The 72,089-nt window shown below is 36.0% G+C and overlaps 3 protein-coding genes across 4 annotated transcripts; all 3 read right to left on the bottom strand.

The window, feature by feature from the left end:
- Positions 1 to 9,780: 9,780 nt before the first annotated feature.
- On the bottom strand, positions 9,781 to 10,833 carry LOC127811839 (uncharacterized). Its single transcript, XM_052352024.1, has one exon. The coding sequence runs from the start codon at positions 10,831 to 10,833 to the stop codon at positions 9,781 to 9,783; it is 1,053 nt and encodes a 350-aa protein (XP_052207984.1).
- A 12,016-nt stretch (positions 10,834 to 22,849) lies between these two features.
- Positions 22,850 to 50,944, bottom strand: LOC127812226 ((R,S)-reticuline 7-O-methyltransferase-like). 2 transcript variants are annotated; one of them, XM_052352607.1, is made up of 3 exons: positions 50,099 to 50,944; positions 49,908 to 49,991; positions 22,850 to 23,306 (listed from the first exon to the last, which is right to left on the bottom strand). In XM_052352607.1, the coding sequence occupies exons 1-3, from the start codon at positions 50,873 to 50,875 to the stop codon at positions 23,091 to 23,093; spliced, it is 1,077 nt and encodes a 358-aa protein (XP_052208567.1). In that variant the 5' UTR covers positions 50,876 to 50,944; the 3' UTR covers positions 22,850 to 23,090. The 2 variants fall into 2 exon arrangements, with proteins under 2 accessions (XP_052208567.1, XP_052208566.1); XM_052352606.1 differs by lacking the exon at positions 22,850 to 23,306 and having other exon boundaries at positions 49,396 to 49,991.
- An 11,875-nt stretch (positions 50,945 to 62,819) lies between these two features.
- On the bottom strand, positions 62,820 to 63,819 carry LOC127812093 (protein EPIDERMAL PATTERNING FACTOR 1-like). The gene is made up of 2 exons (XM_052352414.1): positions 63,343 to 63,819; positions 62,820 to 63,264 (listed from the first exon to the last, which is right to left on the bottom strand). The coding sequence occupies exons 1-2, from the start codon at positions 63,446 to 63,448 to the stop codon at positions 62,981 to 62,983; spliced, it is 390 nt and encodes a 129-aa protein (XP_052208374.1). The 5' UTR covers positions 63,449 to 63,819; the 3' UTR covers positions 62,820 to 62,980.
- Between the last annotated feature and the right edge of the window lie 8,270 nt (positions 63,820 to 72,089).

The raw sequence follows: 72,089 nt of genomic DNA on the forward strand, positions 1-72,089 counted from the left end.
TGAACAATGAATAATGATTAACAACAATGGCAAAAAAAGTAAAAAAGTCGACGACAGCAGTGAACAAGGGCTAATGGCAACAGTTAGAAACCCTAGCTATAAAAGACGATGAAGAACTTTAAATCCAACAGCTAAGATCTATCAAAAGCTTAACGACTCTGATACCAAGTTCTAAGGATTTAGGATAAAACACAAATCACGATCAAACCATAAAACACACAAACAAAAATAAAGGATTTATGTGGAAAACCTAACTTAGGAAAAATCACGGGTAAAAAGAACAAAATATCACTAAGTGTGTGTTTGATTGCACACATTTATCATGAAAAATATGTAATTATTACACATTTTCTATGGAAAACAATCAAACACTCTTAACTTTTCTATGGAAAAATATGTATAGTACAAGCATTTAAAGATTCTTTCCATGAAATTCATTTTCCAAGGGGGTGGGGTGGTTTTTGTTTTCTAGACAATATTACCTAGAATTAAATTCTAAGTAATGCAATCAAACACACCTTAAGATAATATTGTCATTGCAATAGTAATATAACTACTACTAATTCTAGGGTATTGAGAATTTATTTATAAATCTATCACTCATTTATATATAGATGCACATAAAAGAATAATTTAAATAAATTCATATTCTAATCAGAAAACGATTCACGAAGAAGATAAATCTTTATTTGTATATGTATCCCAATTACAATCAAATTTGAAGACTCAATCATGGTCAAATTAGAAGTCTTAATCACAAACAAATTTAAATTTTGGATCACAATTCTCACAATACCCAAGTCCTTTTGCTTCTTTAAGCAACAGATATCTTTCCAACCCACTTTTACCCAAACGTTGTTCAAACTCACACAACGAGTACACAACTCCAATTCCAACAACAAAGGAATCAATCTCATAAAAGTAGAAAAATTAGAGACATCTAACCAAATTCAAGGCTACTATTTACAGGGCAAATCTCGAAGCTATATTGAACTAATCCACAATCCCACTATTTAGAATAAACTTCAATGTGTGCACACCGAATTTCGACTTAATCCCACCATGGATTGACATCCCATATGTTGCTTGAAGTTTGCCGGATGGACAGAAATTTTATTACAATTTTTGGCTTATTCTCTTTGTTTTCTTCTTTTTGTGAATTAAAAACATTTACTCTCCAACCCTAGACAATAACCCCACCAATAAGTAGGCCAAAAGGAATTAAGTAAACCACCAAAAAAAATTAAATTTAAAATATAAGCACCCAAACTAACTTGGGTTATCATTCACATAGAAGAGAAATCCAACAAATGTTCATCGCCCGGCTATGTGGAGGTGGTTGTCATCTTGTAAACTAAATGACAAGCAACAAGCCTTTCAGTGTTCACTAGCCAAAGCCTTAGTTAATGTTCGCGTATTCTTTACCGCAAGTGAACGGAATCATAACAAGTAATATAATGATGAATCAAGTATCGTTCTCACGAGGATTAGCTTTTAATCCCTACTTTAACCGCAAAAACTTAAATAAGTCACACACAATTAAAAGAATACTCAATGGAAGTTTTATATAAGTTAAAACTAACTCACCAAAAGGAAAACACAAAATAACTCTTTACGTTTTAAATATAAAAATCTAATGCACTAGGGTTCATGAATCCACCGTAGTTCTATAAATGGTTTAATCTTTCAATGATTGGGTCTTATAATTCTTGCTTTGAACTGAAAATCAATGACCTTAATTTAATCAAAAGCCTCTCTCGATGGTCGATTGAATCTATGCTCACAGATGAGATTAATTATCTCTAATTAATCTCCAAATATACAAACATGCATTTATCCACAATGATCATCAAAATAAGATTTCACAAGGCATAATGGTATCTCTACCTATTATCGAACCTTATGTCATTTATTATCAAGTGCTAATCTATATTGAATCTCTCGAAAGCAATATAAATCACAAACACGTTCTAATGACGGCCAAACATCAAAACGAAGTTAGTGTATAATAAATGATCAATCTGAAAGAAAAAAATATAAATAAACCCAAACACTTTTAATTAAACCATCGTTGAACTAGGTTTCATCAATCACCCTAGCCACAAAGTACTTAGCCTAACATAGTTTTAACCAATGAAAAAGTAATAAAAATGAAGTTCATGATGTTGTAAAGAAGAAAGAACAGAAAAATAAAACCAAAACCGAAGATCTTCAAGAAAATCTCCTTCTTTTGCCTCGACTTCCGTCTTCTCCTCCTCTCAAAATCTCTTTAATCTCCCAAAAATAAGTCTTTATATAGCCCTCTTTAGGTTATTAAAGTCCTTCACCTTGAAGGAGTCTATTTCCCTTTTATTTGGATTAAAACAGGCTTAAAATAGCCTTGTCACGAAGCTTTGAACCCTACCGCGGTCCTACCGCGGTATGCTTGTTGCTGCAGACCCGTGAGCTCCAGAAAATAATTCCTAAAGCGGTCCTACAGCGGTATGCATACCGCTGTAAGACCGTGAGCTCCAGAAACTAAGTCTTATAGCGGTGCTACAGCGGTATGCATACCGCTATAAGCCCGTTAGCCTTCTTCTTTGGCCTCTTGCTTTATCATCTTCAACTTCTTGTTTTCGATACTCTTTTGCTTCTTTTTAATTTGAAACCCGACCATGCCTCCAAGCTTCATTTCACTCCCATCATGCACCAAAAATCACTCTTTTTGCTCCATGTCCGCTTTAACACATGCTCCAAATCTATATAACCATATATAGAACCAAATCAAGTAGAAATCATGCTCATTGAATGTATAAATGCTCAATTTATAAACCAAAATAAGTGTATAAAAGACACTTATCAAATACCCCCAAACTTAGACTCTTGATCGTCCCGAGCAAGATTATTAACTCAAATATATCACCCCTCAAGTAGAAAAAAAAATTTAATATTTCAAAATCACTTACAAGTTGGATAGCCTTCCAGGTAGCCTCAGATTTTGGTATCATTCATAATTTACACAGAGTTTTCTAGTAATGCTACACAAATGTTTTGGACCTATTCCATGTTTTGACGTGTGTGTGTGCGAATCCTGTCAGGTACAATATCATGCATAAGGTTGTTGGTATCCCGACCCTTCGATGGTCCTGTACACTTTCTCGCTCGTAATATGCACTCCACCCCCAAACTTGGTTTTTTCATTTAATCCCTAGGTGCTCTCAATCATTCTTTTCTTTCTTGTTCAAGTTTGGTTAGACTTAGCCAAAAATGACGTTATCTCGATTTGTGAAGACTCTCCTTTACTTTGAACGCTTCGGCATGCTAACATCCACTAAACAGTCAAACCCACCAGTGTTCTCAATCCCTAAGAGTTTACAAACATCAACACCATTATTGAGATTTTTTTTTTTTTTTTTTTTTTTTTTTTTTTTTTTTTTTTACAATATCTTATGTAAAAGCCTTTACTCCATTAAGCTTTCTAAATGACCCTTGTAATGAGCTTTCAGCCGATGACTCCCAAGCCAGATGACCACGGGGCACCAAGTTTTAAGATACCCCTATGGGCATAATCACTCAAGTCATTCAGGCTACGAAGAAAGGTATAAGATATATGCAGGCTCAAATTTAATTTGGTGCACGACATAGTGATAGGGATTAGATCACTAGCCTATGGTCATTGTCTAGCTTCCCTTAGTATGTCTAACATATTCCACACAAATTTTAACACGCACGGAGTTGACACATTCCTCAACATTTACCACCATGGCTCAATCTTCCCCAAACTTTTCTTTTCATAATTTTTGATGATTGAATTTCTCACAAAGTGGGTTTAAGGGCAAAAGTCTATATGGAAACCTATGCATTTAACCTCCTGACACTTGTGCTCAAATAGTCATCTAACATGGATAGTGAATCACAAAACCAAAATGAGTAGCATCACTATCTTTACTCGTTTCATCAAAATGGTACCAAATAAAATTCATCATTGATGGCATGTCTACCCAACAAAACAACTTTTTTTTTTATTATTATTATTTTTTTTATATAGACGACCAAGTAGATTAACATATCATGCATGATTGGATCATCAAAACCCTCCCCCCAAACTTAAAATGAGCCATTGTCCCAAGGGCTCGAAAGGCATTAAAAAGGAAGGAAGGTACTTGGGCAGAAGAGTCGGTGAGGTAGATTGGATATGATAGAGGATCAGCTCGCAGCTGCTTGGAAGGGTTTGAACTCGTTGCAATGGCTTTACCCTTGTTTGCGGCTGGAGTGTAGCGAGTTTTGGGTGCCATCTTTGCTTGGGCTCGGTCCTGGAAGCACAAAATCAAAACACGAGAATGAATAAGAGAAAGAATCAATTAATTCTTGGCTTGTTTGTTTCTTGTTCTTCATTTATTTATTTATTTATTTTTTTGTTTTGATTTATTTTATTTTGTAAGAAATAAATATTTTGGAGGAGCCAAAGATGCCAAAAGATCCCCCCCCAAACTGAATTCATTCCATTTGTAACGCCCCACTTTTCTTTTTCCAAGGTACACATACAAAGATGCATGATGACGCTAGCAACCGTATGGTAATCAAAGGGCGTTTATGGAAGCCTTTGCCAACAGAAGCAAGGATCGAACCTGAAAGCTTTATAAAACCATAAGCTAGATATTTAAGGCTTCCACTATAAGCTTTTAACACAAAAACCATCTGAAAAGCCATAATAAAACTTGAAAATCTAGGGATCATTTAGGCTCCCTTTTACAACAAGTAAAACTCACACTAAAGTAATAGTACAGCGCTTTGCAATTAAAACGTAAAGGAGCTAACTATCCAAGAACCACTTCCTTTCCTTTCCTCTGACTTGATTCCGGGGCACCTGTCATGACTAACCCACCTGGAACGTTGAATGTTCCAGGGGTATGAGACACCCAAGTTAGATAGTTATATCTAAGTGAGTGCAACAAGAAGAGATAACATGCATGTGATGAGATATGTAGAATGATATGAAACCGCCTGTGTGGTAGTGATGCCGAGGTGTTGCAATCACCCCCTCTGATCAATCATGTTCTCACATCTCCAAGACTTTTCACCAGTCTAACATGAGATCCTGACTTCAGCTAGCCACACACACCAAGTGATGCATGACAAAGAAAGAGAAAATGCTTGATTTAAAGGAAAGTCATGCTTATGCAAGTAATCACCCTTACTCGTGTGAAGACAAAATGTTCGGTATGTAATATAAAGATGCAAGAAGCACTCACCTTGCTGATTCGGAAGCTCTAAAGTACTGTTTACAGGGTTTGGGAAAGTTTTTCTGCAAAAATAACATAACTTCGAAACTCAAACCTAAACTATTTTTATATGAGGTCCTAGGGAAACATTTAACGACCAACTATACAAAATTTGGGCCAAGAGGACATCTCACGCGCCCTCACGCGCTTGGGGAAGGAGCCCCACGCGTTCCACTCGCGGCAGTCAGGTGGCGCGTGAACTGCACGCGTCGCCCCTCCAGCTTTGCCGTCTTGAGGTTTTTTGGCCCGTTCTCCCTCATCCGAACTCCGATTTGACTTCCGTTTGAAACCACACGACCCTTATTCAATTATCTATCGAACTAAGAAAAGAAATTAGAATTACCTTGCTTTTTTGTCGCTGTTTAATGCCTTTTACGGTGGCGGTCCAACTTTTCCGACGAAGTGTTTTACCACTCTATTTTTGGGCAAAGCTTCTCCTCTCAACTCACCTCCCCTTTTCCTCTTGATTAATGGTGAGAATCTCCCTTCCATGGCCTTGGTATTTATAGGCATTTATGGCCAATCCAAGAGTGCCATGTGTCACTTGCCATGTGTCACTTAGATAAGGTTGTAATCATCACTTTCGTAGGATTGTGCCAAGTGTCTCTTGAGATTTGAACCATTTCTCCCCCTTGTGACATGTGTCCTTTTAAACATGTGCCACCACATGTTAATTTGATTTTTTCAAGATTCCTCATGATTATGTCTCCTAACTAAGTTAGCTTACTTGGTTCCTTTAACTAACTAGTTACAAGATATTTTAACTTCTTACAAATAACTCTTTAACCCAAATACTTATTTGCACTTATATCCCTTGAGCCCCTATAACTCCTTAAACTTCTCCAAAATACCTTAGATGATGTCCCCTTGCGATAGTTTCCGTGATTTTTCGAAAAACCCTTCATTCGTTCCTCGGCGATTACCTCGGAACTTCACATGTATCCTTCGATTTCCAAGGAAATGTTTTATTTCTTAAACAACAATGCCTAGGAAAACTTCGGGTATTACATTCTCCCCCCCTTAAAAAAAAGATTTCGTCCTCGAAATACATCCCTAGGTCTCCACATGGTTGAAGAGGTGTGAGAACTTCTGTTGCATTTCTTCTTCTCTCTCCCAAGTGGCTTCCTGAATGTTATGGTGTTTCCACAACACTTTCACCAGTGGTATTACCTTGTTTCTCAATACTTTCTCCTTCCGGTCCAAGATCTCAATGGGTTCTTCGGGGTAGGTCAAATTCTCTTGCAATTCAATCGTTTCTTCTGGAATCTTCTGAGAAGGATCGGGTTCACATTTTCGTAGACGAGACACATGGAACACATCGTGTACCCCAGACATTGATGGGGGTAGTGCTAACTGATATGCTACTGGCCCGATACGCTCCAAAACCTCATATGGCCCAACATAGCGTGGGTTTAACTTTCCTCGTTTCTTCCCTTGGTGCAAGATCTTCAAGTATACCTTATCTCCAGTTTGAAATTCCAAACCCCTCCTTCGATTATCAGCATATGACCTCTGTCGGCTTTGGGCTGCCTTAATCTTTTCCTGAATCAGCTTAATCTTTTCGTTAGTTTGTTGCACCATTTCAGGTCCTAAAAGTTGTCTTTCTCCTACCTCGGTCCAACATAGAGGTGTTCTGCATCTTCGACCATAGAGAGCTTCGTATGGTGCCATATTAATACTACTGTGATAACTATTATTATATGCAAACTCAATCAGGGGTATGTGCTCCTCCCATCCTTTTGAAAATTCAATCACACAGGCTCGCAACATGTCTTCCATGGTCTGAATTGTCCGTTCTGATTGTCCGTCTGTTTGGGGATGATATGCCGTACTTAGCCGCAATTGAGTCCCTAAACATTTTTGCAAACTCTCCCAAAATCGAGAAGTGAATCTCGGATCCCTATCAGATACTATACTCACTGGAGTTCCATGCAATCGGATTATCTCTTTTATATACAATTGTGCTAACTTGCTGACTGGTTGCCCTACTTTCATGGGCAGAAAATGAGCAGATTTTGTTAGCCTATCCACTATTACCCATATTGCATCATTTCCCATAGGTCCTCTTGGCAAACCCGTAACAAAATCCATAGTGATATGCTCCCACTTCCATTCGGGAATATCTAGGGGTTGCAGCTTCCCAGCAGGCTTTTGATGTTCGATCTTTATCCTTTGACAAGTGTCACATCGACTCACGTGACGAGCTATGTCTTTCTTCATTCCCGGCCACCAATACAAATTTCTCAAGTCCCTGTACATTTTGGTAGTACCAGGGTGGATAGTGTATTTGGCTCGATGCGCCTCTTCTAGAATGGTTTGCCTCAATTCCTTGACCCTGGGCACATATATTCGGTTCATGAACCCGTAATATACCGTCAGAAAAATTGAAGTTAGGGTTTTTAACCCTTCCCCGATCATCTACCCACAACTTCACCCTCGAGTCTTCCAGAGTAGCTTGCTGGATTTGTTCCACCAGATGGGAATGAACCACCAGGCCAGCGACGTAGACGGACGTTCTTTTAGGAATTGCACCCACTGACAAATGGCTAAAAGCCTCCACCAGTCCCCATTCTCGGGCCATCAAATTAGCTATTAGAGCAGGCCTTTTCCTGCTTAACGCATCAGCCACAACATTTGCCTTCCCGGGGTGGTACTAGATCGTACAATCGTAATCCTTCAAGAATTCCATCCACCGCCGTTGCCTCATATTCAAATCCCTCTGTGAAAATAAATACAGCAAGCTCTTATGATCTGTGAAGATCTCAAACTTTTCTCCATACAAGTAGTGCCGCCAAAGTTTCAAGGCAAACACGACCGCAGCCAATTCCAAATCATGGGTAGGATAGTGCTGCTCGTGATTTTTTAATTGCCGAGACCCATATGCCACCACCCTTTCATTCTACATGAGTACACACCCCAAGCCAGTTTTTGAGGCATCAGTATAAACTACGAATCTTCCTGTCCCACATGACATGGTTAAAATAGGTGCAGAGGTTAGTCTCTTTTTGAGTTCATTAAAACTATGCTCACATGCCATATTTCATTCAAACTTAACTCCTTTTCTCGTTAACTGGTTAAGTGGTAAAGCAATATGAGAAAATCCTTCAACATATTTTCTATAATAACCTGCCAGCCCCAAAAAACTACGCACCTCAGTTACGGTCTTAGGTTGCTCCCAATTCCTTATTGTCTCAACTTTTGAAGGATCCACCGCTATTCCTTCCTCTGATATGACATGACCCAGAAAAGCTATTTGGGTTAGCCAAAACTCACATTTAGAAAATTTGGCATATAATTGATGCTCCCGTAACGTCTTTAGGACTGTTTCCAGGTGTCGCTCATGTTCCTCCCTGCTAGTTGAATATATTAGAATATCATCAATAAACACAATCACAAACTGGTCTAGGTATGGCCTGAATATCCTATTCATCAAGTCCATAAAGGCTGCTGGTGCGTTAGTCAACCCAAATGGCATCACCAAGTACTCATAGTGTCCATAACGAGATCTAAAGGCAGTTTTCAATACATCCTCCTTCTTGATTCGCAACTGGTAGTAGCCCGACCTCAAATCTATCTTCGAGAATACCCTAGCACCTTGTAACTGGTCAAACAACTCATCGATTCTAGGGAGCGGATACTTGTTTTTTATAGTAACCTTATTCAGTTGACAGTAATCTATGCACATCCTTAGACTCCCGTCTTTTTTCTTTACAAACAATATAGGTGCTCCCCAAGGTGACATGCTAGGTTGGATAAAACCCTTGTCCAAAAGATCCTGCAGCTGACTTTTCAATTCCCTTAATTCTGCTGGGGCCATCCTATAAGGAGGTATTGATATAGGGTCTGTCCCTGGTAGGACATCTATGGCAAGCTCAATTTCCCAATAAGGGGGTAGTCCAGGTAAGTCTTCAGGAAACACATCAGGAAAGTCTCTTACTATGGCCACTTTCCCAAGCCCAACCTTTTTGTTATTCTCCTGTACACAAGCTAGGTAGCCATATGCTCCTTTCCCTAACATCCTAACAGCTTTAAGGGCTGTTATCCATTTGATTCTCCCACTCCCATTTTTCCCTCGAAACTTCTCCCAAGTTCCATTATCTGTTTGTAACTCAACTGTCTTTTCTTGACAGTTAATTTTTGCATTATATTTAGTCAAGAAATCCATCCCCAAGATTATGTCAAAATTCTGAATATCTAGGGACGTAAGTTCGACTGAAAATTCATTATTCCCCAATACGATCCGTCCATCCCCATAGCCTGTATGTGTTTCTACTTGTTTTCCAAAAGGGGTAGATACTATCATGGGACACCCTAGTTCTCCCAATTCCAATTTTAAACAACGTGCCAATGCATGCGATACAAATGAATGAGTAGACCCTGGGTCTATCAATACTTGCACCGGCGTATCAAGAAAGATCATTGTACCTTGTATTATTGATGGGTTGGCACTGGCGTCTTCTCTCGTTAAACTAAATACGCGTCCCCGTTGTGGCTCCATGCTTCCTTTATTCGCCCTGAATTAAACAATACCTTTCTTTTGAGGGCAGTCGCGAGAGATATGACCAGGCTTCTGGCAAGTGAAACACACGATCCCCTTTGGGCAATCCCGAGCCACGTGGCCAGTTCCTCCACAAGAATAGCATCCTTGGGCTCCTGTCCCACAAGGCTTCCCTGGATGATATTTCTGACATTTCGGGCATGAACCTTTGGTCTTGAACTTCCTCCCTTGAGTCCCCAAGTCATGCTTTCTTCCCAACCTTCCATCCCCGGGCCCACGAAATTCCGTTCCCAAAGTCTCCATTCGCCGAAAGTTGCTTTCTACCGTCAAGGCTTGCAGCACCACTTCTGCATAGGTGCGTGTCCCTAAGGAGCTTAAGGCTAGTTGAATCTTCCACTTCAGTCCTCCAAGGAACTTCTGCGCTTTGGCTTCCTCGTCCAGGTTGTATATAGGCATATACTTGATCAGCCTTGTGAAGTGATCCTTGTATTGGGCGACGGACATGTCCCCAGTTTGTTTTAGATTCATGAACTCCCGACCTTTCTCCATTTTCTTACACAAAGGAAAGTATTTCGTATTAAAAAGTTCCTTAAACTGCACCCATGTAGTAACTGGCGTACCTCGTCCTTCAGGACCTTGTAGGGTTCTCTGCATCATTTTCCACCACTGGTCAGCTTCATCACGAAGCATAAATGTTGCACAACCAACTTTATCCTCCTCCTCACAGCCAATAAAGTCAAAGATCTTTTCGACCTGCTCCAGCCAAAACTCACTCTCACAGGGGTCAGTCCCTGCCTTTCCTTGAAAAACATGCGGGTTTAACCGCTGGAACCTGTCGCTAACATTAGGATTTCGGGGGATAACCTGACCCGCTGGTTGTGTTCCTCGCATAAGGGTGACCATACTTCCCAAGACTCGTTCCATTTGATCCATACGAGTTCCTCCTCCTTGGTTCCCTTCTGGCAGTGGGTTACCTTGGGGCATCTCCGTCCCTTCCTCGTGCTGGTCCTGCATCTCCTCCTCTCGAACGTTGTTTCTACGCCTAGGGTTCCTGGTTCGGCGAGTGTTTACCATCTGAAACCATTTACAATAAATTTCAAGGACAATTTATAAACATATTCTCCCAAATATATACACCCAGTCAATAAAATAAAGCATGCAACCACTCGTCCTAACCTTTTATATGACAATCACCCACCTATCCATACCCATATGAGGGGTCTTATAAAGCCATGCAAATCCCCAAGTCCCAAATTCCATATTGTAACAATCTCTTATGGTTCTTACTACATACTCGGGGCCCTTAGATTTACAATACATTCCCAAAATTCCTATAACATCAACAACCTTCCAAGTTAGTTTGTCCAAAATCCTCAAGGTTTCTAATCCTTCACCTGCAATCACTTGTTCATTTCACAAACCATTACTCAAGGCATCCTAAATAAGATCGGTTAGTCCTAGTTCATCAAATTCCTAAAGAGCAGTCAACAAATCTCCAAATGATAATGACCATCACATCTCCAAAGCAATAACCATCACTTCTTCTTCTTCCCCTTTTTTTTTTTTGGAAAGTAACAATCATCAACTTCTTGGTACAATAACCACCAATTTCCAAGAAATAATAACCATCAAGTTCCAAGAAGCAATAACTAGAACTTTATATGTCAAACCAAAATTACCTGCCAAAATCCAATATGCTTCTTAGTTATGGCAATAGAGTAGTTTAACCTACCGAACGACCAACTTACTCTTTCCTTCCTTAATCCACTTTCTCATCGGGTTTAGGTGTCATTCCTTCGGGTTCCTTCTTCCTTATGTTTTACATAACCTGTCACCATAAACCATCAAGATTAGTACGACTATAACATCTTGTATATTACATCACCACCTTTTATTTATACACACATAGAGGTTCATTCCCTTACCACGACCTGCCTACCCTTCTATTCTAAGTATACATACATATGAGCCATATCCGCCACTATCGCTATTTTATGTATACATATGTATAAGCCATATCCGCCACTATTCTACTTCCCTTATATACATTTCCAAAATTTACGTGAACCAAAAATTATCTTCCTACACCTCCAACCGTCATCACTCCTCGTCCTCGGACCCAGATGGGGGTGTCAGGGCACGTTCCTCGGGCTCTTGCACGGGTACCTCCACAAGCGCAGGCATAACCTGATCAGCCATGAGAGCCTCGACCTCACGTAAGCGGTCCATGAAAGCTATGAAATCGGGGTGAACCTCATGGATGATGAGATGATTTCCTGCATCCTTCCACTCGGGGGTGAGTAGGGAAACTAAGTAGGCTACTTGGAGTCCTGCCAGATGCGGCACCACTACGTCCGGTGGAAGCTCCATGATGATAGGTGATACAGCATCAAGAAAATCTCCTAAGGCATCTCCAGGGATCATATACACTCCCCCTAACTGCATGGTCCACCACCCCATGATAATGCGCTGGTTTTGATGTTCAACTACGTTGGGGTCCATTTCCTGTATTTAACCAAAAACATCCTCAAAGTCAATCATGTAAGAAAACTTAATCGAGTTATGTAAATCCAGCTCTGATACCAACTGTAACGCCCCACTTTTCTTTTTCCAAGGTACACATACAAAGATGCATGATGACGCTAGCAACCGTATGGTAATCAAAGGGCGTTTATGGAAGCCTTTGCCAACAGAAGCAAGGATCGAACCTGAAAGCTTTATAAAACCATAAGCTAGATATTTAAGGCTTCCACTATAAGCTTTTAACACAAAAACCATCTGAAAAGCCATAATACAACTTGAAAATCTAGGGATCATTTAGGCTCCCTTTTACAACAAGTAAAACTCACACTAAAGTAATAGTACAACGTTTTGCAATTAAAACGTAAAGGAGCTAACTATCCAAGAACCACTTCCTTTCCTTTCCTCTGACTTGATTCCGGAGCACCTGTCACGACTAACCCACCTGGAACGTTGAATGTTCCAGGGGTATGAGACACCCAAGTTAGATAGTTATATCTAAGTGAGTGCAACAAGAAGAGATAACATGCATGTGATGAGATATGTAGAATGATATGAAACCGCCTGTGTGGTAGTGACGCCGAGGTGTTGTAATCACCCCCGCTGATCAATCATGTTCTCACATCTCCAAGACTTTTCACCAGTCTAACATGAGATCCTGACTTCAGCTAGCCACACACACCAAGTGATGCATGACAAAGAAAGAGAAAATGCTTGATTTAAAGGAAAGTCATACTTATGCAAGTAATCACCCTTACCCGTGTGAAGACAAAATGTTCGCTATGTAATATAAAGATGCAAGAAGCACTCACCTTGCTGATTCGGAAGCTCTAAAGTACTGTTTACAGGGTTCGAGAAAGTTTTTCTGCAAAAATAACATAACTTCGAAACTCAAACCTAAACTATTTTTATATGAGGTCCTAGGGAAACATTTAAGGACCAATTGTACAAAATTTGGGCCCAAGAGGACATCTCACGCGCCCTCACGCGCTTGGGGAAGGAGCCCCATGCGTTCCACTCGCGGCAGTCAGGTGGCGCGTGAACTGCACGCGCCGCCCCTCCAGCTTTGCCGTCTTGAGGTTTTTTGGCCCGTTCTCCCTCATCCGAACTCCGATTTGACTTCCGTTTGAAACCACACGACCCTTATTCAATTATCTATCGAACTACGAAAAGAAATTAGAATTACCTTGCTGTTTTGTCGCTGTTTATTGCCTTTTACGGTGGCGGTCCAACTTTTCCGACGAAGTGTTTTACCACTCTATTTTTGGGCAAAGCTTCTCCTCTCAACTCACCTCCCCTTTTCCTCTTGATTAATGGTGAGAATTTCCCTTCCATGGCCTTGGTATTTATAGGCATTTATGGCCAATCCAAGAGTGCCATGTGTCACTTGCCATGTGTCACTTAGATAAGGTTGTAATCATCACTTTCGTAGGATTGTGCCAAGTGTCTCTTGAGATTTGAACCATTTCTCCCCCTTGTGACATGTGTCCTTTTAAACATGTGCCACCACATGTTAATTTGATTTTTTCAAGATTCCTCATGATTATGTCTCCTAACTAAGTTAGCTTACTTGGTTCCTTTAACTAACTAGTTACAAGATATTTTAACTTCTTACAAATAACTCTTTAACCCAAATACTTATTTGCACTTATATCCCTTGAGCCCCTATAACTCCTTAAACTTCTCCAAAATACCTTAGATGATGTCCCCTTGCGATAGTTTCCGTGATTTTTTGGAAAACCCTTCATTCGTTCCTCGGCGATTACCTCGGAACTTCACATGTATCCTTCGATTTCCAAGGAAATGTTTTATTTCTTAAACAACAATGCCTAGGAAAACTTCGGGTATTACACCATTCCCTCAATTCCTAATGCAATGTGTGAAAATGTGTGGAAATGTGTGGTTGAGGCATTTTAGCGAACACGTGGTGGGCATGCTGAAAAGGAAGAAAGCAAATAGGGCTTAGGATACATTGAAATTCCCCAAATGAAAGCAAACAAATCGCAACAATTCAACCCCAACATCACCAACCACAACATCATTTCTCCATTTCACAAATTAACCAACACCCATTTCCACACTAGAATAGCAATCCGTGCAAAACCAAATCATTAAAATGAGCTCACACATACCTTAAATGATGAAGATGGAGGGAGTAGAAGGAAGGCCCTTGAGGGAGAGCTTGGAAAAATGGGCTGGGTGTAAGCTGGGAGAAGAGGCGAAGGTAGGGGGAGGGTGCTTAGAGGGAGAGAAGGGAAAGTGAAAGCAAAAGAGGGGGAATTAAGAAGCAGGGGGGGTCGGCCTTAACAGGCCGACTCGCACAGCAGCGCGGCTGCGGCATGCATGCCGCGGCCGACCCGCGAGCCACAGTAACTTTGCTATGGCACGGGCAGGTCGCGGCATGCATGCCGCGACCGACCTGCGAGCAGTAGAATCTCTGCTGGCTCGCGCTTGTGGCCGCGGCATGCACGCCGCGGCTATGGCGCGAGCTCCCCCTTTTAAATTTTTTTTTTTTTTAAGCCTAAGCTCTAAAGGAGGAACTTTTCCTACCCAAAGCACTCTCTAACACATGCAAAATAAAGAAAATAAAATAACCAACACAAATAAATAAAAAAATGAAAGGATAGAAAATTGGGTTGCCTCCCAAAAAGCGCTTGTTTAGAGTCATTAGCTTGACTGTGTTGCTGCTCATTCCGGATTGCTCAACACGGTGGAAACCTTGTCTTTTGGGAAGTCACCACCAAGATAGGATTTGAGCATCTGCCCATTCACTTTGAACGTGCCCTTGGTGTCATGGGTCACTTTAACTGCCCCATAGGGATATACTTGGACCACGGTGAATGGTTCTGACCATCTCGAACGTAATTTGCCTGGAAACAACTTGAGGCGCGAGTTGAACAACAACACTTTTTGCCCCACTTGGAATTGTTTTCGGTGTACATGCTGATCATGCCATTTCTTGGTTTTCTCCTTATATAACTTAGCATTCTCATAGGCTTCCAACCGGAACTCATCCATTTCATTTAGCTGTAGCAACCGTTTCTCACAATTCAACTTCTTCATTGCCCAATACACCCGGTGCTCTAGCTCAACAGGTAAGTGACATGCTTTGCCAAAAACGAGGCGATATGGGGACATACTAATTGGAGTTTTGAAAGCCGTTCTGTATGCCCATAGTGCATCGTCCAACTTCTTAGACCAATTTTTCGAGAAGTAGTCACTGTAAGCTCAAGGATCTTCTTTATCTCTCGATTCGAAATTTCCAATTGGCCACTCGTTTGGGGGTGGTATGGTGTAGCAACTTTATGCCTTACCCCGTATTTTGCCAAAAGAGATTCAAACTGCCGATTACAAAAATGCTTCCCTCCATCACTGATAATTGCCCTAGGAGTTCCAAAGCAAGTAAAGATGTTCGTTTTCAGAAAACTTATCGCTGCTCGGCCATCGTTAGTTGGTAACGCTACTGCTTCGACCCACTTGGAGACATAATCCACTGCCACTAGGATGTACAAATTGGAGAATGATGATGGAAATGGCCCCATGAAGTCAATGCCCCAAACGTCAAATAATTCAACCTCAAGAATGCCATGTAATGGCATCTCTTGCTTCCTGGAGATGTTCCCCATTCTTTGGCATTTATCACACTTTTTTATCATGGTATAAGCATCTTTGAATAGAGTTGGCCAATAAAACCCAGATTGAAGTACCTTAGCTGCTGTTTTTGTTGCTCCGAAATGTCCACCATAGGGGGAGGCATGGCATTGCTCTAAGATCATCTCCATCTCATCTTCTGGAACACACCTCCGGATTACTTGATCTGCTCCTCTCCGATAAAGGATGGGATCCTCCCAAAAATAGAATTTGAGCTCCGAAAAGAATTTTTTTCTTTGATGGTAATCATAATCAGGAGGTACAATGTTACTTGCAAGGTAATTGACATAGTCGGCATACCATGGTACCTCTGTTTTGCTGCTTGCTCGTTCCACTCTTAGAAGCTGCTCATCTAGAAATTTTTCATTAATATCCCCTGTTTCGGATTGATTTTGTTGCTCCAATCTTGAGAGGTGGTCAGCTACCACATTCTCACATCCTCTCTTATCTCGAATTTCCAAATCGAACTCTTAGAGAAGTAGGACCCAACGGATTAGCCTTGGTTTTGCCTCTTTTTTTGAAAGTAGATATTTCAGTGCAGCATGATCCGTATAAACAATCACCTTTGAACCAATAAGATAGGATCGAAATTTTTCGAAAGCAAAGACCACTGCTAGGAGCTCTTTTTCTATTATGGTGTAGTTTAGTTGGGCATCATTGAGAGTCCTACTAGCATAGTAAATTACATATAAGACTTTGTCCCTTCGTTGTCCCAAAACTGCCCCAACTGCATAGTCACTAGCATCACACATTACTTCGAACGGCATATTCCAATCTGGTGCCACAATAACAGGTGCTGAAATTAACTTTTCCTTTAGAGTGGTAAATGACTTTAATCACTCCTCAGAAAATTCAAATTTTGCATCCTTCTCCAACAAGTTGCATAAAGGTTTTGTAATCTTGGAGAAATCCTTAATGAATCGTCTATAAAATCCGGCATGTCCCAAGAAGCTACGGATACCCTTGACTGATGTTGGCGGAGGAAGTTTCTCAATCACTTGAATTTTTTCCTTGTCAACTTCAATACCCCTAACTGAAATTCGATGTCCCAATACAATTCTTTCTTGGACCATGAAGTGGCATTTCTCCCAATTGAGCACCAAGTTTGTTTCTTCACAACGCTTCAAAACAAGTGTCAAGTTCTTTAAACACTCATCATATGAAGAACCAAAGACTGAAAAATCATCCATGAACACTTCAATGAATCTTTCTACCATATCGGAAAAGATTGACATCATACAACGCTGAAAAGTGGCAGGAGCGTTGCACAAACCAAACGGCATCCGTCGGTATGCAAATGTGCCATATGGACAAGTGAATGTTGTTTTCTCTTGATCTTCCGGGGCTGTTGGAATTTGATTGTATCCCGAGTAGCCATTAAGGAAACAATAGTAGGAATGTCCTTCTAAACGCTCCAACATTTGATCAATGAATGGAAGAGGAAAGTGATCCTTTTGGGTTGCGTTATTCAACTTGCGATAATCTATACAAACTCGCCACCCTGTAGTTGGTCGGACTGGAATAAGCTCATTATGTTCATTCTTTTCCACTGTGATTCCTTCCTTTTTTGGCACAACCTGAACAGGACTAAGCCATCCGCTATCCGATATGGAATAAATAATCCCAGCATCCAGTAACTTCAGTACCTCAGCTCTGACCACATCTTGAAGATGGGGGTTTAGTCGACGTTGATGTTGCACTACCGGCTTATAAGTTTCTTCCATGAGGATCTTGTGCATGCAAAGGGAGGGACTAATGCCTTTGATATCTGCTATAGTCCATCCAATAGCTGATTTATGTTCCCGAAGCACCCGGAGTAACTTATCCTCTTCTTCTTGGTTAATGGATTTAGCAATTATAACTGGAAGAGTAGAAGACTCACCCAAATAGGCATACTGAAGATGGGATGGCAGCTGCTTTAGCTCCAATTTCCAAGCTTGTTGAATGGAAGGTAAAGGTCGTGGAGGCCCCGTGCCCAATACCTTGTATTGCTTTCCCTTTTGAAAAAGTTCAGGTCCTTGCAAATATTTGATACATTCTTCAATTGTAGCAGAGTCGGTATCTTCAACTTGCGAGTACATCACACAAGCTTCCCAAGGATCTGATGGTTGGTTCAGAGTGAAAGTGTTTGCTATCTCTTTATCCACAATATCAATCTGAAAACAAGAATCTAAAGCAGTAGGAAATTTTAGTGCTTCAAACACATTAAAAGTGATTTGCTCCTCATTTAGCCTTAACATGAGTTATCCTTTTTGCACATCAATGAGTGCTTGCCTAGTAGCTAGAAAAGGTCGCCCCAAAATAAGAGGAATATCTCTATCTTCAGCCATATCCAAAATAATGAAATCTGCTGGGAATATAAACTTGTCCACTTTTACCAAAATATCTTCAACAATTCCACGTGGATGTTTCACAGACCGATCCGCTAGCTGCAATGATACTCTTGTCGGCTTTACTTCGCCAAGCCCAAGTTTTTGAAAGATAGAAAATGGCATCAAATTAATGCTCACTCCTAAATCACATAAGGACCGTTCAAAATATAAGCTGCCAATGGTGCAAGGGATGGTGAAACTTCCTGGATCTTTCAACTTTGGTGGTAATTTATTCTGTAAAATGGCACTACACTCCTCTGTTAGCATCACGGTTTCATGCTCCTCAAGCTTCCTCTTGTTCGATAGAATCTCCTTCATAAATTTTGCATAGCTGGGCATTTGAGATAGAGCTTCAATAAATGGGATATTGATATGTAGTTTCTTGAACACCTCCAAAAATTTCTCAAATTGTTTATCCAACTTGTGCTTGCACAATCTTTGAGGAAATGGAATTGGTGGAACATAAGGCTTGATTGGTGAAGAAACCACTTTTTCTTGTTCAGCTATATCTTCAAGCTCCTTATTCTCAGTTGCTATCTCCTTTTCGGCATCAGTTTTCTTTTCCACACTTGGTCTTTTAACATGGATTTTCGGGAGTTGCACTCCACTCCTTGTAGTGATTGCATTTGCTTGCTCCTTAGGATTAACTTCAGTGTTGCTTGGCCATGTGCCCTGTTGCCTTTCAGTAAGAATTTTAGCCAATTATCCAATTTGAGTCTCTATATTCTTGATGGCTGCATCGGTCTGCTCACTTCATTCTTGAAGTTTCGAAATTGCTTCTTCCCATCCTCCTTTTTCCTCATGTGATCTCCCTTGTTTTGGTGGGTTTTGAATTCCCTGATTGTTGCCATATGAAAGATTAGGATGGTTTCTCCAGCCGGGATTGTATGTTGGAGAAAATGGATTATTCTGTGGACGTTGGAAATTTTGTTGACGCGGGTAGTTTTGTGCATAAGCAGCCTGCTCTGTGAGTGAATGGTCCCTAACGGTCAATGGGCATTCGGATGAGAAATGGTTTGCCCCACAATTTGTACAAACTGGAAGAGATCCTTGCACCACATTAACTGATGGAGAGTACTTTAAGTTTTCCACCTGTTTTGAAAGAGCATCAATCTTGGCCAACATCAACGTATTCATATCCACTTCGTGTACTCCAGCTACTCTCCTATGTGAACTCCTATCCGGCCACATTACAAATTGCTCACTCATTGTCTCATAAAGATCATGTAGCTCTCCAGCAGATTTGTTTCTAATAGAACCACCTGCTGTAGAATCAACTGAGGAACGGCTGTAAGGAGTCAATCCGGCATAGAAATAGTGGTTTTGAGCTGGTAAAGAGAACCCATGATTCGGACACTTCCTTAGCAATTCTTTATACCGTTCCCATGCTTCATGAAAATTCTCTGTTTCAACTTGCTGGAGAGTTGAAATTTCATGCTTTAATTTGCTGATCTTAGCTGGTGGAAAATATTTTAGTGTGAACTTGTGAACCAAATCAGCCCATGTAGTGATGCTACCAGGTGATAGTGAAACCAACCACTCTCGAGCTTTGTCTTTCAGAGTATGAGGAAAAAGTTGCATCCTCATTGCTTCTTCATTAATCCCTTGATACTTAAAGTTGCCACAATACTCCAGAAAATGAGAGAGATGGTAGTGTGGATTTTTATCACTTCTCCCATAGAATGGAATGTTGTTGGAGAACAAATTTATCACATCCGACCTCAACTGGAAGTTATCATGCCCATATGGAGGATAAACAATGCTTGACCGGTTCTCAATGACTGGAGGCATCATGAAATCCCCCATCAAGATATCTCTCTCATTGATCTCAGTAGTACGCTCTATTTGAACAAGCTGATTTTCGTTGTAGTCCATTGTGCTTTGTTGTTGTTCCCTTTTTGCTCTTTGTTCACGACGTCTTTGATGAAAGGTTTCTTCAATCTCCAGATCAAACTCAACAAGATCAAGACGTTCTGAACGCCGCATGCACTATTTTCAATCCTAACACAGCAAAAATTGAAATAGTTCAGCGTCAAAAATTAAAGAAAGCAACACAAGTATTAAAGCTAATCTTAATTAAAGTAGTAATCAAAATAACCAATCCCCGGCAACGGCGCCAAAAACTTGTTTGCGTATTCTTTCCCGCAAGTGAACGGAATCGTAACAAGTAATATAATGATGAATTAAGTATCGTTCCCACGAGAATTAGCTTTTAATCCCTACTTTAACCGCAAAAGCTTAAATAAGTCACACACAATTAAAAGAATACTCAATGGAAGTTTTATATAAGTTAAAACTAACTCACCAAAAGGAAAACACAAAATAACTCTTTAGGTTTTAAATATAAAAATCTAATGCACTAGGGTTCATGAATCCACCGTAGTTCTATAAATGGTTTAATCTTTCGATGATTAGGTCTTATAATTCTTGCTTTGAACTGAAAATCAATTACCTTAATTTAATCAAAAGCCTCTCTCGATGGTCGATTGAATCTATGCTCACATATGAGATTAATTATCTCTAATTAATCTGCAAATATACAAACATGCATTTATCCACAATGATCATTAAAATAAGATTTCACAAGGCATAACGGTATCTCTACCTATTATCGAACCTTATGTCATTTATTATCAAGTGCTAATCTATATTGAATCTCTCGAAAGCAATATAAATCACAAACACGTTCTAATGACGGCCAAACATCAAAACGGAGTTAGTGTATAATAAATGATCAATCCGAAAGACAAAAATATAAATAAACCCAAACACTTTTAATTAAACCATCGTTGAACTAGGTTTCATCAATCACCCTAGCCACAAAGTACTTAGCCTAACATAGTTTTAACCAATGAAAAAGTAATAAAAACGAAGTTCATGATGTTGTAAAGAAGAAAGAACAGAAAAATAAAACCAAAACCGAAGATCTTCAAGAAAATCTCCTTCTTTTGCCTCGACTTCTATCTTCTCCTCCTCTCAAAAGCTCTTTAATCTCCCAAAAATAAGCCTTTATATAGCCCTCTTTAGGTTATCAAAGTCCTTCACCTTGAAGGAGTCTATTTTCCTTTTATTTGGATTAAAATAGGCTTAAAACGGCCTTGTCACGAAGCTTTGAACCCTACCGCGGTCCTACCGCGGTATGCTTGTTGTTGCAGACCCGTGAGCTCCAGAAAATAATTCCTAAAGTGGTCCTACAGCGGTATGCATACCGCTGTAAGACCGTGAGCTCTAGAAACTAAGTCTTATAGCGGTGCTACAGCGGTATGCATACCGCTATAAGCCCGCTAGCCTTCTTCTTTGGCCTCTTGCTTTATCATCTTCAACTTCTTGTTTTCGATACTCTTTTGCTTCTTTTTAATTCGAAACCCGACCATGCCTCCAAGCTTCATTTCACTCCTATCATGCACCAAAAATCACTCTTTTTGCTCCATGTCCGCTTTAACACATGCTCCACATCTACATAACCATATATAGAACCAAATCAAGTAAAAATCATCCTCATTGAATGTATAAATGCTAAGTTTATAAACCAAAATAAGTGTATAAAAGACACTTATCAGTTAACATATTCGAACCGTTATCATCCGTGAAGACCTTCTCAAGCTCTAACAACTTAAAATTCAAAACATCTTTTATCCAATGCTATTTAACATCAGTATGCTTCGATCTATCATGAAATGTTGGATTCTTGTTAAGATAGATGATACTTTGACTATCATAAAACAATACACACCTCTCTTCTGTAAAGCCGAACTCTTACACAAATCTTTTCATTCAAACAACTCCTTGCAAATTTCTATCAGTGTAATAAACTCTACTTCTGTAGTGGACAATACAACACATTTTAGCAATCTAGAATGTCAGACCACTATTCCCCTTGTTACTATAGCTTAGCAAGAGGTCTGTTCAATTTCTTGGACGGTATTTCCAAGGATAACCACAAGTCTTGAAAAAGTTTTAAGTGGTCCTTTAGGTCTCAACATAGAATTGGCTTAAACAATACTAAAAAATATCCCTTGAAATTGATCTTACCCTTTTACTAAGAAAACAAAACGCTCTCCCTTTATTATTAAGCTTAAATAATAAAATCTATTTGATGGACAGGTGATTCAAATAGGATTATTAAATTTTTTATGAATTTTTAAATAATAATTTTAATTAAAATAGATAGGTAATTTTTTGGATGATATTCTCACTTGAAAGCTAACTTCATTTAATATACATAAATTATTTTATATGTCATGGCAGAGGAAATTTGGGAATATCCGTGGGCTTTACAAGCTCCATTAAATTGCAATTTTCCAAGATCATATTCTTTATCTGGAAACATTATTTAGACACTTAGAAGTGACACTTAATTAATGTGATAATCTTATATTAATATATTATATCATGTCTCCAATCAATATAAGTGTATAATACACTAATACAAAAATATCAAACCAAGTGTCATTCTCAAGTGCGCAAATAGCATTTTGGAACCGTAGCATAATAGAAGAACGAAGTGTTTATTAAAAGCCACAATACAAATTAATGCTCTTACAATATCATTGTGCAAAATTAATACTCTTTATTAGAATGAAGAGAGATATTTCAACATATTAATGTTATACAATAGAATTGAAATGTATATAAAATGAAAAGAAAAACAGTTATACATCTCTACATAAGATAATGCGTGTATGCCCTCATACTGATGTTATTCCTTTTGCCTGGTTACTTGAAAGTTTGGGTTGACAAAGACAGCCATGGTCGGACCATACATGGAGGGACTAGAGAGAGAATGATTCAGTTTGGATAGGCCTCAATGATAGAAGGCAAAGCTGGGATCCGGATGATGTTATAGCGTGGGAAGCCTCCTTTCTCCAGCACTCGTTTCCATTCAGCCTCGGTCCTCTCTTTTCCACCAGAGCTGTGAGCAAGCATTATGAGATCGAACACAAATCCTGTGTTGTCAAACATGCTTTCACCGTCTGGCTTCAGAACCACTTCCACTAGAATCACCTTTCCTGTCTTCTCTGAAATTGCCTTCCGGCAGTTCTTCAAGATCTTCACACAGTCTTCGTCGCTCCAATCATGCAAGATCCACTGCACGAATTCATGATTAGAACATGAATTAAACCATCTAGACAGTTAACTAATAATAACTTTTCTTTCTGTTTGTGTAAAATATTTCCAAACTTAAATCCATTACCTTCATGAAAACTGCATCAACCTTTGGAACAGACTCAAACATGTCACCTCCAATATGGGTAACTCCTGGGTACTCAGGTGCTGTGGCGACCACATGTGGTAAATCAAAGTTGATTGCTTTGATGTGTGGATAGGCCTTGGTGATCTCGGATATGGAAGTTCCAATACCACCGCCCACATCCACTAGCGACCCAATGGAATGAAATCCATCCTTGTACGCAGCGACGATTGCGGTAGTGGTGACCTTGGCGGTACATCCCATTGCAGCGTTGAAGACCTTGCTGAAATCTGGGTTGGCGGAGCCATAGTCCCATATCTCTTTGCCATGAGCCTTTTCGAACGCAATCCCACCTTCGCGCACACACCTGCTGAAGCATTGCCAGGGTGCTAATGCCCGGGGGTCGCTCTCCATCAGTACGATTGGCGCTAGGCTCAGCTCAGCATCGCGCACTAACAACTTGGAGGAGTGGGTCAACCCGTAGAGGGTCTCTCCGCCGACAACCGACGGAGGAGTGGCTATGAAAATCTTTTTCCGAACCAGAAATCTCATGATCCGCCCCAGGGCAATGAGATCTGGGGAAGGAGAATCTATGCCGGCGGCGATTTGGGATAGGCTGATTGGACACCCGGAAGAATGAATAATGTCAGCTATGCGGAGCTCCACCGCAGACTTGAGTGCCATAGCGTCTGCAAAGCTTAGCATCTGTTGCCATATCTCTGCTTGGGCATCAAGCAGTACCATTGCCTCTGCACTAATGGCTTCCTTCTCCATAATCATTCTCTCTGTCTCTCTGTCTCTCTGTCTCTCTCTCTCTCTCTCTCTCTCTCTCTCTGTGTGTTTAAGCTTACGTAGTGAGGCTTGCTTGTAAGGTAGCCGAATAGAAGGGTGGCTTTTATAGAGGAAGATTGATGAGTTGGCCGAAGAAGAAGAAAAGAAAGCAACATATATGAGAAGACAACCAACATGATTGAATAAGTATGTGGCTGTGGCTGTGGCTGGATAGCCTCTCTGCATGTCAATTCAACCATTCTGGCTATTCTATGATTTGTATATTCTAAGCATGGGAAAGCTTAACTAGCAAACATAAATGCAGTCTTTTGAATAAGTCAGTAAAATTTGGTTGGCCGTTCAACCTGTTATAAATGCACTCTTTTGAATAGCTTTCAGAAAAGTCAACAATCACAATCACAAAAGATTATTATTGCTTCTTCAATTTTCCTTAAAAAATTTCTAGATTCAAGCATTAGGGGACTATATATTATTATTATTATTATTATTATTTGGTTTAGAAATCAAAAGCTAATTTGAATATATAATGTTCTGTAAATGAAAATGTACAAACAAGAAAAAGCAAGCAAATTAAAGTTTACAAAAAACAAATGGGGCAAACCCATCAAAATTGTAGAAAATAAGAATGATTTGCTTAGATAATAAGCATCCACACGGTTACATCCTCTTATAGAGGAAAATATTACAGCATAAGGAAACTAACAATAAGGAAACTAATCTAATTGCAAAAAGGAAAGATACATAAAAGATACATATGAACAAGTTTAGAAAAGTTTTCGAAGTCTAATTTAGGAAGTATCCTAATTAAAAATTGGAAGCTTGAAAAGATCTCTTTCTTGCAACATTTTCGTGAACCAACACTCTCCCTTAAGTTGGTAAATGAATGTCTATCATTCTCAACTTACTTATTAGAATTTCGAATCTCTTCCCGCTAGCCCTTTAGTCAACACATCGACCACTTGATTTTCAGATGATTCATAAGGAATCCGAATTAGGCTAGCATCCAACTTTTCCTTTATGAAGTGTCAATCTATCTTTATATGCTTAATTAGTCCTATCATATTGAACAGGAATGTGAGGAATATTAATAACTGATTGATTGTCAAAAAATAAATTAATATATAGTACCTTAGATCTTGATCTTCAAGTCTTCTAAAATAATTCATAGCCACAGCAGTTCACACAACCCAAGGGCCATAGCCCTAAATTCTACCTCCGCACTAAATCTCGGCACAACACTTTGCTTTTTTTGCACCTAGCTCCAAGATACAAGATTTCCTTCCCACCCCCCTCCCAAAAAAAAAAACACACACACACACAATATCTAGTGGTGGATCTTCTATCAACTGTGGAACCACCATAATCTGCATTAGTGAATCCTTGCAAGAGATAGATGAATCTGTCAACATGTCTCTAAAACCTTCCTCTATCTATTGCCTTCCCTTCCAAATTCTCCTACAATCTAAGGTTAGGATCCACAAGTATGCTGAACCCTTTCCCTCTTGTCACTCTTATTTCAGCCAACAAGTCAAGTATATACTTATGCTAAGATACGAAGATTCCAGCCTTAGAGTAAGCAACCTCTATTCCCATAAAGTATTTGAGTAGTTTTGATCTCAAATCCCTTGGCTAATTTTCCTTTGAGAGCCTACTGTTCTTCATTATCATTTCCGCTCACCACTATATCATTAACATGTACTAAGAGAGCTGTAACCTTTTCACCTGAATATTTGAAGAAGAAAGTGTGATCCCCTCTACTTTGGTAGTATCCCATAGACTTCATTGCCTTAGAAAATCTGTCAAACCACACTCGGGGGGATTGTTTGAGTCCATATAAGGCATTTTTAAGCTTGCACAGTACTGTACCTACTTCTATTTCTTGAAAACTAGGGGGTAATTCCATGAATACAACCTCCTCTAAATCCACATGTAAGAAAGCATTCATTACATATAGTTATTGCATCTTCCACCCAAAATGAGCTGCTACGGATATGAGAATCCTTATTGTGGTCATTTTTGCCACGGGGGCAAAATTCTCAAGATAATCTATGCTATATGACTGAGTATAACCCTTGGCCACTAGCCTAGTTTCATACCTCTCCAATGTTCCATCAACTTTATAGTTCAAATTAAATATCCACATGCAGCCAATTGGAGTGACTCTCTTAGGTTTAGGCACCAACTCCCACGTTTGATTCTTATGCAAAGCGTTTATTTCCTTTAGCATGGCTTGCTTCCAATTTTGGTCTTTTAGGGCCTCTTCTACTAACTTAGGAATAACAATAGAATTTAATGAGGTTAGGAAGCTTTTGTGGTTTTGGGAGAGACGATGGTATAGGACAGGTAATTGGTTAAAGGATGCAATGTACAGCTTCTAACCCCTTTCCTCACAACAATTAGAAGGTCTAGGTCATTAGGAACAGGCCTAGGAGGAGGTGGAATTGATGATTATGCAAATTCCATACATGGGTCTGATGTTGATACAAGCTAAGACTCTACAACGAGATGCCTATTTTAATTTGAACACATAAGAAGAGCCCTTAAACTTAACTGGGGATGATAACCTTGGGGCTGCTTGCTCAGTACATGTTGTAGCTAGCAGAGGGAGAAGAAAGGATAGAAAGAGAGTCAGGTAAGTCATGTGAGCTTCTTGCTGCTTGTTTTAAATTAAGAAGTGCATCCAAGAAGCCTCGGTCCTCATATTCTCTACTCTCCCCTTGAGGACCAAGCTGAAGAGGGCCAAAGAAAGGCTAAGATTCAAGAAAGTAAACATCTTTGGAGACATAGAACTTTCTAGAGGTCGGGTGATAGCACTTGTAACCCTTTTGGGTTGGTGAATAACCTAGGAAGATACGCCTAAGAGCACATGGATCAAGTTTTTCTTAGTGAATTTTGGGGATATGAACAAAGCACACATAGCCAAACACTCGGAGTAGAAGTGGAGTATGCAAACTTAGATCTAGAAAAAATGAGGATAGACGGTGGAAAGGGTTGTGATGATTTAGAACTTTAGATGGGACTCTATTGATTACATAGATTGTTGTGAGAAAAGCCTCACCCTAATAAGTTTTAGGAACATGATGCTGATGGAGTAGAGCTCTAGCCATATTAAGAAGGTGTCTCATATTCCTCTTAGCTACTCCATTTTGTTGTAGAGTGTTTATATAGGAAGACTTATGGACAATGCACTCTTACTAGAAAAAAATGGTGCAATTGATTATTGAAATAATCCTTGGCATTATCAGTTTTAAATTTTTGTATAGGAGTACCAAATTGAGTGGAAATCATTTTGTAAAAATAGGGTAAGATGGTGCTAATGGTAGTTTTCTCATTTAATAGAAATACCCAACACATTCAAATACAATCATCTATAAAAGAAACAAAACACATAGCCCAGAACAGTTGGGAATTTTGGATAGTCCCCGAACATCTGAATGGACCAAGGAAAAATGGTTGGATGAGAGTTTATTGTTGACAGGATACAATACTCAATGGTGTTTAGAAATCACACACACCTCACATTAAAACATATATAGGATCTAAGGTTTTAAAGAAAGCATGAAGGGTGACCTAGCCTATAATGCTAGAGCCAAATGTTGGCAAAAGTTGAACTTGACTAAGATGAGCAAGCAATGGTGTGCTGCCTCCACTTAGGGTGACCCTCATTATGTAATAAGTACAAACTATTATTCTCCTCAGCCACACCAATCATCTTTCCCATGGTCATGTCCTAAAATTTACACATATGATGATAGAAAATAGCATGACGGTTTAATTCCTTGGTTAATTGATGAACAGATATGAGATTAGTAGCTAGGTGAGGAACATGAAGAACCTATTTGGCAGGTAACATAGGACTTAGAATAACCTTTCCCTGGCAAGTAATGGGAACTGAGGTTCCATTAGCAATGATAATCTATTTAGGGTTTGCAAGAGGCTGATAGGTGTCAAAAAAATTTAAGTTAGGCCTCATGTGGTCAGTGGCTCCCGAGTCAAAGACCCATATGTTACTCCAAGCAGTTTTAGAGGCAAAAAAAAAAAACTCAAAATGTAGGCATATACCTTGTGGACAAAAGAGCAAGCTCCATCTTGGATTATCCTTAGGAAATTCTTGAGTTTGTTCATTTTCTCTGCATTTAATTGAGTAAGATCAAATCCAATAGGATCAATTTTTCTTATAGATCTAGATTCCTCCTGTTCTTTGCTAGAGATATAGGCTTGGGTCTTGGGAGCAAGTCTCTTAAATTCTCCCATCCTGCTCAACATTGTTTCTTAATTTGTTGTGAAGTTTGAAGCAAGTAACACACCTAACATTGCTTCTTAATTTGTTGTGAAGTTTGAAGCGAGTATCCTTGGTGTGCTTGGGCTTCTTGTAATAAGTACACTATAGGCCTTCTTGGCCTGAATTCTTTAGTAATCCTTATGTCTTTCTTGCTCTAAATCATGCCCATTCTCTGTTACTTGGCACCATATCTAAGCTCTTTACACTATGATCATTATTAAGCATAGCCCCCTTCTGTTTTCTTCACTTCGAATAATGGAAAAAAACTTCATTAAGAGTAGGTAATTTCTCCCTACCAAGCACTTGGATCCTTACTTGATTATATTTAGGATTGAGACTCGCTAGCAACGCTACAATCATGTCCATTTCATGAATTTGGTTGAGGGTGGCAGCATCCTCACTGCACACCATTTTGATGTCTTAATAATGGTCTAGTTTTAGCCACAACCCCTTCATCTTATTGTAATACTCTACTATAGTGGAGACTCCTTGTCTTGTCCCACTAATCTTAGTTTTAACCTCAAAAATTACCGAAGTATCTTGAATCTTTGAATAGGTTTGCCTTAGAGTTTCCCAGATATCCCTAGCTGAAGTAAAAAACATAAAGTTTTTACTCACCTCCAGTTGTATGGCACTCCATAAACAAGACATGGTCAACAAGTCTCCAGTGCCCCATGCTATGAAAAAGGGATCTAAATCCTTTAGAGAGGGTCCGGTTAAGTGACCTAGCTTTCCTCAGCCTTTAAGGAATGTTCTCACAAGCTGAGCCCACTGCAAGTAATTTCTACCATTTAATCGGTAGGAAGGGTGCATTGCACGCATATCTCCTACTCCTATTAACTGCTAATCAATTGGATTTGATTTAGTAGTGGCCATGGTAGGGGTTCTTCGGATATTTCAGACATGATTTAGGAAAAAAATGGATTGAGCAAAGATAATATTAGAGTTGGTAAACGATGGCTGAACAGAAATGAAGCATTGGAGGCTTCGAAAAGAAAAAGAAATGCAATGAAGGCACTCTAGGGTTTTAGGATGAATAGGAGAATGTTAGTGGCTCTAATACCATGTAGGAAATCGGAATGATTCGCTTAGATAATAAGCATGTACATGGTTGCATCCTCTTATAGAGGAAAAGATTACAACATAAGAGAAAACTAACTAGAAGGAAACTAATCTAATTGAAAACAGAAAATATACATAAAGATACATATGAACCAACAAAAACACATAGAAATAGAACATCACTCACACTAGAAAGGGAAACAAACCCTCAGCTGCCTCAAATCAGTGAAGCGGAGAGAAACAAAGCTAAAAATAAAAAAGAACAAAGCTCGGGAGCCCAACAAGAAGTGACCCTACATACTGAAATGGACGAGGACCATGGGAAGATCCTTGAAGAACCACCAACCAAGGATGAAACTGGCAAGCAAAATGAAGGCTGACCCACCACCGCTTCTTGAGCACTCCAAAGATGAACCGCGGGAAGGGAGGAACTGGCCAAAACATAGAGGAGCCCATCCATCGAGACCTACACCATTCCCCAGAAATAATGATGCTAAAGGAAACTGATCCAAGAGATACAAGCAATAGAGGGAAACCGAAAGAAGGAGAGGAACATGGGACAACCCTTCCAAAAACCTTACAAAAAAGCCACACTCACAAAGTTCATTGGACCCTCATTTTGTTATTCATAATTTTTAATTTATTATCGGAAATATTTTGAGTTGGGTATAATTTCGATATATAAGGATTTGAAATGACACTTATATACATGTTATTTTAAATAGTAAAATTTGAAATGTAATTAATATTTTAAGTAATATAATTTGAAACACATTATATCCAAATGCAATCTTACTGTTTTTAGCAAGAAATTAAAATTTTAAAAATTAATTCTAAATAACCCTTTATTATATATATATATATATCTTTCTTTACAAATTAAAAAACACATTTTATATTCACTAGAAAAAAATTACAATGAAGACAAAGACATGAATGAATTTGAATTGAAGCTTAACCTTGCCTTAACAAGATAAAAGAAGAAACATTATCACTTAGAGGGTTCAAGAAGTGATAAGATTGAATGCTTCAAGGATCTACATCAATAAATTTGTAATCGTTTTGAGTTTGAGTTGTGTTCTACTCTCTAATCTACTAGTGTGCCTCCATCTCCTCATGTTCCTACTTAACATTTAAATGGTTTTCCTGTTAGACACGGGTCTTCAACTTTGCTTGAGACCTCTCCAAAATAATACTTTGACACTTAAGTTAAATTAAGAAGAAAGAAAAATAAGCACTTTACATGGTTATCAATGCTTCAAAATTTAGTTATTGTTTCATGCCTCTGGTGGAGAGATGTTTCCCTCTGGTGTTGTCACCTTTGGTTGTGCTCATGTGTTTGGACACACATGGTAAGAAGGGGTACCATGCGATTGAGTATTGTAAGCAACACTAGAATGTTTATGCCCTAGTGAGGTAGATCCATGCATGGCAAGTCTATGGAATATCTACATATGCATCACTAAAAGAAAATAACAGTTTAGAGATGGATTTCTCTGTCTCAAATTAAAAACGGATTTAGAGACATATTTTTTTTAGACAGATTTAGAGACGAAAAAAATCCGTCTCTAATTTGAGAAAGATTTAGAGACTAAACCTAATCCCTCTCAAATTGAGATGGATTTAGAGACGAAATGAGACAGATTTTAAAGATAAAATTTTTTTGTCTCAAATTAGAAACAAATTTATTTTCATCTCTAAATCCGTCTCAATTTGAGAGAGAATTTAAGACGAAAATTTTTTCGTCTCAATTAGGGATGAAATTTTTTTATTTCAAAATTCATCTCAATTTGAGACGAATTTTGGAGATGGAAACTAATCTGTATTAATTTGAGACAAATGTAAGAATGGATTTTTTTCGTCTCTAAGTCCGTCTCAATTTGAGAGGGATTTTGAGATGAAAATTTTTTTGTCTCAAATTAGAGACGAATTTTTTTTATCTCAAATTGAGAGGGATTTTGGAGATGGAAATTAATCCGTCTCAATTTGTGATAGATATTTTTTCATTTCAAAATCCCTCTCAAATTTATAAAATATAAAATTAATTTATAAAATGTAAAATATTAAAAAATTAATTTATAAAATGTAAAATTTTTATTTATAGATATAGAAATTAAATTCTAAACATATAAATTAATATATTTCATGTGAATAAAATATAAAATAAAGTATATATACATGTAAACTAATATATATATAAAAATTTATAAATTAAAAAATATATTAAATATATAATAATTAACTATTTGTAATAGTTATTAAAAGTATACAAAATGATCGCACTATTTGTAATAGTTATTAACATTCTTAATTATCACAAAATTTATTCATTTAATAATTAAAAATAAATTTAACCATGGAAAATTTTAGAAAATGTATAAAAAAAATTAAAAATATATATTAACTCTTCTTTTTATTTTTAAATCAATTAATTTATTCCATTATTTTTTATTTTATTATTAAAATTTTAATTTAATTTCTTAAACAATTACCCACACAATTGGTAATAAACAAACACTACAATGTTATATAATAATTAACTATAAGATCGAGGGTATGATGAAAATATAAAATATCAGTTTAGGTAGAATGGAAAAAAAAATAATGATTGCAATTCATTTGTCAGAGAATTACGTGTTAACCTTTCCAACCACAGATCGAAAGTTACCCAAAATATAACATTCATTCCATATGTTCAATACATTTACAAGAAACCAACCATGAGGTAGTACAAAAAATAAAAAAGTCAAACCATAGAAACTGATAATGTTGCCAATGCTCAGTGTCAACGATGGTTGCCAAACACGATAGGTCCAAGCTCATCAATGTCGTCCCGGAGTGGCATCTGGCTACTGCCAGTGTTATCAGGGTAAGGTAGAGAAGTGGCCTCAGGGAAACTAGGAAGCGAGGCATTTTTTGGAATGATGTGACGATCAGGGCTCCAGTTTGGGTTTGTATCAGGTTGTGGAATAGGTTGAGGATGTGCAAAATAGTGTGTGAATAGTGAATCCTGCAATAGAGCTCGATAAGCTTGTAAATCACTAATCTGTTGTTGAAGAAAAAGAATATGAGACACACAATCATATACGGGATCCTGAAGCGGGGCTTAAGCTTCAAATAAGAGTGTCATAGCAGCTCCAAATTGGTCACTTACCAGAAGATGGGCTAGGAGGATAGAGGCATTTCTGGCACCAAAAATGCGGTTGATGACAACAAAATAAGTGGATCCTTCCTCGTGACAAAAATAAGGAGCAAAGATGCACGATGGGGTACACTGTCTTCTCAAAACTCTGCAGGTACCGAATCAAAATGAGTCAAACCTTGGCATAATAAATCTGAGTTCTGGTTAAATCTAAGCAAATCAAGTATGGGTCAAATCTAATTGGATTGGTCAAATCAGATGGGTCAGAACTAATTGGATGGGTCGAATTAGATATGGATCAGATCTAATTAGATGGGTCGAATCAGATATGAATCAAATCTAATTGAATGGGTCGAACCTAAATCAGGTCGGGTCGGGCCAACCCAGATCTAACTTTAGATCCGGCAGCAGCGGGCAGCGGCGTTGATGGTCGGCGAAGGCGGCGATGGTCGTGATGCAGATCTTGAAGGTGGGCGGTACGGACCTGGAGCAATCGGTTGATCTGGAAGATACGCGGTGTAGATCTAGAAGAAGAGAGGCGATCGGTGGATCTGGAAAGAGAGAGGCGATCGGTGGATCTAGAAGCTGGTGCCGGTGGATCTGGAAAGAGAGAGGTGATCAGTTGATCGAAACTGGTGCCGGTGGATCTAGAAGGAGAGAGGCGATTGGTGGGTCTGGAATGAGAGAAGACTTAGGGAAAAAGGAGAAGAAAAGGAAAATTTCTAAAAAAATAGACACAAATTTAGAGACGAAAAAAAATCTGTCTCAAATTTGAGACGAATTAATTTCCATCTCAAAATTCCCTCTCAAATTTGAGATGGATTTTTTTTCATCTCAAATGTCAAATTTTTATCTATAGATATATGAGTAATGTTATGTTAATATAACATAAAATATAATATATATTATGTAATGTTATATAATATATAACATAATATATAATATTATTAAATAAAAATAAGAAAGAGGCCAGAATCTCCCCGCCTCTTTGCTTATTATTATGACCGAAATCATCATTACTCTCTTTGCTCATCATTATTCTCTTTTTTTCTTGTTCTTTTTGCTTTCACATTTTTTCTTCTTATAACATTAAAAATATTAAAAAAATGTGTAAGTAAGTTTCCATTGAGTTGAGAGAGATGAAGAAATGTACTTAAGGAGAGTGTGTAAGTGTGCCAAGAGAGAGAGAACGGTGACGGAGAGAGAGAAGAGGGAAGGCAAAATAAAATATTAAAAAAGTGTGAAAGTGGGTTTCATTCCTATATTGGAGCATAAGAAAAGACTGGTAATATTTGATATTTTTATTATATTTATTTTACATAATTATTTTTTAAGAAACAATAATTTTTGCATGAACACCTTTTTTTTCCTTTGCAGTCAAAGCAATTTGGTCATCCACTCATGCAGGCTGAGTTGTATCTTGCGACATATAGAAAGAGAGACAGTTTGGGATTTGTTGCTAGGAAATCCGAGAATACTTATGTAAATATACATTATTTGTGTCTTTTTATATTATTCTATTATGATTAATTGACCTTTTGATAATACAACTTATTTTATGTATCTATGATGCTTGCAGGCTGACTTCCAAAAGCGACAACATGAGGCATTATCACAGGCATTAGCATTTGGCCAGTCAGAAGATAATGACGTTGTCCAGCCCTCGCAGCCAACTATTGACGAGAGATCAATATGGTTGGAGGTTGTGGGCGGTAAGAAAAAGGGTCATGTCTATGGGATGGGGTCAGAAGCGTATGTCATCCTTGGTTCCTACAACCTACCATCGCCACCGTCATTGTCGTCGAGCTCATTAGCAAAGCAGATTCAAGAAGTTGTTAGGATAGCTATTGAACCCTTTAACGATCGTCTGTCAGCCATTGAAGGTAGGTTGCCTTCCCCACCGCCATCTTTATCATCACCGCACTTGGATCCTTTGGATCATTAAAAGATCCGTTATTTGTATGGATGATAGAATTTATTATGTATTTTTAATATTTATGGACGTATTATTAGTATGGATGATAGATTTTACGATGCATTTCTAATATTTATGGATAATGTGTATTACTCTATGGATTTATTATATGGTATGGATAATTTTTTTTAGTTCGTATATGTGTTTATCAGATTGAATTTTAAAATTTTTTTAAAAAAAAATAAATTAACTTTTTTAATTATATTTAAATTTGAGACGAATTTAGAAACGGAAAAATCTATTTCAAAATCTCTCTAATTATGGAAAAAATCGATGGAGTGGAAAATTTCGTCTCAAATTTGAGAGAGATTTTTTCCTCGCAAAATTTGAGACAGATATAAAGATGGAAAAATTCGTCTCAAATTTGAGATAAAAAAATCTGTCTCAAAATCCCTCTCAAATTTGATATGGAAAAATCCAGTCTCCAAATCCTTCTCAAATTTGAAACAAAAAATTTCGTCTCAAAACCTTTTCAAACATGAGACAGATTTTGAGACGGAAAAATCCGTCTCAAATTTGAGAGGAAAAAAATCAGTTTCTAAATCTATCACTAAATTTGTCTCAAATTTGAGATGAAAAATTTATCTTAAAATCCGTCTCAAAATTTGTGAGGAATATTTTTGCGACGGAGCAAAATCCCTCTCAAAATCCGTCTCAAATCAAAAATCCGTCTCTAAAAATTATTTTCTTGTAATGCATGGTAGGCTAGGATTTAGGACATGTGCCTGTGAAAATCCTAGATATGAAAAGTTTGCATAATGGTAATATTGGATATGGAAAGTTTGGGTGTGTCGAATCTATTAATATCATGCCCAAGCACGAGATGCACGTGGCATATATGGGAGTTCTTCTACAATGTCGTTAAACCTTTTGTGTGATATTTTGTCATTGAACCCTCCTATCTTTCATCATCATGGAGTCATTTGCATGCCCCTATGTAAGAACTTAGAGTATATGCATTTGACGGTTTTATGGGTTATAGTGTGTCAAGACAAATAAAATATAAGTGCGTTAAAAAGATTTGAATTCGTAATCTCTAAATAATAATTATTTTTTTAAATAATTTTACTACCAAACCAACTCTCTTTTTATTTAAAATTTTACTAATTAAAAAGATTAAAAAAGTAATTTGTTACTATGAAACGTCACTCCATGAACTTTTATTTAGAACTTTTAATACTTTTACACGACTCTCCCCTCTACTACTATACAATCAAACACATTAATTTGAATTTTTATTTAAAAACGTTTAGTCTTTTCAATTGCATGTCTAGGAACCTTCCCAAACCTCTAGATTATATTAAAGAGAGGTGCCGAGTGAATAAGGATACAGATATATGATCAGTAAACTAATTAAGGCATCAATAATGTCAATAACGATGGCGACAACGAGTTCTCAAAATAGACAAAATTTGCGACTTTGCTTGCCGTCAGTCAGCACAATACAATTAGGCATAGTGAGAAAGGCATCACCCTGAATAAAATGAATAAAATATACAGTCAATCCAACTACATATGAATAAAATATATAGTCAATCGTATTCTTAAGATCTAAGTGTTCGAATTTTGAGGCTATTTTTTATTATTATCTCCTGTAATTTAGTGGGCTCTAGAATACGATTTTATGAGTTTAATTTTATAAGACTTTAATCAAGAACGATAAAAAAATTATATGTTTGGATTAAATTTTTGTATAGACGAATATGTGGTATAACATCTCCGAAATTTAGGAATAGTTAATAATTATTAATTATTATATTTAAAGTGATTATTGAATACTTATCTATTTAAGGGGAGATATTAATTTAATTGTTTTAAAAGAATGGAAATTTATTGTATTTTGTGGGTGTAAAGGATAAGCTAGGAATTGGGATAGTTGACTAGAATAAAATTAAATGCCAAGCTAATATATAACAAAGGTGGTGGCAGCCAAGCGGTTGAGCGTGCAAGTGGTATGGAGAAGGTAAGCAGGACCGGCTCCAGGGCTTAGGGGCCCTAAGCCATTATTAATTTAGGGGTCCCAATCTCTTAATGAAAAATTAAAAATTAATAAATTAAAATAATTATTTATTAAGCTCAAATGGTTAGACCCTAAATAATTGCCTCACCAACTTACCCCTTCAGTCATCAAGGTAAGGGATTGAATTTTGATGGGTGCAGCGTTGGAAATGTCGTTATAAGTAGGACAGCCTCAAATGATAGGTTAAAATTAATGGTTGCAGCTCGTGTAATGAGGAGACTTGCGGTTCAGCTGGTTGCTCGTTTGCATGGCTGGTGTCTGGATGAAAGCTAGAATTTTCTAGCAAGGGGGCACCCAAAACGGTGCCGTTTTGGAGGCAATGCTGATTGCTGCCACGTGGCAGCCTCTGGTAGCCTTCTTCTTTTGGCTATTTAACTCTCGATTTTGGGAGCATTCGGGGTTATTTCAAACAGCAAACAGTGAGGAGATTAAGGGGAGAAGGATGGCGCACGGAAGCTGTAAATTTAAAAGAAATTCAAAGTTAAATTTGATTTAATTAAAGTTTAAATAATCAGATAAGTGATGTAAATCATACTAGTAAATTCATATGATTGGAATTTAATTTGAGGTGCAATTTTATTAAATTTAGTTAAATTATATAATCTTATAACTTATATTAATTTAACGACGTATAAATATAAAAATATTGAAATCTGCTACTTAAAATTCAAGGTCACCATATTCATCAATAGACTCCACTCTTCATTGTCGCTACAATTCTTGGCTGTGTCATCTTTATTATCATCAACCAAAATGAAATCATTAACTTCTTGCTCCATTTGCATGTTGCCACGCAAGTTGTGGACAAAGGGTGAAAACCTAGTCACAAAGGACCTAGCTAGGTTGTGATTGATGTTGCATAAACAAAAAATTTATATAATAAATGAGATGTTAAAAAGAAATACTGTTAATATCACCTTGTTTTCTTTTTTAGGGTTCTTTCTTAAGAGTGAACATCTTCACTTGATTGATTTATTGTTGTCTTTTTCCATTTCATCTATAGATGTTCCCTTTGTTTCTTGTCCATAACATCCAAGAAAAAGGCTCTGGTGTTGTCTTCTTAACAACTAGCTTAAAGCTAATCAATTTGGTCTCTTTTTGTGGATTCCTATGGCTTAACTTTGTTTTTATTTATAGGATGAATTCGATTTAATTGGGGCTAGAGACTATGGTTTGTGTACCTTTAGTTTTTGTGAGCATTTATCTTGGGTTTGGCTTTGGCTTTTTTTGTGGTTCTGATGCTTTTGGTTTTGCTTGTTGTGGCATTGGCTCGATTTATATGTTTTATGTTGTTTGGGTTTAATTAGTTGTTAAGTCATCAGACCTACTTTGTTGGTTTAGTTGGTTGTGTCACTCTAAAAGAGTTTAATTAGTTGTTAAGTCTTCGAGTCTCTTTTTTTGTTTACCAATGATGTAAACTTCATTATTACAATACATTATGTATAAAATATTTGTTAGCATTGTAATTTTATTCGAAGAAATATTTAAAATTTAAATATTTAAGTATTATTTTTTAATATTAATTAGTTATCCTTTTTTCTTTTAATAATTTTATCCATTTTCACAATGTGATCTTTTTAAGTGGTGTTCTTTTTATATGCAGGAATTGATTATCATCGATGATCTTTTGTCTGCTTTGATTGGAGTTAAAGGACGATACACCTTGATCAAAAGAGTACAAGGGAAGGATGATAATTTTACCTTCAAGGTTGATGCATCTATGGATTTAGCATTTCAGGTTAGAATATTCTCTTTGTGAAACTCACCCTTAAGACCTTTTGTCAGTAGCTATTATTCTGAATATTTTTTTGCCTTGAATTTGTTATTTGGGTTCTTTTTACTTGTCTGTTCAATTTTATACCCTTCCATGCATAGCTTAATAAGTTTCTACAATTTCTTATTTAATTCTTTGAGTGAGTATGATTTATAGATGTTATCGGTAATAAAAAAAAAAATACCACATGGCAATGTGAGGACCCGCCACATAGCGATGGCAGGGCAACAGTCGCGATGCCCCGTGTGAGAGGCACCCATGGAAGCGGTCACCCTTGAGTAGGGGTTACTCGGGGGTTTGGCTGACTGGGGGGAAGGCACTCCTTCCAGCCACATGCGCCCCCCTTCTAGGATGCGCCACGTGGCGCCATGGAGGGGGGGCGCCCCCATCTTTGCCACCCCCAGTAGCACTCACTCGAGGGTGCTAGGGCTTATCATGCGCGGCCTCACAGCCATACACACGCCTACACGCTTGCGTGCGGCCCCGTGTGGTCCACACACTCGTTCGCTCACACATGCCTTTGCCCATGCTCGGGTCATTGCTCGCGCTCGCACACACTCCAGAGTGAGGGTCATCCGGGGTACCACGGTTGCATCTGTGTGCCCTGTGCTCTCGCACCAACACCTCCTAAATAATCTATCAAAATACCCCCGCGAGACTTGGTCAAACCCTCTCCGAGATTCTTATAGTGGAGATTGGGTCACACAACACATGGATGCCCCTCCCATCGCTATAAATAAGGGACCTATTCCCCTCATTCGGTACGAAAACTTTGATACTCAGACTGACTCTTTGCTTTCATGCATTTCACTTCTACGAAAGTCTAACTTAAGTAACGGAGTGTCCGCGCAAGAATTCTCACCCGTACTCCTAACTGATTTTCTTTCCAGCAAGTCATCCATCGCCTAAAGGAGTTGTAACACCCTGCCTCGCCAGGCGTGTTACTATAAGGGTATTTTTGGGAATCTTTTTTTTTTCCAAGTTCATCACGCGCAGTGATTTCAAGAACAACCTTCATATGTAGATAAAAATCTCAAGAACCCCAGTTTTGCCCGTTTAACTAACAAGATCACAAATCTTAAAGACTAAACGAGACATATTATAACGCAGCGGATACATTAACAACAAATACCGTGGTTCTTATAAAGTATTTGCATAACAAAATACGTATTACAAATAACCAAATGATAACAACGTTATCGTACAACTATTCACACACAAGCTGAAATACATACTAAAACCCCAAAAGATCACAATGACTATCAAGCTAAGCACCGTTGACCTTCAACCGGCCATATTTTTGCCCTCGCAGTAATCCCTGGCTAAAACATTGAACGTTCCAGAGGCATAACACAGGTTAGATGATAAAATATCTAAGTGACGATATGAAATAGTTTACATAATACATGAAAAACATATGAGCATGGCATATATTAAATTAAGAAAAAAGAAAAATAAGCACTTTACATAGTTATCAATGCTTCAATATTTTGTCATTGAACCCTCTATTATCTTTCATCATTAAGGAGTCATTTGCATGCCCCTACGTAAGAACTTAAGAGTATATCCATTTGACTGTCTTTATGGGTTATAGTGTGTCAAGACAAATAAAATATAAGTGCGTTAAAAAGATTTGAATTCGTAATCTCTAAATAATAATTATTTTTTTAAATAATATTACTACCAAACCAACTCTCTTTTTATTTAAAATTTTACTAATTTAAAAGATTAAAAAGGTAATTTGTTACTATGAAACGTCACTCCATGAACTTTTATTTAGAACTTTTAATACTTTTACACGACTCTCCCCTCTACTACTATACAATCAAACACATTAATTTGAATTTTTATTTAAAAACGTTTAGTCTTTTCAATTGCATGTCTAGGAACCTTCCTAAACCTCTAGATTATATTAAAGAGAGGTGCCGAGTGAATAAGGATACAGATATATGATCAGTAAACTAATTAAGGCATCAATAATGTCAATAACGATGGCGACAACGAGTTCTCAAAATAGACAAAATTTGCGACTTTGCTTGCCGTCAGTCAGCACAATACAATTAGGCATAGTGAGAAAGGCATCACCCTGAATAAAATGAATAAAATATATAGTCAATCCAACTACATATGAATAAAATATATAGTCAATCGTATTCTTAAGATCTAAGTGTTCGAATTTTGAGGCTATTTTTTATTATTATCTCCTGTAATTTAGTGGGCTCTAGAATACGATTTTATGAGTTTAATTTTATAAGACTTTAATCAAGAACGATAAAAAAATTATATGTTTGGATTAAATTTTTGTATAGACGAATATGTGGTATAACATCTCCGAAATTTAGGAATAGTTAATAATTATTAATTATTATATTTAAAGTGATTATTGAATACTTATCTATTTAAGGGGAGATATTAATTTAATTGTTTTAAAAGAATGGAAATTTATTGTATTTTGTGGGTGTAAAGGATAAGCTAGGAATTGGGATAGTTGACTAGAATAAAATTAAATGCCAAGCTAATATATAACAAAGGTGGTGGCAGCCAAGCGGTTGAGCGTGCAAGTGGTATGGAGAAGGTAAGCAGGACCGGCTCCAGGGCTTAGGGGCCCTAAGCCATTATTAATTTAGGGGTCCCAATCTCTTAATGAAAAATTAAAAATTAATAAATTAAAATAATTATTTATTAAGCTCAAATGGTTAGACCCTAAATAATTGCCTCACCAACTTACCCCTTCAGTCATCAAGGTAAGGGATTGAATTTTGATGGGTGCAGCGTTGGAAATGTCGTTTTAAGTAGGACAGCCTCAAATGATAGGTTAAAATTAATGGTTGCAGCTCGTGTAATGAGGAGACTTGCGGTTCAGCTGGTTGCTCGTTTGCATGGCTGGTGTCTGGATGAAAGCTAGAATTTTCTAGCAAGGGGGCACCCAAAACGGTGCCGTTTTGGAGGCAATGCTGATTGCTGCCACGTGGCAGCCTCTGGTAGCCTTCTTCTTTTGGCTATTTAACTCTCGATTTTGGGAGCATTCGGGGTTATTTCAAACAGCAAACAGTGAGGAGATTAAGGGGAGAAGGATGGCGCACGGAAGCTGTAAATTTAAAAGAAATTCAAAGTTAAATTTGATTTAATTAAAGTTTAAATAATCAGATAAGTGATGTAAATCATACTAGTAAATTCATATGATTGGAATTTAATTTGAGGTGCAATTTTATTAAATTTAGTTAAATTATATAATCTTATAACTTATATTAATTTAACGACGTATAAATATAAAAATATTGAAATCTGCTATTTAAAATTCAAGGTCACCATATTCATCAATAGACTCCACTCTTCATTGTCGCTACAATTCTTGGCTGTGTCATCTTTATTATCATCAACCAAAATGAAATCATTAACTTCTTGCTCCATTTGCATGTTGCCACGCAAGTTGTGGACAAAGGGTGAAAACCTAGTCACAAAGGACCTAGCTAGGTTGTGATTGATGTTGCATAAACAAAAAATTTATATAATAAATGAGATGTTAAAAAGAAATACTGTTAATATCACCTTGTTTTCTTTTTTAGGGTTCTTTCTTAAGAGTGAACATCTTCACTTGATTGATTTATTGTTGTCTTTTTCCATTTCATCTATAGATGTTCCCTTTGTTTCTTGTCCATAACATCCAAGAAAAAGGCTCTGGTGTTGTCTTCTTAACAACTAGCTTAAAGCTAATCAATTTGGTCTCTTTTTGTGGATTCCTATGGCTTAACTTTGTTTTTATTTATAGGATGAATTCGATTTAATTGGGGCTAGAGAATATGGTTTGTGTACCTTTAGTTTTTGTGAGCTTTTATCTTGGGTTTGGCTTTGGCTTTTTTTGTGGTTCTGATGCTTTTGGTTTTGCTTGTTGTGGCATTGGCTTGATTTATATGTTTTATGTTGTTTGGGTTTAATTAATTGTTAAGTCATCGGGTCTAGTTTGTTGGTTTAGTTGGTTGTGTCACTCTAAAAGAGTTTAATTAGTTGTTAAGTCTTCGAGTCTCTATTTTTGTTTACCAATGATGTAAACTTCATTATTACAATACATTATGTATAAAATATTTGTTAGCATTGTAATTTTATTCGAATAAATATTTAAAGTTTAAATATTTAAGTATTAATTTTTAATATTAATTAGTTATCCTTTTTTCTTTTAATAATTTTATCCATTTTCACAATGTGATCTTTTTAAGTGGTGTTCTTTTTATATGCAGGAATTGATTATCATTAATGATCTTTTGTCTGCTTTGATTGGAGTTGAAGGACGATACACTTTGATCAAAAGAGTACAAGGGAATGATGATAATTTTACCTTCAAGGTTGATGCATCTATGGATTTAACTTTTCAGGTTAGAATATTCTGAATATTTTTATCAGTAGCTATTATTCTAAATATTGTTTGCCTTCAATTTGTTATTCGGGTTCTTTTTACTTGTTTGTTCAATTTTATACCCTTCCATGCATAACTTAACAAGTTTATGCAATTTCTTATTTAATTCTTTGAGTGAGTATGATTTATAGATGTTATGGGTAATAAAAAAAAAAAAAAAAAGTGCCACATGGCGATGTGAGGACCCACCACATAGTGATGGCAGGGTAACAGTCGTAGTGCCCCGTGTGAGGGGCACCCATGGAAGTGGTCACCCTCGAGTAAGGGTTACTCGGGGGTTTGGCTGACTGGAAGGGAAGGCACTCCCTCCAACCATATGCAGCCTCCCTTTCTAGGATGCGTTATACGGCGCCATGGAAGGAGGGGCGCCCCCATATTTGCCACCCCTAGTAGCACCCACTCGAGGGTGCTAGGGCTTATCGTGCTCGGCCTAACAGCCACACACACGCCCATACACTTGTGTGCAGCCCCGCGGTCCACACACTCGTTCGCTCACACATGCCTTCACCCGTGCTCGGGTCATTGCTCACGCTCGCACACACTCCAGAGTGAGGGTCATCCGGGGTACCACGCTCACATTTGTGTGCCCTGCGCTTTCGCACCAACACCTCCTAAATAATCTGTCAAAACTACCCCCATGAGACTCGGTCAAAGCCTCTCTGAGATTCTTACCGTGGAGATTGGGTCACACGACACATGGATGCCCCTCCCATCGCTATAAATAAGGGACCTTTTCCCCTCATTCAGTAAGAAAACTATGATACTCAGACTGACTATTTGGTTTCATGCATTTCACTTCTACGAAAGTCTGACTTAAGCATCAGAGGGTCCGTGCAGGAATTCTCACCCGTGCCCTTAACTGATTTTCTTTCCAACAGGTCATCCATCGCCTAAAGGAGTCATCTACCCCCCGAGTAAGGTCATCCATTGCTCGGCTACATGTCGCAAGGGTCATCCATCGCTCAGATAAACCATATGTGGGTCATCCATCGACAGTTTCTCATCTATAAATTTATTGTTATAACCATGCAACAATAATTGGCACCGTCTGTGGGAACTCGAACGAAGAGCCCATTGCCCCGCGCATAGCCCGGTAATGAAATGAAAGCTAAAAACTCATTACCCTACTCATAGCCCGGCAACGAGAGAGATAACAAGCCCATTGTGCCACGCATAGTCTGGCAATAAGGGAAAAATAAGACATTATCCTGCACATAGCTAACAATGGGGTGAAAATAAAATTGTTGTCTTGCAAAAAGCCCGACAGAAATGAGCTATAATATAAGTTGCCATGTGAGCAACATACATCGCTTTACTTGGTAACCTAAGGCCCGTTGCCCTACTACTAGCTCGGCAACGAGGTAAACACAAAAAGACCCGTTATCTAACTAATAACTCAACCACAAGGTGAAAACAACAGGTCTGTTGCCCTACTCATACCCCGATAACAAGGAAAAACCAAAACTAATCGCGGACATAAGCGCTACGCCGAACCGCGAAAACAAAAGATGTATATTCTTTTTAATTGCGAATGTAGGCATTATGTTGAACCATAAGAACAAAATATATTGCAAATGTGGAAGTTACGCTCACAATACCAGAAAGCATTTACACACAAAACTAGAGAGCTGCAACATTATAACTAAAAAAAAAAGGGGGGGGGCCATTGCCATGCTCACAGCCCGACAACAAGGAAGCACATCACATTGCCCCACAAGTAGCCTAACAATGAGAAGACATAAAATTGTTGTCTCGCAATTAGCCATACATCAAGAAAACATAATATCAGTGGCCTCACAAGCGACTTATGCCGCTTCTCCTGGCGTCTGATTGTCGCAATAGCCATTATCCTGCAAAAGGATATGTTATGTTGCAAGTAATCCAATAAACCAGGAAATGGAACACCAATCATCATGAACACCCTTGGATTCGGAGAAAAATCCCCAATATGCCAATTCATCTCTCGGCAAAATAAATATATGAGCCAATAACGGCATGGTCACTCTTAACTTGATTTGAAGATCTTTCCATGCCCCCGACACCTGGGGAGCTGAGAGCGTATGAAGAAATCGTGTCTATACTCCTAGAAGATGAAGAACTGAATGCATGGACCACTACTGCAAGGGCAGAAGCTTCAACATGTCATGCGAAGACTCTACCATATCTTCTTGAAGCCATTGAAGCTTATGAGAAGTCGAAATATGAAAATGCCAAAGCTATAAAAAAACACAGAAGACTTATTTAAACAATGGTCAAATGAGAAGCTTAAGCCTCCATTTATAGAGGCACCCTAGGAGACATTATGTAAAAGATAACTACGAGATATTTGAAGATGGAGAAGATGGATACAGAAAAACTTTCTCAAATTGAAAATGGCCTTTTGAAAATAGAATAACAATGCAAATGAGATACTCTTCCTCCCGAGACACCCGACAGAAAGAGTAAGGAGCAATTGTTATGGGTAATCAGAAAGAGCACCACGTGGCAGTGAAAAGACCAGCCACGTGGCGATGGCAGGGCAATAGTCGTAGTGGCCTGTATGAGAGGCATCCATGGAAGCAATCACCCCCGAGTGGGGGTCACTCAAGGGTGGCAAAGGCCATACCCTCGAGTGACTCTTGATATTTTACTCTTGTGTTTAGTTTTGATGATGAAAAATTTCAAATGTATTTTTTTTTTCTCAATCAAAGCATATGGTTTGGAAACAAAAATCAATTTCAAAGTGTTTTGTTAAAATGATCTATGATCTTTTATATTATTTGGAGATTAGCATAAACAAGTTTTAAGATCTAAAAAGAATCTCCTTGAAATCGTTGGTCAAAATAATTCTAAGGCAAAAGACCAACTAGAACATATTTTTGAAAGTGTGTTCATTTTAGAAAACTATCTCCTAGTATTTTGATATCTAATATCTCTTGGTAATGAATGGTTTTGATAAATGCTTATATGAATGAGAAAATGAATTTTTAGTATATAAGTTTTGAAGCAAGATATGAAAACTTATAGAAGAAATATTGAGTATGGATGAAAGATTGATTTATTAAGAATAATTTGTTTCAAATCATACTTTTGATAATCTCAACTTGCTTTAAAGATAATCAAAATGAGTTTTTAAATAATCGAATAAGGATGTATTGAAAATTCAAGATTTTCTATAGAATAGTCGACTATCAGGATCATTCTGTCGACTATGCTTCAAAATAGTCGACTATTTTTTATGTTCTGTCGACTATTTTTGTTCATAAGTTTCAAAAATTTCTTCATATCTCAGCATCTGTCGACTATTGGAATGTGTCTGTCGACTATTGAAATTTTGTGTTATAAAATAGTCGACTATTCGTTTTGTCTGTCGACTATTTCTTGCTTTAGTTGTAAAAATAGTCAACTATATATTTCTTCTGTCGACTATTTCTTTTTGCAGAAAGTTCCAACGGCTATTTTTTCAAATCCCAACGGCTCCAAACGGCTATATTTCTCTTCAACTTCGTGGGACACTTATATATACATGTCATAGATGATCAAGAGAAGGCTAATGGACGGGAATGAATTGAATTGAGCTTACATTTTACACTCGTTTCTATTTACATTCACTGTGCTTCAATTTTCTCTCTTCAAGGCTGTGATCTTAATTTGTTTACATTCATTTAAGCCTTGTATCATTTTTGAGAGACATTGTAACTAAGAGATTCATCTTTTAGATTCTCTCCAACTATATATTTCTTGTTTTCCTAGCTCGTATAGCTAGAGGGCCCATTTGAGTGGGAGGTTTTGTAATTCCTAGTCTCGGACTAGAGGACCTACTTGGTTTAAGTAGGGGGTTTTAGTGGATGGTTTGAAAAATCCTTAGTGAGGAGCTAAGGTAGTGGATTAGGCTTGGGTTAAGCCGAACTACTATAAATCTTGGTGTTCTTGTGTACTTGTGTTCTTTAAATCATCTTTATCTTTCCAAACATTCCTTAATTCCTCACTTGATTCACATTTGTCATTTTATATGCTTCACGTTTTAAATCATTAAAACTTCAACCTGTATCAAAAAGTTTTTCAAGTTTCTACCAAGTTTTTAATTATACCAATTCACCCCCCCTCTTGGTGTGTGCCATAGCATCTCCCGTTCTAACAACTCTCAATCAAGGGTTTGGCAGCACATGGATGGGGGGGGTGCCCTCATCTTTGCCACGCTCGAGTGGAACTTACTTGGGGGTGTTAGGCCTCATCATGCATAGCTTCACAGCCACACGCAGGCATGTCCTTATGCATCCTCTAGCATGCCCACAAGCGCCGACACACTCGTTCGCCCACGCATGCCTCTGCCCGCACCCGCGTTATTGCTCGCGCTTGCACACATTCCCGAGTGAGGGTCATCTGGGGTACCACCCTCGCATCCGTGTGCCCCACTCTCTCGCGCCAACACCCCCTAAATAATCGATCAAAACTACCCTTGCAAAACTCTGTCAAACCCTCTCCGAGATTCTTGCCATGGAGATCGGGTCACACAACACATGGATGCCCCTCCTATCGCTATAAATATGGGGCCTCTTCCCTTCATTTGGTACACAAACTCTGATACTGAAACTGACTCTTTGCTTTAAAGCATTTCATTTCTACAAGATTTAGACTTAAGTATCAGAGGGTCTGTTCGAAGATTCTCAGCCGTGCCCCTAACCAATTTTCTTGCCAGCAGATCATCCATCGCCTAAAAGAGTCATCAACCCCCCGAGTGAGGTCATCCATCGCTCAGCTCAGCCACACGAGAGTCATCCATCCCCTCGAGTAAGGTCATCCATTTCTCAGCTACACATCGCAAAGGTCATCCATCACTCAAATAAGCCATATGTGGGTCATTCATCAGTGTTTCCCATCTATAAATTTATTATTGTAACCGTGCAATAACAATAGAGAAATTGGATGACTCAGATGAGTTCATATAATCATTCTTATAACTTTATGTTCTTACTTCAGGCTGAACTCCTTTGCAAATGGAATTTGATTTTTTGAATTGAAATTGCCGAAGTATTATCCATAGCTTTGTTCCAATTTGATTTGATTTAGATTTTAGTTTGTTATTCGTGATTATTAATCTAAATTAATTGTGTTGCAGAATTAGTATCTATGTTTATAGATTTAAAGCTCCTAAATAGTTGGTGAAAAACAGATCAAGTGTGTAAAAATTTAAACTCTACTGTTTGATAATTAGATTAATTTAATAATTAATTATATTTTAAAAAATAAAAACATATTTATTTTAGTGACAGAATTAGCAACCCCATTTCGATGCTAAAAATATATTTTTTTAATTTTTTATAATGTAGCGAAAATGATTTTTAAATTTTTATTTATTTTTTATTTATTTTTATTTTTTAATATGTTTTAGTAACGAGATATTTCTGTTCCATCGCTAAAATATATTTTTTATTTTTATTTTGTCTCTAAAATAATTTTTTTTATTTTTTCTTTTTAATATATTTTAGCTAAAGAATTGTTTTTAAAAAAATAAAAAAATATATTTTAACCATAAAAATTTTCGTCGCTAAAATAAATTCTTATTTTTTATAAAAAAATTAGTGATGAAATATTTTGTCATTGAAATAAATTCCTTAAAAAATTTAAAAAATAGTGACAAAATATTCCGTCGCTATATTAATTTTATATTTTTTATAAAAATTAAAAAAATAGAGATGAAATTTTTTTATTAAATTAAAAAAATTACATATAACGATAAAAATATTTCTTCACTAAATTGACGACAAATTTTGGTTTAAATAACAAAAAATTTTCATCACTAAAATTCAGAATTTTTATAGTGTCTCGTCCTAATCAAGTACCCATTTTTTACCATTCTCAGGACGTCACTGTCACTTCAGTTCCTTTGGTTTTGAGCCCTACTCTCTCATAAAGCATTCAACTTTTTAAATGGAAATTAGCCAACACCTTAAACAAAAGAAGAAAGAAATAACTATTCAATAAAAAAAAGGAAAAAATCAATAATTGGAGCCTATTTTTCAGCTGTGAAACCGAAACCAGAATTTGGAGCTTAAATAACAAAATTTATTTTATGGGCAGGTGATTGAAATAGGATTATAAATTTTTTTATGAATTTTTAAATAATAATTTTAATTAAAATAAATAGGTCATTTTTATAGAAAAAATATTTTGGATGCAATTCTCACTTGAAATCTAACTTCATTTAATATACATAAATTATTTTATATGTCGTGGCGGAGGAAATTTGGGAATATTTGTGGGCTTTTCAAGCTCCATTAAATTGCAGTTTTCCAAGATCATATTATTTGTCCGGAAATGTTATTTGAACACTTAGAAGGGACACTTAATTATCATAATAATCTTACATTAATATATTATACCATGTCTCCAATCAATACAAGTGTACAATACACTAATACAAAAATATCAAACCAAGTGTTATTCTCAAGTGTGCAAATAGCATTTTTGGAACAGTAGAAGAACCTTTATTAAAAGGCACAATACAAATGTTCTTACAATATCATTGTGCAAAATTAATACTCTCTATTAGAATGAAGAGAGATAGTACTACATCTCCATGTTATAAAATAGAATTGAAATGAAAAGAAAAACAGTTATACATCTCTACATAAGATAATGCATGTATGCCCTCATGCTCATATTATTCCTTTTGCCTGGTTGCTTGAAAGTTTGGGTTCACAAAGACAACCATAGTCCTAAATGATGTTATAGCTTGGAGGGATTAGAGAAAGAATGATTCAGTTTGGATAGGCCTCAATGATGGAGGGCAAAGCTGGGATCCGGATGATGTTATAACGTGGGAAGCCTCCTTTCTCCAGCACTCGTTTCCATTCAGCCTCGGTCCTCTCTTTTCCACCAGAGCTGTGAGCAAGCATTGCGAGATCGAACACAAATCCTGTGTTGTCAAACATGCTTTCACCGTCTGGCTTCAGAACCACTTCCACTAGAATCACCTTTCCTGTCTTCTCTGGGATTGCCTTCCGGCAGTTCTTCAAGATCTTCGCACAGTCTTCATCGCTCCAATCATGCAAGATCCACTACACGAATTCATGATTAGAACATGAATTAAACCATCTAGACAGTTAACTAATAATAATTTTCTTTTTTGTGTGTGTTAAATTATTTCCAAATTTAAATCCATTACCTTCATGAAAACTGCATCAGCCTTTGGAACAGACTCAAACATGTCACCTCCAATATGGGTAACTCCTGGGTACTTAGGTGCTGTGGCGACCACATGTGGCAAATCAAAGTTGATTGCTTTAATGTGTGGATAGGCCTTGGTGATCTCGGATATGGAAGTTCCAATCCCACCGCCCACATCCACTAGCGACCCAATGGAATGAAATCCATCCTTGTACGCAGCGACGATTGCGGTAGTGGTGACCTTGGCGGTACATCCCATTGCAGCGTTGAAGACCCTGCTGAAATCTGGGTTGGCGGAGCCATAGTCCCATATCTCTTTCCCATGAGCCTTTTCGAACGCAATCCCACCTTCCCGCACACACCTGCTGAAGCTTTGCCAGGGGGCTAATGCCCTGGGGTCGCTCTCCATCAGTACGATCGGCGCCAGGCTCAGCTCAGCATCGTGCAGCAAGAACTTGGAGGCGGGGGTCAACCCGTAGAGGGTCTCTCCGCCGTCAACCAACGGAGGAGTGGCTGTGAAAATCTTTTTCCGAACCAGAAATCTCATGATTCGCTCCAGGCTAACGATATCCGGGGAAGGAGCGTCGATGCCGGCGGCGATTTGGGATAGGCTGATTGGACAGCCGTAAGAATGAATAATGTCAGCTATGTGGAGCTCCACCGCACACTTGAGTGCCATGGCATCTGCAAAGCTTAGCATCTGTTGCCATATCTCTGCTTGGGCATCAAGCAATACCATTGCCTCTGAATCAATGGCTTCCTTCTCCATAATCATTTTCTCTCTCTACGTGTTTAAGCTTGCGTACAGAAGAGGCTTTTCTTGCTTGTAAGGTAGCCGAATAGAAGGGTGGCTTTTATAGAGGAAGATTGATGAGTTGGCGGAAGAAGAAAAGCGGAGGCAGAAGAAGAAATGTATTGAACCAATACGATTGAATAAGCCAGTGGCGTGGCTGTGGATGGATAGGCTCTCTACATGTCAACTCAACCGTTCTGGCTGTTCTATAATTTGTATATTCTAAACATGGGAAAGCTTAACTAGCAAATATAAATGCACTCTTTTGAATAAGTCAGTAAAATTTGGTTGGCCTGTCAACTTGTTATAAATTCACTCTTTTGAATAGCTTTCAGGAAAGTCAACAATCACAATCACCAAAGATTATCTTTTGCTTCTTCAATTTCCCATAAAAAATTAAGATTTAACATATGAATTTTAACTTATATTTCTTTTACTATGTATTAATTTTTTTTTTCATAATCTTGCAAATATGATATGTTAAATCTTAATTAACATTGAAAAATTCATACATTAATATTTATTTTTTAATAATTGAGAAATTAATAAAAAAAATATTATAATTTTTTTTATTAATGATATTTATAAAAAAAATATTTATTTTTAATTCATTGAAAAATTATATATCTATACATGGTATAATTAATAATTTAAATTGTCTATTCAAATTTCTTATTAATAATATTTATTTAATTGATAATAAAAAATTCTAAAATACTTTATAGGATGTCTCCAATAGCTTTGGAATAATAAGTACAAAATGCAAATTATTTTTATTTTATATAAATGAACAATTTTCTATGACTTAATTAATAGTTTAAGTTGTCTATTCATATTCTTCAAAAATAATATTTATTTTTGATTCATTGAGGGATTAATTGAGGAATTAATCCAAAATAATATTATAAATATTTTTAATTAATTGATGAGAAGATTAATTGAGTTTAAATTTAAGTTATAAATAAATATTATAAATAGTATTGAAAACCATGCTTAATTTTTTACTTTAATTATTAATTGTTACTATATTTAATTTAATGCAAATTTTAGAGGTAAAAAATACTTTTGGAGGAAAAAAATGCTTGGCAAACTACTTAATAACTAAATATTTATATACACATAATAATGCATTAAAAAATTCATGCTTAGAAGTTAACTAACTAAATATTTAAACGGGTGGATAAATAATATACATATTATAAATGGATTTTAATAATTTTTCAGTAAGCCGTAAAAACTATGGAAAATCAATATAAAAGTGATCTTCTGGCTACATCTTGTGTAATTTCTTGATGTGTATCCATTCTTCTCAATTAAAAATTACCTATGTGCATATGTATATTCATCTATTTAATTGTGTCCACAACAAATTATTTACTAACTAAATATTTAATATACACATAATAATGCATTGAAAAACCCATGATTAGCATTAAAACACTCAATAAAATTACAATGAACACAGAGACTTGAATGAATTTGAATTGAAGCTTAACCTTGCCTTAGCAAGATAAAAGAAGAAACATTATCACTTGGAGGGCTCAAGAAGTAATAAGATTGAATGCTTGAAGGATCTACATCAATAAATTTGTAATCGTTTGAGCTGTGTTCTACTCTAATCATTAGTGTGCCTCTCTCTCCTCGTGTTCCTACTTAAGACTTAAATGGTTTTCTTGTTAGACACAGGTCACCAACGTTGCTTGAGACCTCCCCAAAATAATACTTTGACACTTATGTTTAATTAAGAAGAAAGAAAAATAAGCACTTTACATAGTTATTAATGCTTCAGAATTTAGTTATTGTTTCATTTCATGCCTCTTGAAGGAGAGAGATGCTTCCCTCTTGTGTTGTTGCCTTTGGTTGTGCTCATGTACTTGGACACACATGGTAAGAAGGGTACCGTGCGATCGAGTATTGTAAGCAACACTAAAACGTGTGCGCCCTAGTAAGATAGATCCATGCATAGCAAGTTTGAATATAGAATACCTACTTGTTGTTGCCAAATTAAAATAATAAATTTGTAATGTGAAAAAAACAAGCGTGATAGTCTTATGTGATGAGAATTAGGAGACCTAGGGGTCTTATATATTGCAATGATTAGGTGCCTTGGTGGGTGGCTTGCTATTGAAGTGATGCCCTTCGATGACTGAGAGATCTTGGATGAATGAGAGGTCCAAAATGAACAAGAAGTCTTGATAATTGAGAGCCTTGTCAGACGAACAAACACTTGAGGGAGGATGTCTCCATGCAAATCCTCCGATACTTAAGTTAGTCTTCGAGTGTTTAAGTGCAAAATGGAGTTTGAATATCAAAGTGACAGTACCTAAGAGAAAATGCAGTCCTCTTATTTATAGAGGAGGGAGAAGATGACACTTGGCGACTATCTCGAGTTTCCTATGTGGTATATTCTTGGTATATTTGTAGCATATTCTTGATATATTTTGTGAACTCTCGAAATATTCTTGTGGATCCGATAGGGGATCCCAAGTTCAGCTCAAGGTACGCCCTAAGAGAATTCATTGGCTTCAAGGGAGGCTCCTAAGGGTGGATGGCTATGATGAGCTAGTGGCCACTAGGTTATCACTCACCACCATTTTACTTGATTCTTCTTGCTTCCAATTTTTGAGTTGTGTTTCGGCAGTTTTTAAGTGTATTTGACCTAGATTTATTTATCGGGTCTAACCCATGTTCAGATTATCTGCTATTTTGCTGGGCATATCACTACTTATGCATGGTAAGCTAGGATTTGGTACATATGCCTATGAAAAGACTAGATATGAAAAGTTTGCCTAATGGTAATCTTGGATATGGCAAATTTGTGTGTGTCGAATCTATCAGTATCATGCCCAAGCACGATGCGCGCATGGCTTAGGGTGTCATTAAACCTTTTGTGTGTCATCGAACCCTCTATCTTTCATTATTAAGGAGTCATTTGCAATGCCCCTATATAAGAGTTTGAGCTTTTTCATTTGACAGTCCTTGTGAGTTATAGTGTGGCAAGACATAAATAAAAATTAAGTACGGTTAAAAAGATTTAAACTTGTAATCTCTAAACAATAATTATTTTTTTAAATAACTTTATTACCAAAACAAGTCTCATTTTATTTAAAGTTTTACTTAAAAAAGATTAAAAAGTAATCTGCTACTATCAAACATCACTCCCTAAACTTTTATTTAAAATTTTTATTCCTTTTACACGACTCACCCCTCTACTACTATACAATCAAACACGCTAATTTGAATTTTTATTTAAGAACATTTAGTCTTTTCAATTGCTGTCTAGGAACCTTCCAAAGCCTCTAGATTATATTAAAGAGACGTGCCGTGTGAATAAGGATACAGATATATGATTGGCAAACTAATTTAGGCATCAATAAAGTTCTCAAAAATAGACTAAATTTGCTCCTTTGCTTGGCGTTAGTCAGCAATTTACAATTAAACATAGTGAGAAAGGCATCACCCAACTGCACAACTGAGTTACGTTTCCTGCTAGGATAGTCAGCAAACTGCACCCCTTTACTAGTCAATCCAACTATAGATGAATAAAATATATAATAAAATCCACCATGCACCATGGTATTAGCCAAGTTGTTAGTGTTTGGTGGTAAAGGTTCCAACTCTTTACCTCAAATTTGGGGTAAATTTTATATCAAATTTGGGGTAAATTTTATATCAAATTTGGGGTAAAACCCAATTCCTCTCCAACCCTTTACCTCAGGTAAAGGGATAGTTTATTCTTTTTTTATTTATTTTTGGATTCTAAACATTTTTTTTATAATATAAATTATTTACTTATTTATTATATATCAATTTAAATGATTACCTAAAAATTACATAATTAACTAAAAAGAAATTAATTATCAATAATATTAAAAAGTAAAAGCATTACATTTATTATCTCAATTAATAAAACATTATATTGAACACGACAAAATTAAAAAAATATTATTATATATAACGCAAAAATATTATTAATCAATTATTATTTAGTAATTTCTAATTTAGTGCATTTATTAATTATTATTCATTAATTGATTATAATTGATTAATATTATTTAAATATTATTAATACTAATAATAAGTAAATAAAAATGTAAAAATATATAAAGGTGGGATACAAAAAGAATTAAATTTTGTTATAGTTAAAATGGGAGAGACAAAATAGAAATAAATATATTATAACCCCAAATTTGGGGTAATACTATTCACAACCCCAAATTTGGAGTAGGATTTGGGGGTGGGTTGGAGATGGGTTTATCCCAAATTTGGGATTTTAGGGTTTTACCCCAAATTTGGGGTTGGGTTGGAGATGGTCTAACTGGTCGAATTTTTAGACTAATTTTTATTATTATCTCTTGTGATTTAGTGGGCTCTAGAATACGATTTTAAGAATTTAATTTTATAAGGTTTTAATCAAGAATGATAAAAAAATTATACGTTTAGATTAATTTTTGTATAGACGAATATGTAGACTTTATGTGAAGTCAATGTATATACCTATTATCTCAAATAACAATTGAAGGGTCTCACCAAGTTACCATAATCCGAAATTCACATTAGAAAAACTTTACACAATTGCAAACGCTTCACAAAAGTCAAAACCCCTAGAATCCTAGATCGTAACCACAAACGATCAAATCAAATAAGTTTAGAATTTAATTTTTGATCTAATTTTTTAATTAAAGTTTGATCATGGATAAAGTTGATGTTGGTAATAGAATTAATATACTATTGACGACATTAAGGTAATATCTATATAATGGTTAATATAATTCTACGTATAGTGACTTATTTAGCCTTTTTTAAAATACAAAGACCGATCTGTCTCCGAGTCAAAATATACTTGTTTATTTGGCATTTTACCTTGTTGGTCATCTTATAAAAATTTGTATTTCATACATTAAATTATTTAAAAAGAAGAATTAAAAAGTTCTATTAAAGATTTGCATATCAATATTTATTTAAAATTAAATAGTATATATAGATATATATAAATAAAATAAAAGTTTCCCTACATCACACATACTCAACATCTAGTGTGTGTATAAATATATAATAAGATCTACTTGTCATTTTACACTATTTTTTTTTTAAATAAAAGGAAAAAACCCTAGACACGAGAACACCAACGGACTATTGAGAGATTTGGAACACCCGATCCTCCATCTGACTAGGTTTGCCCATTTTATATTATATTTGATAAGAATATATTTGCTTCTTATCAAATATAATATCACTTTACAAACTTTATTTTAACATTTAAAAAAATAAAAATTTATCTAAAATCTGAATCCTCTTTTCTTTTCTTTTTTTCCTACTTGATATGACACTTTAGTAGTAGTTCTAAAATTACACGTGCTATTCTTAATTTTTTTTATTTTTTTATTTAGACAATTGTGATATATTTTACGTCACTTTTATGAATGTGTTACATTTTATATCATATTAATATAAAATATATGATATATTAAAATATAAATATTATAGCTAAGCATCAAAATAATATTTTTTACATAAATAAGTGTATCTAATCACCATGGCGAATGACATCAGGGTCTCGACGCCTGTTGTTACAATTTTTTGACATTTGAATGTTCAAACATAAAACATTACCAAAGAAGCAACCGTTCATGTCGAACTTTTGGAAGACTGTGCAAGAAAAATTTGGGAACCAGTTAAATTTTAACACAGCCTATCACCCTTAAATAAACAATCAAATTGAACGGGTCAATCAAATTTTGATAGACATACTTCGATCTCGTGTGCAAGATTTTGGAGGCAATTGGGATGAATATCTAAGTTTGGCAGAATTTACCTATAATAATAGTTATCAAGCATAGGAATGGCCCCATATGAAGTATTGTATGGACGACGATGTCGATCACTGGTGTGCTGGCTTGAAGTAGAGGAGGAATAGCTTGCCTGGGCAGATCTTGTGGAGAAAGCGACATAGCAGATAGAGATAGTTCGTAAGAACAAGAAATCAACCCAAGACAGACAAAAAAAGCATGCAGATCGTTGAACCCGACCTTTGGAGTTTGCGGAAGGAGATTTGGTGTACTTTCGAGCTACCCCAATATGCCCAGCATTTAGACATCAACGAAGGAGAAAATTAGGACCTTGGTATTTGGGATCGTATCAAATCAAGGATCGGATTAGACCATTTGCCTACCATCTGGAGTTGTCAGAGACATTAACCGGACTGCATGATGTATTTCATGTTTCTCAGTTACGGAATCGTATATATAATCCAGACATAGAAGTGCACGCTGAGGATGTTGAACTTGAACTTGATATGACATTCAAGGTGCAACCTGTACGAATGCTAGAACGTCAGGACCGCCATTTAAGACGTAGAACTCTACCTATGGTAAAAGTGCAGTGGAGCCAACACTAGAAGCGAGAGGCGACTTGGGAAATGGAAGAAAAAATGCGTAAGCAATATCCTTACCTGTTTGATAATCACAGTTAACGTTGAGGATCTATGTATGATAAAATAAAGTGTACAAAATTTTGAGGACGAAATTTCATAAGAAGGGGAGATTATAACACTCCTAGACTTTGAAAAATAATTAATCAATAGATTTATGGTGGTTTGTGTATGATTATTGGTTAATTGTGAGGTTGTGGTGAATTGTTTTTGATTTATTAAAGAATTGTGATTATGAGAATTTAATTATGAATTATGGAATAAGGATACAGATATATGATTGGCAAACTAATTAAGGCATCAATAAAGTTCTCAAAATAGACTAAATTTGCTCCTTTGCTTGGCGTTAGTCAGCACAATACAATTAGACATAGTGAGAAAGGCATCACCCAACTGCTCAACTGAGTTACGTTTCCTGCTAGGATAGTCAGCAAACTGCACCCCTTTACTAGTCAATCCAACTACAGATGAATAAAATATATAGTAAAATCCACCATGCACCATGGTATTAATTAGCCAAGATAGTGTTTGGTGGTAAGGTTCTTAAGATCTAAGTGTTCGAATTTTCAGGCTAATTTTTATTATTATCTCTTGTGATTTAGTGGGCTCTAGAATACGATTTTAAGAGTTTAATTTTATAAGGTTTTAATCAAGAATGATAAAAAAATTATACGTTTAGATTAAATTTTTGTATAGACGAATATGCAGAGTTTATGTGAAGTCAATGTATATACCTATTATCTCAAATAATCGCAGAACCAAGCAAACTCTCAGCAATGTTTTTAGCTCGTTGGTCGAACCGTTCAGCTCACATAACAAGAAGACCACAAAATAATCGGAAGCAATGTCCATCTGTCTTATCTGAGGCAAACAAATCCCTGATAATGCAAAATCTATTCCCAATTTGATAGAGTTGATAAGGACATATTATCTCTATAAAATTATCTTTTCATTTTGAATTTTATAAAAATTATAAACACCCCATATTATAAATAGAGGTCAAAAACCATTATAGAGGAGAGACAATAATGATATACTGTTACGTACTTTGTCGCAATAACCAAATAGCAATCATGGATTAAGTATCATTCTTGTCAAATTACGTAAAAAATTTTCACGTACGATCTATCATTTGTCTCATTTATTTTTTCTCTTTACATTATAAGCCGACGAATCATCGTCGATCAGCTCCAAACGTCGACATAAATATATTATAACTAAGCATTGAAATAATATTTTTTACATAAATAAGTGTATCTAATCACCATGGCGAATGACATCAGGGTCTCGACGCCCGTTGTTACAATTTTTTGACATTTGAATGTTCAAACATAAAATATTACCAAAGAAGCAACCGGAAGAACTGAACCACCATTCCAGCCAGCCAGTCAACGAACACAGCAATTTTATTTTTTTATTTTATATCCTGTAATTTACAATAATTATTTTTTATTAAAATACATCTTATATAATTTTAAAATTTGAGACTGCTATCAGAATTTAACTCGGTCCATATAATTTAGAAGAAAACCCAAATGCAATTTACTTCAATTTCTTTTATAGTAAAAGCGTTTATCTCTTCTCATGGTCATAAATCATATGTTAATATCAAATTATATAATCTTGCATTCATTTATTATTTTTCTTATTATATTCACCTTATTTTTCACGTCATTTTCAAGTGTATATTAAATAAATTTAAATTATACATAATAATTCATAAATTAGGTGTATTAAATAAATTAATATTTAAAAGTAGACCTTTACAACCATTAAGAAAATGATTTAAAATATAATAATAATAATAATAATAATAATAATAATAATAATAATAATAATAATAATTTAGCATAACAATGGGATAATAAGATGTCACCTTAGGATAAGTTTTGAGTTGAAGATAAGGTTTGATTCTATGAATTTAGGTTTATCCGCAGGTTGTATTCAATGGCTGCTCAATTCATTCTACTACTGTCTTATTCTTTAATTAATTAATTAATTAAACAAAAAAGAAGTAAAATTGCCTTACAACTGTGACCCAAATATTAAATTTGAATGGATTTAGTCCAAGTCGTAGTTTCATAAACAGCCTGGGAATTTGGTAGCTAGTACTTATCATAATGACAATCATTTGGAAGCTCTGGTTGGAATAAACTAATATTTATGAATATTTTCCTTTTGAAAAAAATAAAAGAAAACCCCTAGATGTAAGCGATACCAACCAACGAGACGAGAGACTTAAAAGTGTTCGACCACTTATTCTGACTTTATTTATATATTTTGATATAAAAATATTTTGTCAAATTATCCGTAGGTAAAATTTTTTGAAATGATCGTTTTTGTACGACCTTCAGTATTCGTTCTTTCGATTATACCAGAAAAGATAAATTGTAAGTTGGGTCTTTGACCCTTACACAAGGCGAAAATCGAACTCCTTAGATGTAAGTGATGCCAACCCACGAGATAGAGAGACTTAAAAGGACCACTTATTCTGGCTTTATTTATATATTTTGATATAAAAATATTTCGTCAAATTATCCATAAGTAAAATTTTTTGAAATAGTCGTTTTTATATGACCTTCAGTATTCGTTCATTCGATTATATCAGAAAAGATAAATTGTAAGTTGGGTCTTTGACCCTTGCACAGGTGAGAATCGAATTTCTAATCTACCAAATTGACACTGACATATTGTTCATCCGACCACTCAACCTATACCCTGAGAACATCCATAAGTAAAACCCCTTCATTGTTATATTGTTCTAATGATAATTTTGATAATATACATTAATAAGAATATTAATTTTCAAAATAAATTAGAAAACTATTCTAAGGTTAAATAATACATTTTAGGGACACAAAACTCTTGTAAGAATGTTACCTTGTGAGTGGATGACACGTTATATCTTGACAAACTCTCTCCCAACGAACACGGACGTGTGTGTGTGTATGTCTGTACGTAACATAAAAATAAACACTGTACGACTCTTAGCTGGATTGGAGTTAAAATCACCTAATTCAGACTCAAGATTCATTTAAGATTTTGAACGCGAATACCATTTCGTTCGTCCAATAAATTCTCGCACATGGATTCATCTCCAAAACCGATAAGCCTTCTTGGAATCGATTATTTTCAATTTGATTAATATATAATATATTTTGAGTCCTGACTAATCGAGTTGAAACAATTGTATGTATATCTAGTTCATTTAACTTATGGTCAGGGGCGGATTTACGCTTGACACCTCACAATTAAAATTAATTTTTAATTTTTTAATATAAAAAAATAATTTTTAATAATAAATTAGTCTTAAAAAAAAATTATAATCTGCCCCAAAATTTATGATGTATAATTTTATATGTTAAAAAAAAAATTCAATCTCCCCTACATAAATTTTTGAATCCACCCCTATTTATGGTTATTCGATTTGAATCTAAAACCAAATAAATGAATTCAGAAAAATAACAAACATCAATAAATAGATTGGAACCAAGTGAGATTCGAGTCCAAATGGAATCAAACTACTTTTTTTGTTTTTTTTATTCACTTAGGGTGTCTGAGTTTCACCTGACTAATCTCCAGTGACCTTGTCCCTTGATATATTTTCGAAATAAACTCGGATGTAGACACAGTCCATATATACCCACAGCTAAATATTTAGTACAGTCCATACAAGATTTAAATATTTCAATAAGTCTCGGCACTAATCCGAACCCTAATACTCTATGAAAAACTACAAATAGTTTGTCACTGCACTATGCTTGTGGGGGTTGGAATCAGTCCATTTTGGGATGACGTCAAGGGAACTAAATTGCATGTTGAATCTTTAACTCTTACGTATAATAAAAATTGAATTCATAACCCATCGAATTAATACCAATATATTGCTTAGTCTGATCACTTAACTTAACCAGGAGTGAAATCAACCCACTTTCATCCAATGATTGATGGACTATTAGTCACAGTTACTTATATTATGAAAGTGGATCAATTCGTAAAGTACAATATTATATTTGAGTTAAAAAAAAAAAATTCATGGTTTTCTTTGAGCTAAATAAAATTACAAATACACCCTTGAACTTTTCTTTTTGCCTGAGATACACTTTGCACTTTATAAATTGGTCCAGTTTGAGTCATATATATAGGGTTAGAACAAATTAAGTTATAAAGTACGGATGGGTATTTGAGGTAAAATAAAATTCAGAAGTTAAAATGGCAAATTTTGAAAAGTTAAATGGACAAATTGAGTTTTTCTCCTAAAAGTATTTTTTATTTTTTTTTATAAACCAAACACCAAAAATAAAAAATTATTTTTTGAAACACATTTTGTATATAAGCAAACAGATCATAAGTATTGGTCCAAACTTGGGCCAAGCCTAGTGAAGAAGGGTTGTGGATCAAGGCTTAGGCCCACTAGTCCAATAACTGCAATTATGGAAAGATAGCTCAAGAGCTTCATCGGACCCGTTATTAAGAATCTATTAATAAATCTAACTATTATCATATATAATGCCAATTTTAATATTGATTAAGTCGTGAAAAACAAAGTTAAATATGATAAGAAATAATAAGCGAACATAGGATTGATGTAATTCGATCATAGTGTGTGATCTATCTTCACATAGAGAGTTAAAACAATTTTACTATGAAAGTAATGTATCTTGGATCACAGTTCACTTACAATCAGTTTAGGCTTAAGAATAAAGAAGCCTAAAGATCAAAACGGGAAACTATGAAAGGCGAGAGACTCTCTGGTCTAAGCCTCTTAGATACTTTCTCGATAACTCTCATTTGGACATTAATTAAGGGAAGATTTTATGAGAGAGTGATAAGTCTTCTAAAAACCATTTGAATGCGGTCTCGATTGAAGTATGTCCACTAACCTCTGAAACTGATATCTTGATATCTAGAACAAATGATCCCTAAAGATGCAGATATTTTCAAATGTGTCAACTTCAATCTCTATAAATAGGGGTGACCCTTCACTCTCTAAGTATATGAAAAATATTTCATAGAATACATCTTCTCTCTTCTGATTTCTGGCGAGCAACGAAAGAACTCACGTGAGAGATATCTTATACTTTTTAACAGTCTTCTATTTTACAAGTTTCCTGACTATTGAAAACTCTCCCACAGTTACAAATTTATTGTGGTATCTTTATAACAATAGAAGGAAATTGAAATAATATAATGTCTTTGATAGAGACCTAAAATATCTGCAATACACGCAGTTGCACTCTCTCTATTCTAGAAAAAGCTGTCAAAAAAAAAAAAAAGAAATATATCTTGAAGAAGCTACCAAGTTAGAGCTTTGCCCCCCACCCCCACCCCCACCCCACCAGCTTACTAAAAAAAAAAATTGCCTTTGAATTTTTTTTCAAGTTATCTGAGAGGAGTCAAATTCTAATTATAACGACCACAAATCTAAAAATCATGATATATTTGGACAATTAATTACCATAAAATAATAATGGGAAATAAAGTGGGTAGCTAGAAATGAACTCTTTGATTACACAGAGGAAGCCTTGTTTGAGACTGCATGTTACACAGAAAATTGCTGAGAAACCAAAGAAACCCAACTGCTAGTACTGTATTTTACAAAGGCACTACGAGATAGAAGCATGCATGGACATGAACACAAACATATAGAGCCGTAATTAAGGGACAGGATAGGATTTGTTGTTGCACATGCACTTGTAAGCCATGGGGCAGGTCTCCGCCTCCGCCAGCAACGCGCAGACGAAGCTCACCATCACCAGCCGGCATGGCGAGCACGACCCGCACGCGTGCGAGCAGTCGGGCAGCCTCGAACCTGCTACTTGTAGCGTGTCACCCGCTCTAAGTCGCTGCCTCCCCAATGCAGGAAATTCCTGTGATTTCGCTTGACGGTCGTCCCCGGTGGTTGTGACACCAGCGGCTGTTGGATGGCGGTGTCCACGACCTGTAGATCATACAGGCCATTAATTTGTGTTTATTTCTTTGAAAAAATCTCTATCAAAGAGGCAATAAATGATCTTACCGGAGTGTTGGGGAACGATGTGCCTTGCAGACATTGCTGCCGGAAGAGAAACAACGGCGAGAAGAACAACGATCCAACAAAAACCCTTCATGGCAATTGAAGACATACACGATATATCGATCACCAGCGCTGCTTTCCTATCTTGAATTTCTATCAGATAGAGCTGTAAATTAATGGGAGCAAGAGTTGGTATATTTATAGGGTTGGAGAGGTGATGGAAATGAACTTAAAGAAGGGTATTGAATCAAGTCACAGGCAAAAGTGGAAACTCACATGAAATAGAAGGTGAAACGAAGAGGACAAAGATAGGGTTTCACAGAGCTGGGCCGGGGCTAAAGCTTGAACACTCTGTGATGAGCTTCATTCATTCATATGGCTCGCCATGGAAGTTTAATCAATTTTCTTAACTTAATGTTGATGATGAAGGGTTCTTACTTTTAGGGTTTTAATTACTTTTGGGGTTCTTCTACGTGAGTTTCTCTGTTGACTTCAATGAATGAGTGAGCAAGAATGTACAGACAGCCATAAATGAGCCTCCCAAGCTCACCATATTATACAGATATATATGGGGGTATATATAAGAGCTTAATGTACGTGTACATAATAAATATTATGCTGAGGGTTTAATGTGACAGCCATTAATGTGTTCTCTATCTCATGGAAAGAAAAAACTGGTCATTAATTCTAACTTTAAAACTGCTTACTTTACCTTCTATATATGGCAACATATATTAGATGCATTGTTTGGGTAGTGATGTTAAGTGAGTCTGGTTCGGCAGGGTCTAAGAGTTTCCTTAGGCCCAGTTGAGTCGGCTTGTAGGCCTGATAGGTCGGGCCAAGCTAATATCTCGAGAGCCTACACATTTTTGTTGATTACAAAATTTTAAATATTAAATATTAAATATGATCATTTCAAAAAGGGTTGCTGATTTTAGTTTATATCAAAGAATTTGTTAAGTGAATTAATTTTTAATTTTGAAAAAATTAAAATTAGTTAGAACCTGTGGCCTGCCCGATTGGGCTAGCATAGGGCCAACCTACTGTAGGGCACTGGCCTTAGCTCGGCCAAGCTCGTTTTCTCTCACAAAGTTATACGAGTGGAAAATATATTATTATAAATTTTTTTAAATAAATTACATCTCTTATTTTTTAAAAATTACATTGATTGCTCGTATTGTTCAGAAGTTATATTGAATTAGTTTATGAGGTTAAATTCATGTTACGCCAATTATTAGTTTATATCGGATTCGCTTATTGGGGTGGTGGGCCTTGTAGTGTCGTTTGTTCTAGCCATTTACTTGGGAAAAATAGTAGAACTCACCACAATTGAAAAAGTCTCCAAGAGATTAGAAAAGAATTGAAATAATTTATGGGTGACCAAGAAGTTTCTAGAAGAGTACACGAAAGGTCTTCCAAAAGATCTGACAAGAATCACTGGGGTGAAACAAACACTAAAACCCATCCTCCAAAAGACATAGAATCCATAAAAAATAGGAAAGAATGAGGAAAGAATATTGGTGGTTTAATACTCTTCCCTATGTGTTAATACTTTAGGTGATTCAAAATGTATTTGATTATTGCATTTTATGTTTGCAATTGAGTTTCATGTGAATTTGCATTTATATTTCATTTGCATTTCATTTGGTTATCTGTTGTATATACATTATGATGATATATATATATGGTGGGCCAAGTTTTTATTAGCAGCCCAGCCCAAGCTCGCATTTGGCCCATGTCTCTATTGCTTGGCCCAAGTTTCCAGCGCCCAAGTATATAAGGGCTTGTTCATGCCCTAACCAACGGATGTTTTGCGATCTCTCTCTCGTTTGAAACCCTAAATCTGCAACCAACGGACACATCATGAATCCTTTCTGTTCTTTGGCAATAATCGGCTTCAGGTATCTGCAAATCACCTATGGCATGTGAGATTGGTCGGTAAGAAGCTTGTTTCGTTTCTGTTACTAGTTCTGAAATCGAGTTGTATTTTCATTGTAGTTTGCTTTTGTTTTAATTCTGATAGCTTTGTTTCTTGAGGGATTTAGATGTAATCTTGGTTGTGTAATCACCTATACATTTCTAGTGGATTGACTAGAGGCGGAGCCTCTGCCGTGAGTAGGATCTTTCGATCCAAACACGTATATGCTGTGTTCTTTATTTTTCTATTGTGTGCGTGGTGTTGTGGTGTTGTATTTTTTCGATTTTGTTCGATTATTCGTTTTGGATCTTGGTACTGTCAAATCTGGTTGTGTGTTTAGTTCACAGGTTTCTCAACAAGTGGTATCAGAGCCACTCGAGGGCGAACCAGATCCATCGACGATCAGATCCGAGAACTCGATCTTGAAGGTGATCAGTAAGATCTGAAAGGTCGCGTCGCTTTCGGAAGATTGAAGGCTGCAATTGGTTATCCGATTCTATAAGTATTTGGTATCCTTTGATCTTGTTGTTCGGTAAGATATCTTGGATTGGTTTTTTTGTTATCCTATTATGCTTGCTGATTTCGTTTATGAGATTTGTTCCTTGCTATTGATTTCTTGTTGTTCTTGAACTTACTTAGGATTGTAACGAGCACGTTTATTTTTGTTGTAATCCTTACTGTGTTCTTGAATTTGTTTTGTAAATCAAGATAGGATTTGGAGAGTCAGTTTTGTAGTTTCTGGATTGGATTATTTCTTTCAATCATTAACTGTTGCTGCTGTTTTTTGTTGCTATTGTTTTTTATTTACTCTAGCTATTGTTGATTGTATTGCTTAGTGTTCTTGAAGCTTTGCAATCTGATCCATATACTGTTCTTGTGGCTATGATTTTCTCTTTGCTGTTTGTGTTCTGTGTGCACTATCCATCCTGTGTTATTCTTGTTCCATCTTGTGTTGCTGTTGGTTTTTTGTTTTTCCTTGCAAGAACAGAACCAAAGATGGCACCTATGAAGATAGAACTTGAAAAGTTCGATGGTCATAGTGATTTCGGGTTGTGGCAGCAGAAAATGAAGGCCATTTTGGTTCAAAATCGGTGTTCAAAGCCACTGGTTGTGCCAACGGATGGAAAGGATAAGGAAGCTACGCCGCCTTCTGAGGAAAGCCAGGAAATGGATGAATTGGCTTATAGCCTTATCATCCTAAACCTAGCTGACAAGGTACTACGACAGGTAAATGGTATGAACACTGGCATGAACACTGCTGCAAAGGTATGGTCAAAACTTGAGTCTCTTTATATGGTAAAATCCTTGACTAACAAAATTCATTTGAAAAGAAGACTGTTTGGTTTTAAAATGGATTCTTCAAAGTCTTTAGAAGAAAATTTAGATGACTTCAATGTAATTACCATAGGTCTTGCTAACATAGATGAGGTAATATCAGATGAAAATCAAGCAATTATTCTGTTGAATTATGTGCCAGAATCCTATAGAGATTTAAGAACTGCAATAGAATATGGTAGAACTTCTCTAACTCTAGAAGATGTCTTATCAGCCTTAAGATCTAGAGACCTTGAAACTAAGAGGGAACAAAAATCTAGTTTAGGTGAAGGTCTATATGTTAAGAATAAGTCAAATAAGAAATTTTATTCTAGAGGTAAGGGTGAGTCTAAGTCAAAGAGTAAAGAGAATTCTAAACCGGTGACTTGTTGGTTTTGTAAGAAAAAAGGTCATCTTAGGAGGAACTGTCCTTCGAGGCAGAAAGAAAATAAGGAAGAAAATGCAAATCTCTCAAAGGGATGTGAGAATGGGGATGGGCAGTTTGTCTTTGGACTCTAGGCATGTAAAGGCTAGGGCACATTGGTCATAATAGGGCTGTTAGAGTTAAGCATGTTAAGGTATGATTGGATTCCGATAGGTTGATAACCTAGTTTTTTTTTTTTTTGTGAATCCTGTGGGTTGTGTAAATCCCAATAGATGCCTTGTGTTATGGGTGGATCCCATGGATGCCTAAGGTATGGGTAAATCCCATTGTTGGCATGTTGCTTTCTCTAGTTGTGGAGTTTTCCCAAGTCCCTGTTTTCTATCTAGGGCCTGATAATTTTCTTTCCTTTGTTGATAAATATTCTGTAAAGATTTTGAGAATTCTTTCTTAGGTGTAAAAATGTTTTTTTAAGTCTAAGAAGTGGAAAGTCTTTGAATATATTGAATAGGAAAGAGAATTTGAGTTTGAAAAGCTGAATGTAGGTCTAGAAGTTGATATGTGCCTAGTCTTGTAGAGTTAGACAAACCTGATCAAACTGATAGTGTTTAGTTTGAGGTGGAAATTTGTTAGCCTTAAGGTGGAACCTTAGGAAATTTTCGAGTCTAATGAAAGTCCTAATGTCTTGTTCATAGAAGTCTTGATAGAGGTTTCTGTTGTCCATGGTGAGGTATGTATTAGTTGAGTTGGTCCCTTGTCAATAGTTTGAGCAAGCTTGGTCGTTGCTCAATGTTCTCTTGTTGTAGATGGGAGAGTTGTAGGGGTCTCTGGTCAAAGTTCACTATCAATCCATTCTTGAATCAAGGTGGAATTTGTTAATACTTTAGGTGATTCAAAATGTATTTGATTATTGCATTTTATGTTTGCAATTGGGTTTCATGTGAATTTGCATTTATATTTCATTTGCATTTCATTTGGTTATCTGTTGTATATACATTATGATGATATATATATATATGGTGGGCCGAGTTTTTATTAGTAGCCCAGCCTAAGCTCACATTTGGCCCATGTCTCTATTGCTTGGCCCAAGTTTCCAGTGCCCAACTATATAAGGGCTTGTTCATGCCCTATCCAGCAGATGTTTTGCGATCTCTCTCTCTCTCGTTTGAAACCCTAAATCTGCAACCGACGGACACATCATGAATCCTTTCTGTTCTTTGGCAAGAATCGGCTTCAGGTATCTGTATATCTCGGTGCAAATCACCTATGGCGTGTGAGATTGGTCGATAAGAAGCTTGTTTAGTTTCTGTTACTCGTTCTGAGATCGAGTTGTATTTTCATTGTAGTTTGCTTCTGTTTTGATTATGATAGCTTTGTTTCTTGAGGGATTCGGATGTAATCTTGGTTGTGTAATCACCTATACATTTCTAGTGGATTGACTAGAGGCGGAGCCTCTGCCGTGAATAGGATCTTTCGATCCGAACACGTATATGCTGTGTTCTTTATTTTTCTGTTGTGTGCGTGGTGTTGTGGTGTTGTATTTTTTCAATTTTGTTCGATTATTCATTTTGGATCTTGGTACTGTCGAATCTAGTTGTGTGTTTAGTTCATAGGTTTCTCAACACTCTGCGAGACTCAGAGGAAAGAATGAGGAGGAATTAATGTCTAATGAATCAAGGACCCTTGCCTAAAACCCATACAAAAATAAGCCCAGAACTAGAAAACAGTAGATAAAAGTAAAAGAAAGAACTGTAAAGAGCCCAAGATGTCCTCTTGAGAGAAGGGTCTTTGGGAGACCTATTAATCAGGCACCACAAGCTCATCCTCCAAAAGACAATAGAAGTCTCCTCAAAACCATTCTCACGGGGTATTCGTACAGGAAACATGCAAACCTACCTCCAAAGTTTCATTCCTAAATTGTTTAAAGGATAAAAATTATTTACAACAGTCCAAATTATAAGCAATATCAGAATATCATGGATGGTTTTCACAAATCCCCCTCAATTCAGTTATAAATGGGTGATCCCACATTCTAAGGAAGGTAAGTCATTTTTTACCAGTTCAAAAGCTCTACATTTTCTCTTGGGATCTCCAAGAACTTGACTTAAGCATTGGATCTATGCCTTCTAACAATTTTTTTTTCTTTTTTTTTTTTTTGGGGGGGGGGGGGGGGGGGGGGGCAGAGTTCTGAAGGTTTGATGATGATTCTCCCCAAAAAATAATTTTTTTTATTGTATTTGACCTAGAGCAATTTCAATTCCAATAACTTAAGGAGCTTTTCTCATATCTTTCGTTTCAAGAGAAAATCTTTCATCTCACACATTAAGCCTAAATCAATAGTAGCAAGCAAAATATGGTGAAGATATAAAACTAAAAATATAAACTCGCTCCCATCGATCTTTTGATATATACAACAATCAATAATGTTTTTCTTTAAATTTGAAAGATATTATGATATCATTAAATTCAATGTCTATTGTCTCAAGCGTGTTTAAGTTCATATATTAACTTTTGAAGTCTATGTATTATTTGACCTTTTCTTTTATGAAAAACTTTCAAGTTGATCTATATAAACTTCCGTCTCAAGATCTCCATTGAGAAATGTTCTTTTTATATCCATTATTTGATGTAATTCTAAATTATATTAAACAACCAATGTCATAATAATTCTTAAATAGTTTTTCTTTGAAAGTGGTGAAAAAGTCTTTTATAATTGATGCTATTGTGTTTGGTATATCAATGCCAACAAATCTAGCTTTATATTGTTCAATATTTTCATTTGAGTCACATTTAATCTTAAAACCTCATTTACAACCAACTCACTTAGAATCTTCAGCAATATTTCTACTAGATCCTAGACAATTTTGTTCCATAAATTTCAATTCATTTTTCATAGCATCAATTCACTTATCAGATTTAACGCTTTTTATGGCTTGTGAAAAGGAAATCATATTTTTATTAACTCTAATAGCAAGATATAATTCTTGCTAATAAACCATATAAACATCTAGAAGAGCTGATTTTCTCTCTTTGAGACCTTGACCAGAGAGAGAGAGAGAGAGATCAAAGCACCTCCAGACTTATCATTCTTGTAGACTTACTAAGCACCTCCACATTAAAAACACATAAACAATCAATGCAATTTGAACAAATCTCCAAAAAATAATATATAAAATTTATTTATCAATTTTAAATTTGAGAATAGTTATTTGATGAGTCAAGGAATGTGCAATTAACTCTCAATTAATACCAATCAAATCAAGTAAAATATATTACCCTTAGCCGGCTACCTACTCGATCTATACTATGGACAATTGAATTGGGGTGGGTGCAAAGACAACGACAAAATACATTATTATTTCTCAGAAACTTTCCCGGAAAATGAAAGAGAAAGAAAAATATGTTCCTTTCTATTGGATCCTAACCTTTGGTTTTAATTAAAACTCATTGATCAAAGATCAACAATTGGAGCCCATTGTTTACCATTCCATGCCATACTTACCCCAAAATCGTGTAGTTTTAATATTAATTAATTATAATTATATCTCTTTCACTACTTAATTAGTATTTTACCTTATAGAATGTTTGATGAGAAGCCATGTCATCACAACAATTTATAAAATTGTTTTTAATGGAAAAGCCACGTTGAAAATATTTTTTTAAGAATAATTTCTTAAATAACAAAAAGAAGATGACGTATAAAAATTGTATTCTCGTAACTCTTACGGTGCATTTGATATAGGAGAAGTTTTTAGATTCCCGTGATTCATGATTCCTGAGAATACTTTTAGAAATCTTTAATTCTTAACATTTATAGAAATATTGAAAATTATTTTTTAGAAATCTTACATTTTTATGTTTGGTTTAAATGTAACATTCCTAAAAATTCATATTATTTTTTTAAAATTACCCTTATTTGATTTTTTATTTAAAAATAATAATTTTTTTAATATATAAAATATTGAGACTCATAATCTTTTAAGAAATCAAAAAATATATATACTTTTTTTTACACATTATGTATATATATATATATGTTCGTAAGTAAAAAGTTATGACAAAGATAATCGTGAAAGGACTATGGGATTATAAGAGAGTAAGTGGTGTTTTAGTTTTTTTATTTGTTAAAGACTTTTCCAATTTCATGGAAATCCAAATCCATAAAAAAAATTTGTAGAAAAGTTGATTAAAAATAAATCTCGGAAATACTACTTTTTAAGGATTCTTTTTTTAAAAAAATTATACCAAACATGAAAATGTGAATTCCCAACTTAACATTTTCATAAATTTAAAAATTTCTTTTGTACCAAATGCCCCTTACAAAATAGAGAGCTTATGTTTCATATAGTAAATTTAATTACTAATTTATATGTATTCTATTATTTAAACACATACCAGACTCCGTATTTGAAATTTTAATAAATTTTTTAAAATGTTCCTAACGTGTTTTGCTTAAAAGAAAAGACAATCAAAGAGATCTATTCGTAAATTCGAACGTGTGATCTCTAAGTTATAGTAGCAAGTGTAACCTTACCATTGTGTCAATACTTATTTTTTTTTTCAAGTTTATTTAAAAAATAATTAAACTACAACTACGAAGTATCCCTCTCAAAAAATAAATATTTATTTGAAGTTTTTTTTATTTCTTACTTACAAGTGCTTATAAGGGTGAGCAAAATTTTAGTTAAATTAAAATAATGGAATTGAATTGGCCATTAGTGGTTCGGTTCGGTTCAGTTCAATTTGTAAATTGATTAGATTCAATTTTTAAATTTGAATTTTTTAGTTATTTCAGTTTGGTTGGATCTCTTTATCAGAAAAAAATCAAAATAAGTAAACCAATCAAAATGTAAAAAATGATATCATTTTTTTTTATCAAAATTGGTCAATTTGGTTCAATTATTTCGATTTAACCAAAAATTTGCTCATTTCTAATTATTTCAATTTGCTTGGGCTTTGTTATTTTTGGTTATTTTAGTTTTTTTAATTTTTTTTCGATTTGAACAACTATTCAATCGGTTCAATTTTACTTTTAAAAAAAAATCAATCTATTCGATTTGACTAATTCAATCGGTTCAGAAATATCCATCCCTCAGCGTTTAGACATGAGCTACTTCTAATTATTAAATATTTGTT

This window comes from Diospyros lotus, chromosome 10, assembly GCF_014633365.1.
Source record: "Diospyros lotus cultivar Yz01 chromosome 10, ASM1463336v1, whole genome shotgun sequence".
Taxonomy (NCBI): Eukaryota; Viridiplantae; Streptophyta; class Magnoliopsida; order Ericales; family Ebenaceae; genus Diospyros; species Diospyros lotus.

Bases quoted from the DNA above. Each gene is read 5' to 3' on its own strand.
- LOC127811839 (XM_052352024.1), bottom strand. From the start codon at position 10,833: ATGGTAAACACTCGCCGAACCAGGAACCCTAGGCGTAGAAACAACGTT.
- LOC127812226 (XM_052352607.1), bottom strand. From the start codon at position 50,875: ATGATTATGGAGAAGGAAGCCATTGATTCAGAGGCAATGGTATTGCTT. The intron at 49,992-50,098 runs GTAATGGATTTA...GAATTCGTGTAG, and splicing joins CTGATGCAGTTTTCATGAAG to TGGATCTTGCATGATTGGAG. The intron at 23,307-49,907 runs GTGATTCTAGTG...AAGACAGGAAAG, and splicing joins TCCCAGAGAAGACAGGAAAG to GTGATTCTAGTGGAAGTGGT.
- LOC127812093 (XM_052352414.1), bottom strand. From the start codon at position 63,448: ATGTCTTCAATTGCCATGAAGGGTTTTTGTTGGATCGTTGTTCTTCTC. The intron at 63,265-63,342 runs GTAAGATCATTT...TATGATCTACAG, and splicing joins CATCGTTCCCCAACACTCCG to GTCGTGGACACCGCCATCCA.